Source organism: Delphinus delphis, chromosome 8, assembly GCF_949987515.2.
Source record: "Delphinus delphis chromosome 8, mDelDel1.2, whole genome shotgun sequence".
Taxonomy (NCBI): domain Eukaryota; kingdom Metazoa; phylum Chordata; class Mammalia; order Artiodactyla; family Delphinidae; genus Delphinus; species Delphinus delphis.
Genome location: NC_082690.1, coordinates 21,341,760 through 21,413,848, shown reverse-complemented (window position 1 = coordinate 21,413,848; position 72,089 = coordinate 21,341,760).

Sequence of the window (72,089 nt, the reverse complement as noted above, 5' to 3'; positions counted from 1 at the left end):
CCCCTAACTAGAAAGGCGGTTGGAGTTTGAACAGTCATGATGAAGAAAGATCCATTACCCCTTTGTACCTGAGTTCCCACAATGCCTCTGTTCTTCTAATCACAGTCTGTCTGGATCATCCTTCTCTTCTTCTCTTCTTTCTTGTCCCTGGGTGAGATGTGTCCTTCCTTCCCTCCAGAGCTTCCCTATAATTCTACTTGGGCCCTTGGCCCCATTCCCCCCACAGGTCTCAGATCTTCAACTCAGCAATTACCTTCTTTCTGGCTCACATTTTAAAATGTTCCGTCTGTGTGCAAATATGTTGGTTTTCATGCTCCCTCTGTGTGTGAACATCCTGTTCTGGATTATCTTCCCTTGTTTCTCCCCTCCCAGAAGAAATAATCTCAGTTTGGCTCAGGGATTTTTTTACACACCTTTTCATGGTGTTTCATAGTGACCCCCTGGCAGCTCAGCCTGGGTAGGAAAGCGTGGGTGAGGATAGGTCATACCTGAATGACCACAAAGCCAATGTGCATAGGCTCCATGGAGGTGGCAACAGCAGTCATGGTCCACTGACTGGGTACATTTTGCAGGTGCCTGGCTCACCCCCATCACTCAGAGCAACTCTGTAGAGAGAGGTTTCTGAAGCATGAATGAGGTTACTGTAGTCCCCCTATTCTCAGAAGCTAGGAAATCACTAGATTGCAAACTTCTTGAGGGAGGAAACATGTCTTGTTGCCATTCTGTTGCAGGGCCTAATATAATGCCCCAAACAGAGAAGATGCTCAACACATACATGTTGAAGGAATAGTTGAGTGAACAGATGAATGTATGGAATCTAGGGAAGGTGGGGTTACTCTGACCCCCATGCATGCGTGATTGGAATGGTTTTCCCCAAACAGGCCCTTGGGAGGGGATGAGAATCAAACCCAGCACTGGGGTAGAGAAACACTGTGACATCAGAGGTTTCCTGGAGGAAGAGTGAGGAGGCACAGACCCGGCGCTGGAAGTCCCACTGAGATCAGGGGCTTCTGATCTGACCTCTTACAGCAGCCCGTGGATTGACACAGAACACTTCACTGGATCTCACTGCAAGGCTGACACAAGATGGACCAAGAAAGGAGAAGCAGAATAAAGGCAGCAAGGTGATCTGCCCTCCAGATACAGCTAACATACCTTCAGCTTCTGGTCCACTGCAGGATGCAGCAGAGACCATCTCTGACCTGTACCTACCCAGTGCACAGGTTCAGGCTTAGTCCTTCTGACACTGAGGATGAGCTTGTAGGTCTGAGCTGAGACTGAGACTGACGTTTCTTCCCGAGCTCCACCCCTGAGCGCTGGGTCCCATCTGAACCCCGCCTCTTCCAGGTGGTTAACCCCAGGATCTTCCTGTTCAGGGGAGACCTTCCACCCACAGGGGAGTGGTCTTTCAGGCACCAACACAAGAAGGCAACACAGTAATTGTGACCTTCCCAAGAATGAACAGCATTTTTGGAGCTGGGGTTATTTTTGTGATGATGGAGAGTGGCAGGGCCAGAGGCACAGGAGTCTAGAGATGGAAGGTGGAACTGGATTTGGTCTGAACCTTCTTCCTTCTCTCCCTTTATTTATTTATTAAATTTAAAATTATTTTTAATATATTAAAATTTTTTTCTTTCTCTATTCTTTTTTTTTTCTCTTGTCTTTTTTATTGGGGGTGGGAACACATGTCACAAGGATTAAAACTATTAGGGTGAGGATTCCACAAGCGTATCAGACTGAAATCAGCGTGGTGTGTAATGTTTGCAGAGAGCACCCGTTCATAAGACAGTAACACCTATGATGACACCATCACTCTCCCTTCACTCCATTCTTCACCTCTGCTTCCTTCCTACCCATTCCTTAACCTCCTATGTTTGGGCTTCTTTCTCTACTACTCGGTGAGGAAAGTCATCAGAAATCCACCCCGCGCGCTGAACACCTCTCCTGAGTTCCCCACTCCTCTCTCTGCAGTGTGGATGTTGTGAGGGATCCTGCTCTTCCTTAGCTTCTGTGACAATGTCCTCTCCCCCAGCGTCTCTGAACCCCCCGCCAGGCTCTCTTCAACTGCTCCTTTCGTCATTTTACCCCTTAAATACAGGCATAGCCTGAAGCTTGTTTTTCTGGCCATCTCATCCTCTTACTTGTCCTCTCTAAGTCCATCCATACCGTTTTATTTTTCACTCTCTGTAGCTGATTCCTGAATCCCTCTAGCCTAGAACTCCCTTCCAAGTGATAGACACACATTTCCAGTTATCCAGTGGGTATCACAGCATGGATGTGTTGGTGAAACACCAAGTCATTCAGTGTGACTGGAACGTGGAGGAGAAGGAAGGGCAAAAGGACAAGAAGTGGACAGAAAGGGGCTATGAAGGATCCTGCAGGCTATGTGCATCAGTCAGAGTTCAGGTACCGATAACAGAATTCACTCCACCTAGTGCAAGCAGGAAGGGTTTTAATGCAGGGGTTTAGGTGCTGCAAAATTATTGGAATGAATAACAGTCAAGTCTTAGGAGCACTCAGCTGTTGGCATGATCAAGAAAGCTGCCTCCCCAATGCAGAAAGCTGTCAAATCAGGAAGCTACTTATTGAAGAACAGCCTTACCTCCGCCTGATCAGCACCCTGCCTCTCTTCCTGTTTGTTCTGAAACAGTCTCACTTGAGCTCTTCTGATTTGTGGAATCTAAGTCATATCCAGAGCTCCGTTTACAAGAGATCCTAGGAAATTTATGATTTTATTTCCAACCCCATTGGGATAAATGCTTAGCAAGTCAGTCCACCATATTGTGTGCATTAGGCAGGAATCTTTCTATTGCCAGTGGCAGGAATCCAACTTTATCTGATCAAGAAATATCATTGACCTGTAATGAATGCCAGGGAAGGGCAGGGGTCAGTCTGGCTTTAGAGACAAGTGGCTGCCCAAACTTCCTCTTCCTCTGTCTGCTACCTCTGCTTTTCTCAATGTTGGTTCCATCCTCCCCACTGAAGACAGACTTTGTTCATGGGCCTGGAGATGTGGCCATAACACTCCCAGGCACCCACCTTTTATCTCTTCCCCACTGCAGGGAAAGAAGCTGGCATTTCTTGGTTCTAATTGTAAAAATACACAGAAAAAGCTCTGATTTGTCCAGATTGAGTCACGTGCTCACACTGTGTGCATTGGAAGCAGGATTCTGTGATTGGCAGTCCATTTAAAACACTCAGGACTTCCCTGGTGGTCCAGTGATTAGGACTCTGCGCTTCCACGTCTGGGGGCACGGGTTCGATCCCTGCTCGAGGAACTAAGATGCTGCGTGCCATGTGGCGCAGCCAAAAAAAAAAAAATTATTAAAAGAATAAAATAGGGCTTCCCTGGTGGCGCAGTGGTTGAGAGTCCGCCTGCCGATGCAGGGGACGCGGGTTCGTGCCCCGGTCCGGGAAGATCCCACATGCCGCGGAGCGGCTGGGCCCGTGAGCCATGGCCGCTGAGCCTGCGCGTCCGGAGCCTGTGCTCCGCAACGGGAGAGGCCACAACAGTGAGAGGCCTGCGTACGGCAAAAAAAAAAAAAAAAAAGAATAAAATAAAAAACTCATTTTGGAGATGGGTGAGAAGCAGGTACCCAAAGGAGGGGCTGATAGCATGGTCATAGCCACTGGGGGTCGAGGGTCAGGAGGCTGTCACAACTGTGTCCACTACAATGTGATACACTTTTTTTTAAAGTCTTGACTGTGATAGAGAACTAATGCAGAACCTTAAGCAGTAAAGTGGCATAATGAAATAATATTTTTCTTTATCCAATTACTAAAGGGACTAAATGAGATCATGAATGTAAATTGGCTGGTATAGTACATAGTACAGAGTAGGTGCTTGTCTTGGTGTGAATTCTCCCAGAAGCTGACTTTGAAACAAGGATTCAAGTGTAATTCGTTTATTTGGGAAGTGCGGGGGTACCAGTAGTGGAGTGGAGAGGGCAAGGCAGATGATAAAGGCTGAATTATTAAGCCGTGACCACAGTGGTTGGCTGGAACCTAACTAAGCCCATGGGGAAACTCTTGGAAGCAGTACAAAACACATGCCTTAGAATTATTTCACCTGAAGGGCAAAGGAGTAGAAATATTTCTACCTCAACTTCATGGAGACACTGGCTAAGAGCTGCTCTTGGGGTTGGCGTCATTCCTCAGCACCGCTAGCCTGCTGCACACGTGGGCAGAGTGGCCTTCTGCAGTTCCAGCCTAAGCACAAAATGTCCAAGGGGCATAGGCAGAGTCTGCAGTGTTTAATATGTGTTAGCTCCTCCCTGCCATCAGTGTAGGAAGCATGTCTTATTTATTCTGGAATTTCCCACAAGCCTAGCACGATATTTAACACATCATAATGGTCAATAAATATTTATGCTTTGCTTAATTAATGACATTTCAGGCTATTTTTCCTCCCGGTGATCTATTGATATTGCCTCCATATACCTTGATTTTTCTGGGCCAGAATGAATTTCATGTCATTATGTTTTTATCCATTAAATATATAATTGAACATGATCTGATTTTATGCTTTTGTAATACTTCTCATGCAATTGCATTTATAAATAAATAAACCTCTGTTAGATCACAGGTCTTGTTTCTATATATCTCAACTTGATCTCTATAGGAAACTATCGCCAAACTGGGGGAACCTGGAGACTCCTGATGTGTGGATTCTTATTAGCTTCCTTGCCTGAATCAGCCTAGCCATCTGCCAGCAATAATAACCTGCCCCTTGTGCGTTCAGCCACATCCAGTCCTTGAGCCAGGCTTCATGTTGTATTGAAAACTCCTTTCCCCTGGGGTGAGGGGAGGCATTCCATTTTCCAGCTTAGACCACCTGGCTTCAAAAAGGAATTATCAGAGTTTCAAGCACTAGATAAGCAACGAACTCTAGCTCCTCTTTTCCACATTACTATGCATGGGGGCAATTTCCTTGCAGGACCCTTGTCTCAGACCCTGGCTCTGATCCCAGTTCAGCAATCCTGGACCCTAATTCTAATCACTTAATTTGGGAGAACTCCTCTTCACCTGGTTGCTGTGTTCTACTTTTGAGAGCCTAACATCTACCCTAACTCAGACAGAATCCATGTCATCAAGACTACCTCTCCCAAGAATTGTCCCTGCCTAAGAAGCTCCCAGCACTGTGCCTATCTGTTCCATCAGATTGGACCCTTTGAAACTGGTGATGGAGTTTACTGTATCCACTTATAGTTGGGTGGTCATGGCTGGTGTTGGTCAGTCCACTCAACCCTCCATTCAGGTTTTGCTAGATTCCCATTCATCATCCCTTCCCTTCTCCTTGTATTAGTCTCCCAGCACGTCCGTCAGTTAAGACATTTACTTTAGGACATTGTCAGAGCGGGCTGTTTTGTTGGTATTTCCTAGATTTGGGATTCCATCTTGCTGTTCTTACCCCTAGACCACTGGTTACTGATACCATCTTTCTGCATCCTTGTACATGGGAAAGTCCAAGAGATGGGATTTGAAAATGGACATCCAGCAGTGGATTGTTAAGAGTACCTGGCATGAATGCCTTGTTCACACCACAGGGTGTCCAGACCAGTATCCAGCTGCAGGTACCTCTACTGTGCCCCTTATGGTTTCCCTGATATATGAATTCCCGAAGAATGCTATCTCCATTGGGGGTTGGTGGAAAATAGGGACAGAGCTGTTTTTCTGTGTCCTGGGACTTGATGTGGTACCAGAACAGCCTTGTTCCCTCTTGGACTCTCCAGTTGCTCAGAGTTTCTGATGTTGCCTTTCTTTATACATCTTCCCTTGAATCTTTCCATGAAACTTGCTTTGTCCTTCCCTCCCTCTCTTCCTTTATTTCTTTTACAATTTTAAGGGATAAACCCTAGTTCCACTCTTTACTTTCTCATGATCTTGGAACCTGTTGAATGTTCTCTTTGAGTTCCCTACTCTAGCTCTGAGCTATAATATGACTCTTACTATTTCCAGAAGAGTCTGATTTCCTTGGTGCTTTCTTTTGTTTCCCAAAGGACGCATGTATTTCTTGAAAACCTTCCCAAGAATCAAGTGACATCTACAAAAGCCCAGAAAATGATACCTCAAGTGGATTCTTTGCAAAATCACCAGCACAGTTTCTAGAGGTTGGGTTAATCCAAATGCTGGAGACCTAAAACAATCATCTCTGGGATTGTATACTTGATCTTAAAATGGTCCCAGGCTCTTACTTGGAGCCTGAGAATGAAGAAAAGAGGAAGAGACATATAATTTCCATTTAGATTGAGAATCTTTTCCCAGGAAACACAGAGGCCTCCCTGCTGCTTGCGTCCTTTTATGCATCCTATTTGGGGGATGGCATGATTATTCCCTAAACATATTACTGCAGCTCTTCAGGCAGATTCTCTCTTCTAGGAATGTCACGAATGAATTACCATGTGGGGTTGGCATGGGGCCTCAGCCAGCAGGAGCCAATTATTTTAAAAATTTCCAAGCAAATCAGATCAGCGTTTCACAAGCTACCGGCCAAAAATATTCAGAAAGTCATGTGGCATTCCTTTGCTACAATGTGTTGCTGACCTAAATGTGTACCAATCTCGCCATCCCCAGGTCCACACTCCCAGCTCCAGGGGTTTTGTTAGGACACCAGCTCATACCCTTTTGCAGTAATCTAACTGGGTAATTTCACTTATCAAAACTGTAAATGGATGTTTGATCAGATCAGATCATTAAATTTCCTAATTAGGCAGCACAGACTCCCCTTTGCCAGATGGATTGAGCTGCACCTATTTGTGACACAACTTAATCACATTTTGCTTCACTGTCAAGGCTGTGTTTCAGGGAGGAAATATGTTCTCTTGGCTAGCTTAAACATAGCCATCCAAACTTGGCATCTCCAGCTAAGAGAAGGAGACTTTGCTGAACTGGAACATGTAAGAATATATGTCATGGCTAAGATACATTAACAATCAGTACATGGGGAGATTCTGCCGTGTCTGATTTGCATTCTTAACAAAACAGTCTGTTTATGGAGAGAATGGACTCTGCCTTCATTAGTTAACACATCAGATGGCTATTTTAAAATATTTAGCCTTAGGGATAAAGCAGTCAGCACAAGAACAATGTATCGTAGTGTCAGTTTTTGCTGTTTATGTTTCTTTGAACTTTCAGGATGTATGCAGATGGTTCTGTCCCTGATGGACAGGTACTCTGGAGTATCAAGGAATTTAAAATGTCACTTGGACATCAATTCTAGAACTCTGTGCCTCCTTCAGTCTAATCTAAATCGTTTCTGATAAAGTTTCATTCTGTTTCATCTTGTTCTGTTATCAAGAGAGATAGAGCTCCCTCAGTCACCAATACCCATGCACAGCAGACCTTTTACTCACTGGGAAGTACTGGGTCATTTAAGTGTTGAGAACCCAATAGAAAAACACTTGAAAAAATCTCACAGGGCTTCCCTGGGGGTGCAGTGGTTAAGAATCTGCCTGCCAATGCAGGGGACACGGGTTAGAGCCCTGGTCTGAGAAGATTCCAGGTGCTGCAGAGCAACTAATCCCATGCACCAAAACTACTGAGCCTGCGAGCCACAACTACTGAGCCCACGTGCCACAACTACTAAAGCCCGCGCACCTAGAGCCCACACACCGCAACGAAGAGTAGTCCCCGCTCGCCACAACTAGAGAAAGCCAGTGCACAGCAACTAAGACCCAACACAGTCAAAAATAAATAAATAAAATAAATAAATTTTAAAAAGGGGCTTCCCTGGTGGCACAGTGGTTGAGAGTCCGCCTGCCGATGCAGGGGACACGGGTTCATGACCCGATCCAGGAAGATCCCACATGCCGCGGAGCGGCTGGGCCTGTGAGCCATGGCCACTGAGTCTGCGCGTCCAGAGCCTGTGCTCCGCAACGGGAGAGGCTACAACAGTGAGAGGCCCGTGTACCGCAAAAAAAAAAAAAGAATATGTTCATAATATATAAAATGAATAAATGTAAAAAAAAAAACCTCACAGTGAAAATGCTTGTGAAACTTTAGTCTATGCTTTTGTCTAAAGAGTGCTGTTTACTTTGATTTTGTGGATACATTATAACAGGATCTGGGGTCCGTTCTCACTGTTTTGTAGAACTATCACTGTAGGAGATCAGTCTGAACCTGTTCTGATCTCCAGGTATGCATCTCTGAATAGGGACCATCATACTGAGAGAGCTTTGTTGTTATTGTTATTTATCCCTTTCTTCTATAGGAGGAAAATATACACCTATTAACTGAGGTACTAATGTAGGTTAATTTCACTTATTTCCTAGCCTTTGAGTAGAAATGTATCATATATTTTGTTCTAGTTTTGTGAAAAATGCGAGTAGTAGTTTGGTAGGGATTGCATTGAATCTGTAGATTGCTTTGAGTAGTAGAGTCATTTTCATAATGTTGATTTTTCCAATCCAAGAACATGGTATCTCCATCTATTGTATCACCTTTAATTTCTTTCATCAATGTCTTATAATTATCGGCATAAAGGTCTTTTGTCTCCTTAGGTAGGTTTATTCCTAGATATTTTATTCTTTTTGTTGCAATGGTAAATGGGAGTGTTTTCTTAATTTCACTTTCAGATTTTTCATCATTAGTGTATAGATTTGCAAGAGATTTCTGTGCATTAATTTTGCATCCTGCTACTTTACCAAATTCATTGATTAGCTCTAGTAGTTTTCTGGTGGCATCTTTAGGATTTTCTATATATAGTATCATGTCATCTGCAAACAGTGACAGTTTTACTTCTTTTTTTCCAATTTGGATTCCTTTTATTTCTTTTTCTTCTCTAACTGCTGTGGCTAAAACTTCCAAAACTATGTTGAATAATAGTGGTGAGAGTGGGCAACCTTGTCTTGTTCCTGATCTTAGTGGGAATGGTTTCAGTTTTTCACCATTGAGGACAATGTTGGTTGTGGGTTTGTCATATATGGAATAAAGATGCAGACGTACTAGAGAATGGACTTGAGGATACGAGGAGGGGGGAAGGGTAAGCTGGGACAAAGTGAGAGAGTGGCATGGATATATATACACTACCAAACGTAAAATAGATAGCTAGTGGGAAGCAGCCGCATAGCACAGGGAGATCAGCTCGGTGTTTTTGACCACCTAGAGGGGTGGGATAGGGAGGGTGGGAGAGAGAGCGATACAAGAGGGAAGAGATATGGGGACATATGTATATGTATAACTGATTCACTTTGTTATGAAGCAGAAACTAACACACCATTGTAAGGCAATTATACTCTAATAAAGATGTTAAAAAAAAGAAATGTATCATATTAGTACTAAAACTTAAATTTTGATAGTCACCATATATTTATACCTAAAATGCATGGATAGATTTGTCGTTTCCTGCCCCTAGGTGTGCCCAGGAATTCTCCAGAGGTTGCCTTAAGTGCATCAAGAATTGGTCTCGGTCCTCACTCGCTGTTAAGCTAGCCGGCCCAGCACTCCGAACTGCTGGTGAGAGCAATGCCGTGTTCTGATCACCCACACCATGGCTTCTTATTCCAGATTCCTGGCCTTCATTCTGCAGAGCTGTGAGTCTGTCACAGCCATCCCAGTTCAGGTTACCTTTGGGTACCCTGAGCAATCACGCTTTTTTTGGGAAAAAAGGGGGAATATTAGTTCTCAACATTTTTCTCAAGCGAGGGCTCCGGTGGTTGGCAGCAGACTCAGGGTTGTTGCTTGGGCCCCATTGTTAAAGCTCCTTGGCCCAACTTTCTTCTCTGACTGGAGCCCTTGCATGGCTGTGCATGGCTTGCATGGCTGTGCAGCCCAGGCCTTTGCTATCCATCTCACTGGGCTGGATTGAATTTTCTTTGCACCACCTCGGGGTGGCCCTGAAGGAGATCCACAGAAGGCAGTGGATGCCCTTGATGTTCTCAAGGCCATGGCAGCCTTATAGACTGTGGAGTCTATAAGGATGTGGGCTGTTACACTCAGTGGGGAGGCTGCTGTGACTGAGACCGACAGCATGTCCCAGCTGGGTGGCTCAGATCCCGAAGTACTACTGACTTCTGTGAATTGGTCCTTTCATTTCCCAGACACTGTCCCTTTTCTCCTTGAGGATACATGCAGCACCATGGTGGCTGCCTGGGCTGGGTTCCCACAACAGCTGCAAGATGCATCTGGAGTCACCAGTTCCCCTCCCACATTTAGTCCCAGCTCACGGTGACAGCCTCCTCTCTCATGGACCCCATCTTCTTTCTCACTTCTCCTGGGAAAGTCCCAGGGCATTGGGAGTCTGATGACCTCTCCCCTACATAGATGGGATCCTGGGAGACTCTGTAGCTCCCATTTTAGTTGAGTGACAGGAGCAAAAGAGCGGGGCAAGAACATTAATTACCTCCACATTCCTGACTCACTAGCTCCCCACAGTATCTTCACAGACCGAGGCTTTCTGTTATTTTCCTTCATATTATAGAAAGAACCTTGTGTTTCTACAGGCTGCCTTTTCTGGTTTGTCTTTTTTTCTTAAGGTCCACAGATCAGGGCAAATTATACATTTTTGACAGTTTTTATACATTTTAATGTTTAAAGCAGTTTTTTTGAGGTATATATATATATGTATATCCAATAAATTGCATGTATTTAAAGTGTATATTTGATAACTTTTGACATATATCGATACCTGTGAAATCATAGCCACAAATCAAGATAATGAACATATCTATCACACCCAAAAGTTACTTCTGTGCCCCTTTGTACTCTTTTTTTAATTGTCTGGCTTCTTCCACTCAGCATAATTATTTTGAAATTCATCTATGTCGTTGTATGTGTTAAGAGTTCATTCCTTTTCATTGCTGAGTGATATTCCAATGTATGGGTATATGGATATGATTGTTCAGTCACATGTTGATGGATATTTGGGTTGTTTCCAGCTCCAGGCTATTATAAATTAAATTGCTATGAATATTCATGTACAAGTCTTTGTATGGATATATGCTTTTGTTTAAAGTAGATAATACCCAGGAGTGGAATAGCTGGGTCATACGGTAGGTATAGCTTTAATTTTTAAAGACACTGCCAAACTGTTTTCCAAAGTGATTACACCGTTTTACATTCCCGCACATCTCCACCCACACGTGGTATGATCAGCCTTCTCAATATTAGTCATTCTAGTAGGTAGATAGCACAGGGCGTTTGGGTTTTAATTTGCATTTTTCTAAAGTCTAATGACGTCAAGCCTCTTTCATGTGCATAGTTGATATCTACATATATTCTTTGATGAAGTGCTCATTGAACTCTTTTGCCATTTATTTATTTATTTATGTACTCCGTTTTGAGAGCTCTTTATATAGTCTAAATACAAATCCTTTACCAGATATGTGTTTTGCAAACTTAATTTTTTTTTGTTCTGACATTTACTTTTTCTGTTTAGTTTTTGAATTTTATTTTATTTTTTTATACAGCAGGTTCTCATTAGTTACCTATTTTATATATATTAGTGTATACATGTCAATCCCAGTCTCCCAATTCATCCCACCACCCCCATGCCCCCTCTGCCACTTCCCCCTCTTGGTGTCCATATGTTTGTTCTCTACATCTGTGTCTCTATTTCTGCCTTGCAAACTGGTTCATCTGTACTATTTCTCTACATTCCACACATAGGTGTTAATATATGATATTTGTTTTTCTCTTTCTGACTTACTTCACTCTCTATGACAGTCTCTAGGTCCGTCCACATCTCTACAAATGACCCAGTTTCATTCCATTTTATGGCTGAATAATATTCCACTGTATATATGCACCAAATCTTCTTTATCCATTCATCTGTCAATGGGCATTATGGGCATTTAGGATGCTTCCATGACCTGGCTATTGTAAATAGGGCTGCAATGAACATTGGGGTGCATGTGTCTTTTTGAATTATGGTTTTCTCTGGGCATATATACTGGGTATATGCCCAGTAGTGGGATTGCTGGGTCATATGGTAATTCTATTTTTAGTTTTTTAAAGAACCTCCATACTGTTCTCCATAGTGGCTATATCAATTCACATTCCCACCAACAGTGCAAGAGGGTTCCCTTTTCTCCACATCCTCTCCAGCATTTGTTGTTTGTAGATTTTCTGATGATGCCCATTCTAACTGGTGTGAGGTGATACCTCATTGTAGTTTTGATTTGCATTTCTCTAATAATTAGTGATGTTGAGCAGCATTTCATGTGCTTCTTGGCCATCTGTATGTCTTCGTTGGAGAAATGTCTATTTAGGTCTTCTGCCCATTTTTGGATTGGGTTGTTTGTTTTCTTAATATTGAGCTGCATGAGCTGTTTATATATTTGGGAGATTAATCTTTTGTCCGTTGATTCATTTGCAAATATTTTCTCCCATTCTGAGGATTGTCTTTTTTCTTGTTTATAGTTTCCTTTGGTTTGCAAAAGCTTTTAAGTTTCATTAGGTCCCATTTGTTTATTTTTGTTTTTATTTCCATTACTCTAGGAGATGGATCAATAAAGGTCTTGCTTTGCTTTATGTCAAAGAGTGCTCTTTCTGTGTTTTCCTCTAAGAGTTTTATAGTGTCCGGTCTTACATTTAGGTTTTTAATCCATTTTGAGTTTATTTTTGTGTATGGTGTTAGGGAGTGTTCTGATTTCATTCTTTTACATGTAGCTGTCCAGTTTTCCCAGCACCACTTATTGAAGGACTGTCTTTTCTCCATTATATATTCTTGCCTCCTTTGTCATAGATTAGTTAACCATAGTTGCATGGGTTTATCTCTGGGCTTTCTATCCTGTTCCATTGATCTATGTTTCTGTTTTTGTGCCAGTATCATATTTTCTTGATGACTGTAGTTTTGTAGTTTAGTCTGAAATCAAGGGAGCCTGATTCCTCCAGCTCCTTTTGTCCCCTCTCAAGATTACTTTGGCTATTCGGGGTCTTTTGTGTCTGTATACACATTTTAAGATTTTTTGTTCTAGTTCTGTAACAAAGCCATTGGTCATTTGATAGGGACTGCATTGAATCTGTAGATTGATTTGGGTAGTATAGTCATTTTCAAAATATTGATTCTTCCAATGCAAGAACATGGTATATCTCTCCATCTGTTTGTGTCATCTTTAACTTCTTTCATCAGTGTCTTATAGTTTTCTGAGTACAGCTCTTTTACCTCCTTAGGTACGTTTATTCCTAGGTATTTTATTTTTTTGTTGCAATGGTGAATGGGATTGTTTCCTTAATTTCTCTTTCTGATCTTTCATTGTTAGTGTATAGGAATGCAAGAGATTTCTGAGCATTAATTTTGTATCCTGCAAATACCAAATTCATTGATTAGCTCTAATAGTTTTCTGGTGGCATCTTTAGGAGCTTCTATGTATAGTATCATGTCATCTGCAAACAGTGACAGTTTTACTTCTTCTTTACCAATTTGGATTCCTTTTATTTCTTTTTCTACTCTGATACTCGTGGCTAGGACTTCCAAAACTATGTTGAATAATAGTGGTGAGAGTGGACATCCTTGTCTTGTTCCTGATCTTAGAGGAAATGCTTTCAGTTTTTCACCATTGAGAATGATGTTTGCTGTGGGTTTGTCATATATGGTCTTTATTATGTTGAGGTAGGTTCTCTCTATGTGCACTTTCTGGAGAATTTTTATCATAAATGGGTGTTGAATTTTGTCGGAAGCTTTTTCTGCATCTATTGAGATGATCATACGGTTTTTTTTCTTCAGTTTGTTAATATGGTGTATCACATTGATTGATTTGTGTATATTGAAGAATCCTTGCATTCCTGGGATAAACCCCACTTGATCATGGTGTATGATCTTTTAATGTGCTGTTGGATTCTGTTTGCAAGTATTTTGTTGAGGAGTTTTGCATCTATGTTCATCAGTGATATTGGCCTGTAGTTTTCTTTTTTTGTGACATCTTTGTTTGGTGTTGGTTTCAGGGAGATGGTGGCCTCCTAGAATGAGTTTGGGAATGTTCCCTCCTCTGCTATATTTTGGAAGAGTTTGAGAAGCATAGGTGTTAGCTCTTCTCTAAATGGGAAGCCATCTGATCCTGGACTTTTGTTTGTTGGAAGATTTTTTTTTGTGGTACGCGGGCCTCTCACTGTTGTGGCCTCTCACGTTGCGGAGCACAGGCTCCGGACGTGCAGGGTCAGCGGCTGTGGCTCACGGGCCCAGCCACTCCACAGCATGTGGGATCCTCCCGGACCAGGGCACGAACCCGCGTCCCCTGCATCAGCAGGTGGACTCTCAACCACTGCGCCACCAGGGAAGCCCTGTTGGAAGATTTTTAATCATAGAGTCAATTTCATTACTTGTGATTGGTCTGTTCATATTTTCTATTTCTTCCTGGTTCAGTCCTGGAAGGTAATACCTTTCTAAGAATTTGACCATTTCTTCCAGGTTGTCCGTTTTATTGGTATAACATTGCTACAGTAGTCTCTTCTGATGTTTTGTATATCTGCAGTGTCCATTGTAACTTCTCCTTTTTCATTTCTAATTTTATTTTTATTTTTTTGTTGTGTTTTAAAAATTTATTTATTTTTGGCTGCATTTTGTCTTTGTTGCTGCACGCGGGCATTCTCTAGTTGTGGCGAGCAGGGGCTACTCTTCATTGTGGTGCAGAGGCTTCTCATTGCAGTGGCTTCTCTTGTTGCGGAGCACAGACTGTAAGTGTGTATGCCCCAATAGTTGTGGCTCATGGGCTCTAGAGCACAGTCTCAGTAGTTTTGGTGCATGGGCTTAGTTGCCCCATGGCATGTGGGATCTTCCCGGAGCAGGGCTCGAACCCATGCCCCCTGCATTGGCAGGCGGATTCTTAACCACTGCCACCATGGAAACCCTCATTTCTAATTTTATTGGTCTGAGTCCTCTCCCTCTTTTTCTTGATGAGTCTGTCTACAGGTTTATCAATTTTGTTTATCTTCTCAAAGAACCAGCTTTTAGTTTTATTTATCTTTCTATTGTTTTCTTTGTTTCTATTTTATTTATTTCCTCTCTGATCTTTATGATTTCTTTCCTTCTACTAACTTTGGGTTTTGTTTGTTCTTCTTTCTCTAGTTCCTTTAGATGTAAGAATAGATTGTTTATTCAGTATTTTTCTTGTTTCTTGAGGTAGGGTTGTATTGCTATAAACTTCCCTCTTAGAACTGCTTTTGCTGCATCCCATAGGTTTTGGATCATTGTGTTTTTGTTGTTATTTGTGTCTAGGTATTTTTTGATTTCCTCTTTGATTGTTTCAGTGGTCTCTTGCTTATTTAGTAATGTATTGTTTAGCTTCCATGTGCTTGTGTTTTTTACATTTTTTCCCCTGTAATTTATTTCTAATCTCATAGGGTTGTGGTCGGAAAAGTTGCTTAATATGATTTCAATTTTCTTAAGTTTACCAAGGTTTGATTTGTGACCCAAGATGTGATCTATCCTGGAGAATGTTCCATGTGCCCTTGAGAAGAAAGCGTAATCTTCTGTTTTCGGATGGAATGTCCTATAAATATCAATTAAATCTATCTGGTCTGTTGTGTCATTTAAAGCTAGTGTTTCCTTATTAATATTCTGTCTGGATGATCTGTCCATTGGTGTAAGTGAGGTGTTAAAGTCCCCCACTGTTATTGTGTTACTGTCAATTTCCTCTTTTATAGCTGTTAGCATTGGCCTTATGTGCTGTGGTGGTCCTATGTTGGGTGCATATATAATTGTTATATCTTCTTCTTGGGTTGATCGCTTGATCATTATGTAGTGTCCTTCCTTCTCTCTTGTAACATTCTTTACCTTAAATTCTATTTTGTCTGATATGAGTCTTGCTACTCCAGCTTTTTTTGATTTCCATTTGCATGGAATATCTTTTTCCATCACCTCACTTTCAGTCTGCATGTGTCCCTAGGTCTGAAGTGGGTCTCTTGTGGATAACATATATACAGGTCTTGTTTTTGTATCCATTCAGTGAGCCTCTGTCTTTTGGTTGGAGCATTTAATCCATTCACATTTAAGGTAATTATCAATGTGTATGTTCCTATGACCATTTTCTTAATTGTTTTGGGTTTGTTTTTGTTGGTCCTTTTCTTCTCTTGTGTTACCCACTTAGAGAAGTTCCTTTAGCATTTGCTGTAGAGCTGATTTGATGGTGCTGAATTCTCTTAACTTTTGCTTGTCTGTAAAGCTTTTGATTTCTCCATCGAATCTGAATGAGATCCTTGTTTGGTAGAGTAATCTTGGTTGTAGATTCTTCCCTTTCATCACTTTACATATATTGTGCCACTCCCTTCTGGCTTGTAGAGTTTCTGCTAAGAAATCAGCTGTTAACCTCACAGGAGTTCCCTTGTATGTTACTTGTTGTTTTTCCCTTGTTGTTTTCAATAATTTTTCTTTGTCTTTAATTTTTGTTAATTTGATTACTATGTGTCTTGGTGTGTTTCTCCTTGGGTTTATTCTGCCTGGGATTCTCTGCACTTCCTGGACTTAGGTGGCTATTTCCTTTCCCATGTTAGGTACGTTTTTGACTATAATCTCTTCAAATATTTTCTCAGGTCCTTTCTCTCTCTCTTCTCTTTCTGGGACCCCTATAATGTGAATGTTGGTGCATTGAATGCTGTCCCAGAGGTCTCTTAGGCTGTCTTCATTTCTTTTCATTCTTTTTTCGTTATTCTGTTTGGAAGCAGTGAATTCCACCATTCAGTCTTCCGGGTCACTTATCCGTTCTTTTGCCTCAGTTATTCTGCTATTGTTTCCTTCTAGTGTATTTTTCATTTCAGTATTGTATTGGTTTTTTTTGTTTGTTTGTTTGTTTGTTTTGCAGTATGCGGGCCTCTCACTGTTGTGGCCTTTCCTGTTGTGGAGCACAGGCTCTGGACGTGCAGGCTCAGCAGCCATGGCTCACGGGCCCAGCCACTCCATGGCATGTGGGATCCTCCTGGACAAGGGCACGAACCCGTGTCCCCTGCATCAGCAGGTGGACTGTCAACCACTGTGCCACCAGGGAAGCCCATCAGTTATTGTATTGTTCATCTCTGTTTGTTTGTTCTTTAATTCTTCTAGGTCTTTGTTAAACATTTCTTGCATCTTCTGGATCTTTGCCTCCATTCTTTTTCCGAGGTCCTGGGTCATCTTCACTATCATCATCTTCACTATCAATATTCTGAGTTCTTTTTCTGGAAGGTTGCCTATCTCCACTTCATTTAATTGCTTTTCTGGGGTTTTATCTTGTTCCTTTATCTGGTACATTTTCCTCTGCCTTTTCATTTTATCTGTCTTTCTGTGAATGTGGTTTTCGTTCCACAGGCTGCAGGATTGTAGTTCTTCTTGCTTCTGCTGTCTGCCCTCTGGTGGATGAGGCTATCTAAGAGGCTTGTGCAAGCTTCCTGATGGAAGGGACTGTTGGTGGGTAGAGCTGGGTGTTGTTCTGGTGGGCAGAGCTCAGTAGAACTTTAATCTGCTTGTCAGCTGATGGGTGATGCTGAGTTCCCTCCCTGTTAGTTTTTTGGCTTGAGGCGACCGAGCACTGGCGGCTATAGGCTCTTTCGTGGGGCTAATGGCAGACTCTGGGAGGGCTCATGCCAAGGAGCACTTACCAGAACTTCTGCTGCCAGTTTCCCCTTCCCAGTGGTGAGCCACACCCATCACCCCCCTCTGCAGGAGACCCTCCAACACTAGCAGGTAGGTCTGGTTCAGTCTCCTATGGGGTCACTTCTCCTTCACCCTGGGTCTTGATGCACACACTATTTTGTGACCTCCAAGAGTGGAGTCTCTGTTTCCCCCAGTCTGTCAGGGTCCTGCAATCAAATCCTGCTAGCCTTCAAAGCCTGATTCTCTGGGATTTCCACCTCCCATTGCTGGAACCCCAGGTTGGGAAGTCTCACTTGTGGCTCAGAACCTTCACTACAGTGGGTGGACTTCTGTGGTATGATTGTTCTCCAGTTTGTTAGTCACCCACCCAGCATTTATAGGATTTGATTTTATTGTGATTGCCTCCCTCATACCATCTCATTGTTGCTTCTCCTTTGTCTTTGGATGTGGGGTATCTTTTTTGGTGAGTTCCAGTGTCTTCCTGCCTATGATTGCTCAGCAGTTAGTTGTGATTCTGGTGTTCTCACAAGAGAGAGTGAGTGCATATCCTTCTACTCTGCCATCTTGAACCAATCTCCTCCTTACGTTTACTTTTTCTAATACTGATATAACCACAACAACTTTCCTCTGATTAGTGCAAGCATTGATAACATTAATTAGTGTAGATTAATGTTATATATTTTTCATGCCTTTACTTTTAACCTTTCTGTGTTGTATACTTAAAGTGTGTTTCTTGAGGGCAGCTTATTGTTGGGTACACATATCTCATTTTTGCTTATTAGCAGTTAATCATCATTGTTTCATTATTTTAGTGCTTGCTTAGACTTCATAATATGTACCTTTGGCTAATCACAGTCTACTTACCTTCAAGTGAGCTTATAAAACATCACTTATAGAGCAAGAAGTTTAAAGTAGTAGACATTTGACCTTTGAACAATGTGGGAGGTAGGGCACCAACACTCTGCACAGTGAAAAGTACATGTGTAATTTATATTTGGGCCTCCTTATATGCAGTTCCTTCATATCTACAGTTCCTCCATATCCAGGGTTCCATACCTGTGGATTCAACCAACCTTGGATCATGTAGTACTGTACTATTTACTACTGAAAAAAAATCCACATATAAGCAGACCCACACAGTTCACATGTGTGTTGTTCAAAGGTCAACTGTACTTACATTTCTCCTCTCCCATTCTTTGGGCTAATTTTGTCATACATTTCACTTTTATACACATTATAAATTTTAAAACATTGTTATGACTTTGATTTAAACAGTCAATTTTCTCCCAAACAAATTTAAATAATCAGATAGAATTTTTTTTATATTTAACTTTTACCTATTTAGTTACCATTTCCAGTGCTCTTCTTTTTGTTTGTTTTTTTTTTTTAGAGATCAAGATTTCCATCTGATATTATTTTTCCATTTGCCTGAGGGACTTTCTTTAACATTTCTTGTGGTATGAATCTGTTGATGATACATTCTTCTAGCTTTGTATTTATGAAAAAGTCTTTTTTTTCTTTTTTTTTTTTTTGAGGTACGCGGGCCTCTCACTGCTGCGGCCTCTCTCATTGCGGAACACAGGCTCCGGACGCACAGGCTCAGTGGCCATGGCTCACAGGCCCAGCCGCTCTGTGGCATGTGGGATCTTCCTGGACCGAGGCACGAACCCATGTCCCTTGCATCGGCAGGCGGACTCTCAACCACTGTGCCACTAGGGAAGCCCAAAAGTCTTATTTTTAACTCTGTTTTCGAAAGTTAGTTTCCCTGGGTATAGAATTCTGGTGGTGTTTTTTTTTTTTCTTTCACTATTTTAAAGATGTTACTTCACCCTCTTCTCACTTTTATTGATTCTGATGAGAAATATTCTATCATCCTTGTCTTTGTTTCTTTGTATGTAAGATATCTCTCCATCCCTCACCTCCAGGCTGCTTTTAAGATTTTCTCTTAGCCCTGATTTTAAGCAATTTGAGCACAATGTGCCTTGATTTACATTTCTTCATGTTTGTTGTGGTTGGGGTTTATTGAACTACTTGTATTAGTTTTTATCAAATTTGGAAAAAAATTGGTTATCATTTTTCCAAATATTTTTTTTTTCCATCTTCCTCCTGCAGGATCTGCAGTTAAATGCGCAGTGGATATTGTCTCACAGTTCATTTTACAAAATTATTTTTTCTCTATGTGTTTCATGTGGGGTAGTGTCTATTTTTATGTCTTTATGTTTACTATTCTTTTCTTCCGCAATTTCTAATACACAGTTAATTCTAGCCAGTATAATTTTTATCTCAGACATCATAGTTTTCAACTGTAGAAGTTTTATTTGAGTCTTTTTAATATCTCCCATGTCTCTACTTAACTTTCTGAACATATGGAAGTAAGTTATAAGAACTGTTTTAATGCCTTTTCTGCTAGTCTAACATCTGTGTCTCTTCTGGGTTGGTTTCAATTGACTGATCTTTTTCCTCATTATGGGTCATATTTTCCTACTTCTTCTAATGTCTATTAGTTTTTGGTTGGATGCCAGATATTTTGAATTGTACCTTGTTGAGTTCTGGCTGAATATTTATTTATGTATTCTTATAAATATACTTGATCTTTTTTCTGGGATGAAGGTCAGTTACTTGGAAATACTTTGCTCCTTTTTAGTCTTGTTTTTAAGATTTATTAGGCAGCACCAGAGCTGTAGAATTAACTAGCCTAGAATTAATTTTGCTAATTCTGGTGTTTCTTACTCTATCTTTGCCAGAAGTGGAAGTCTTTTTGACAGTTTTTAATTTGGGGAAAACTATTGAAGGCATAAAGGAAAATTATACCCCCTAAGGTGCCAGCATTCCAGAGTCAACTCTGTGTAGGTTAATATTTCACTCTTCTTAATTCTCCAGATAACTTACTGTCTTCTAATTTTCATTATCTAATAAATATATATATATCCAGAAATAACAATCCACACTCTCATTATTTTACAGAATTTTATCTTCTCCCTTCTTTTAGTTTGTGGATAGGATTTATATAATTTTTCAATTTTTCTGTTCTATTGATGCTGGCAAAGGGGCGTACGTAAGCAACAACGTAAGTGATAAAATTTTAAAAGTGCCCATGTCCATATATTCCAGTTTCTATCGTTGTGTAACATATTACTTGAAAGCTAAATGGCTTAAATTTTAAAACTGTATTTATGGATTATGTGAGTCAGGAATTCATACAGAGCCCTGTGTATTTGGCTTATCTCCCTTTCACGGTGTCGCCACCTGGGCTTGGAAGTCTCAATGCCTGGATGTGACCCAATGGCTGGGGGCTGGAATCATCTGGAGACATCTTCACTCACATATTTAGCCATTGATATTGGCTGTCATCTGTAGCCTCACTGGGTCTGTCAACCGGAACATCTACATAAGGTCTCTCCCTGTGGCCTGGGCTTTCTCACAGTGGCCTCAGGTAGTTGGACTTCTAACATTGTGTCCCAGAGAACAAGGTCAAAACTATATTAGTTTAATGATCCACTCTTGGAAGACACACATCATTATTTCTATTTTACCCTATTGGCTAAAACAGTCACAAGCCCACCTAGATCCAAAGAAAGGAAATTAGGCTCCATCTCTTAATAGAGCATTAGCAAGGTTACATGATAGAAGTGTATGTAAGGTATGGGATAATTTTGTGGTCATCTTTGGAAAATAAAATCTGCCAGAGTCTGTCTCTGGCCACAAAATTCACATCCACTTTCACAAGCATTCAGTCATCCCTTCCCCCAAGACTTTCAAAATTTCATCCCATTGAGGCATCAGTTCAAAATCTAAGATCTTGTGAACTAAATTATGTCCAGGTGACAGTGGGGCTTCTCTGGTGCAATTCTTTGAGTATAGTTCTTTTTGTTCTAAAAATCTGTGAACTAAAGGCACAAGTTATTCATCCTCTCCAACCACTCCCAGGTGAGACAAGCATAGAATAATTACTATAGTCCTCCCATTCAAAAAGAGGAAAAATGAAAGGCACACAATAGTCAGTTTAAAAAATCCAGCCAAGTACAGATTATTAGTTCCTGAGTTAGGACTCAGTCCTACTTCCTAGGATCATCCTCCAGGACAACTGGCTTTGCCTTCTGGACTCTTAGTTCCATCCAATGAGTTATTCTTCATTTCTATACAAAGTCTTCCATGTTTTCAACTAAGTAGGCTCTCAGATTGCTTGGTGCCCAAAAAATTTTGGAGATTCAAAGGCTTCTGTTCATTTTGTACCATCTCTTTCAATTTAAGATGCTACAATTCTTTTAAAATTCTGTGGGTTTATTGTATATTAACAAAACATATTTCATCAGTTAAACTCCACACCCACAAATCTCTTTGAGATGAGCCCCCTTTTTTTTTTAACCTTGGGATGTATCTGAGGTTGCTATGAGACAACATCCTTAAGAGACTTAGATTTTTTGACCAGAGAAGATCTTCAAGGAATGCCCTTAATATATTTAGGAGTCCATTTATCTATTTGAAAGTCTGTGACATATCAGTTTTGATCTATCTAAGGTCCTAGGAAAGAGTTTTCTGGTCACGGCTTTGGCTTCATATTTACCCTGAGATGTATTCATTTTAGCACCTGGATTTGATCTTCACCTTGAGGCCAGTTTTGTTTTTGAATGGAGATGATAACTAATTTTATTTTCAAATCCAACAAGTCCTGGATCCTTTTTATTTCTCTTAAATTTTCTTTAACACTGCGTGTTTTATATGGCTAAAATAACTCAGTTGGCACTTTGGCATTTTGCTTGGAAATCTCATTGACCACACCCACTGGTTCATTAGGTTTATTTTTGTTTTCCATGTCATTGCAAAAATAATTGCATTGCAAAAAAAACAATGTTGCTAAACTTTCTACCACTCCATAACAAGGGTCATCTTTTTCCCAGTCCTGTCCTTTTTCTCAAAAGCTCCTTAAGGCTGCTTCCTATTTATTGAGCAAAGCAATCACAGGCCTACTCAGGTTCAAGGGAACGAGAGAGGGGAGGTCTTGAAAGGAATAAGGCCAGATCACGTTATAGAAGAGCAAATGAGATGGAGGTACTCCTGCAGCCACCTTTGGACAATACAGTCTGCCACATCATCTATAACAATTTCAGTGCTTGTGGGCAGGTGGGGTTTATCACCAGATACAAAAAGCCCACAAGGAGACTCTATCACAGGATAAAACTAGTGATGTCTACTCCAAATTGGGTGCAAAAATTGCATGATTGGGTTGTCCCTCCTGAATCTTCTAAGAATGATGCTTATTGTAAGATAGGATTGCTATGGTGAAGGCAGAGGAGAAATACTGAAAGGAAATGGTAAAATGTAGAAAACATCAGGAGGTCACAAAGTTGCTAAGATAACGTCAACTAGAACAGCCTTAGCTTTTCTCTTTATTACTCTATACCTCAAAGAGTCCACAGCCATTAAGTAAAGGGTCCTGCACTAATAAAACAGTTGAGTGGAGATCCTTTATCATCCCATGTTTGTCACCTACTACACTTTCATATTTCAGTGCTTACTTTATTAGTATTTAATGAACATCAGCATTGTGCCATTTACTGTACCTGGTACTAGGGCTATGAAAAATATGGTTCTTGACCTAAATTAGCTCAGAGTGATAGCCAAAGAGAAAGCTCTTAACAAAAAATTTAAACATGCCTGGGTAATTTCTAGGGAAGACTTTTTAAAAAGCAGCTAAGGGAAGGTAGAAAGGTCAAGAAAGATTTGATTGTAGGACAGGTGGCTAGAGTACTGTTGATAATTGAGCTAATTCATGAAAAATAAAAGCTAATTTCCAGGTAGAAAGGTAAACTATGTAAACAGCATTCTTGGCAGAAGAAATAACAAGTGCAAAAGTACAGAGTTGTGAAAGGGCCTAGCTTGTTTTAAAAAGGATGAGGAATTTAGTAGGATTGGACCATAGGAGTCCTAATGCAAAGTGAGAGGTGAGGCTGCAGAAGGTTGGAGCTAGATCGCAATGAACCAGGTACACTACCTTATGGAATTTGGTGTTTATTTTATAGTGATTGAGAGGCCAGCAAAGGTCCTTAACTAGAAAGCGATCAGGAAGATGACCCTGATGGCTGTATGAGAGTAAAGGAAAAGACTAGATAGCAGAAAGAACGTTTAGGAAGTTGTTGCAATAACTCAGGGGAGAGAAAAGCCAAGCCCTATTCTAAGACAGTGACAGTGGGGCTTCAGAGAAGGGGTCAGGTTCAGAAACTTATTCTGAAGCATTTGGAGACTGATTGAGTGTGAGAAGCAAAACCATCAAGGCTTCTAGCTTGGGAAACTCAGCAAACAGTGATAACACTGACTGAAACCAAGAATACAGTGAAGGAAATAAATCTGTAGGAGGGTAGGGTAGAAGGATAGAATTCAGTTGTGCCTGTTAGGTGTGTGCTGCCTTTGGAATATTCAAAAAGAGATGTTCAAGACATAATTGGAATATGGGCCTGGTTGAAACTGAAGGGGAAGTTGAGATCATGGGTGTTCTCAAGTTTTAAGTTATGCAAGTTTGGGGACTTGAGATTTGTTACTGTGCTGAAATAGAGTATGACAACTATTGACAAGCTTTTGCTCAGTTTTAAACCCTTTCATCATTTCAAAAGATTCAACATGTCTTCTTGGAGAACATTTATAGAGCACTTGGGGACCAGCTGGTTATGTGGATCAATAAATGATTGGTGGGTTGAATTGGGGTTTAAGCCCAGTCCGTTGGTAATATGTCCCTGACTGAACCACTGATGTATTATTTAATAAACGTACTCCATTCACTTCCTAAGAGAAGAAACAGCTCATGTAGGAGATACATACACTTTAAGGATGAGTAAGAGAGTCCAGTAATGAAAGGAGAAAATAATTTATCAGAAACCTCTAGGTAATAATAATAACAACCGCTGACTACAAAACATAGCTGTGAGTTTACTGGCAGCCAAGGAAAGGAGGAAAACATGATGGGTTTATTATTATTACTTGAGTTCCTCCTTGAATTAAATGCTAAGAAAGCAGATTACTCCATTTATCAGGATGGACAGTCTGCTTCCCTAGTATTTAATTCAAGGAGAAACTCAAGGAATGATAATATGAAGAACATTTTCAAAACCCACCTTGTAAAAGACCAAATATCATCCTTCATATTGTTCTCTAGTTGAAACTAAGCTCATAATGTTAGATCCTATTTTTGTGAAGGCATTTCTATTCAATGTGGTATTATTCACTCCTTGCAGATCCACTCTTTTGCCTCTTCTACAGAAAGGCCAAGCAACTGACAGAGAAGGGGAAGTTTATTTAGCTCCAGGGACAGTAGTCCATGGAGAATAGCACAGATTAGTGGATAAGAATAAAATTCCAGGAAAAGTAGAGAAAAAGCATTTTCAGACTGTGTTTAAGTGGAGGCTGAGAAGAAGCAATTTCTGAGACAACAGCCCTTCCCCAGCTCAGGAAGCAAGGTTGATGACGCCAAGCATCAGCTATGGCTTGGGTCTTATGACTCTGCAGGAAGAAAAAGAAAAGCTGTGAGAGGATGAATTGCTTTATATAGAATCTAGGAAAGGGAGTTTCCAGGGTGACTTTGTCAGTCAAAAGTCTCTGTAAGCCATGTGTTCTGACCAGTAGGGAAGCTACAGCTCGACAACACAGATGTGTGTCAGCCCCTCCTGGATTTTCATCTGGTTTCTAGATCTTCCCCCACGGCGGAGGAGGCCTGGTTACAGAGTACAAGTGTCAAGATGTCACATCTCCTGTACCAAATTCAATTGGTTGGTTATAGCTGACTCAACACCATATTGAGAAGGTTTCTGAGATCCCACCTTGGCCCAAAACGAAAAGGTATCGTTATTGAACAGCAATGGCTGCCATAGAGTTGGGATCAGAGTAATTAATAGAATTGAATCCTGTATTAAATATTAAGGTAAACAAGCAATATTCATATATTCATGGGCATAAATACAATTAATCAATATAATTAATATTAACATATTTACCATCCTTGATGTTGGTAGCAACAATTTCACATGGGCTTTCCAGTTAGTACTTTTTATGGATTTAAGTGTGTCCCCCCCTCTCCCAAACTCCTATGTTGAAGCCCAAATCTCCACTGTGACTGCATTTGGAGATAGTGCCTTGAAAGAGATAAAAACTTAAATAAGATCATAAGGAAAATCCTAATCTGATAGGACCGTCCTCATAACATGAGGAAGAGACACCAGCACTCGCTCACTCGCTCCACCCAGAGAAAAGGCCCTGTGAGGACACAGCGAGAAGGTGGTGGTCTGCAAGCCAGGAAGGGGAGCCTCGTTAGAAACCAGCCCTGGCAATTCGATCTTGCTTGAACTTGTGGCCTCCAGAACCATGAGAAATAGATTCCTATTGTTTAACCCACCCTGTGTGTGGCATTCTGTTATGGCAGCCCAAGGAGAAAATGTTGTACTGAATCAAGCATCCAGGGACAGTTTACCTTGCCAGAAAAGGGCGCAGAAAGGTAAGAGTTGTAACTAACCCTAGAATCCTCCCCTCTCCAACTCCACCCATACATTTTGAGCTAGAAGAAAAAATTGGGTTGCCTGAGGTTGCTACTAATTTGCCTACTGGCTGTAATCCTAGTGTGTATCCTGAAGGAGCCACCTGTTGCCTCCAGCATATATGTTTCTGGGTGAAAAGATTTATAATATGGGTTAAAATGTGTGGACTCTGGCAGGCTTTTACACACTCAGACTTTTTTGGTGTCCAGAGAGATAAGGTAAATGAATGAAACCAAATGTGTGTGGCAACAAGACTTGGTGGGGATTTTGGTGACCTGGAAAGTCAAAGTGTGTGTGTGTGTGAGAGAGAGAGAGAGAGAGAGAGAGATGGGGTGGAGGAGACCCTGCACATACATCTGTGGCTAAATTCAGCCAGTTGGCAATCAATTTGTGATGTCTGAATGCATGATCAGGAGCTGATATGGCCCTTGGACAACTTTTTCCAGTGTATCAGCCGCATATTTTGTATAGAGATGGAGGTGAGTGTTGCATCTGCAAATGCTTGCAGAGGTCAGTGAAGAAGAGCCCCACACACCTGAACTACCAAATGGAGAGGAGGCAAAGGGGATGTTTAGCTGTGAGCATTAGGGTGTCAAACCACAGTGTTCTCTGGGGAGGTCAAGCCAGCTCTGAAATGTAGCAGAAGGCTCCTACAGTGTTCACAGGCAGAACCAACATTTTTCCAAAGAAACCACTTTGGATTTGTTCATAAGCTTGACCAGGTTTTCCACAGAAATTTCAGGCATTCGAACCATCTAACGGAAGGATGAGATGCTGTTGACTTGGATATTTTGAGTTCCTGCTTTTACTTTAATTTTATTTATTTTTTAATTGAAGTACAGTTGATTTACAATGGTGCGCCAATCTCTGCTGTATAGCAAAGTGACTCAGTTATACAAGTATAGACATGATTTTTTAATATTTTTTCCATTATGGTTTATCCCAGGATATTGAATATAGTTCCCTGTGCTATACAGTAGGACATTGTGGCCTGCTTTTACTTTAATGTTCCTGCTGAACAGACTTAGTTCTGGCCAGGACCTGGTCTGCCCAGGACTGCCAGGATGAGCTGGCTAGAGAAGGACTCTGTAAGTAATGAAATGCATTGCCCTGTTGAATGGAGATACTCACTCACGTCCATCTGGATGTTGAATAGTCTCTGCCGAACATGACTTGGATTTAGCACAGTGCATATTGAGCTGCTCTTCCTGAGAGAAATTGGCCACCTGGTTCATGGCCACGCCTCTAATGTCAGGAAGACTGTCATCAGTGCCTTAAAAGCTACTTGTCTCCCATCTGGCAGCCAGCATCCTGAGTACCTAAGAGCTGAATTACACTTAGTAGGTGTTGGTTACCAAACAGGAAACCAGGTCCCAGCCCAGCTTAGGTCACCTCAGGTTAACATTTGCTCAGTTAGAGCCCCCTTCCTACACAGAGTCACTTAACTTAGCACTGTGGCCTTTGGGGAGGTGACACCCATCTCATTTTCCTCTGTGAACAAGGAAGGGAAAGTGTCAGCTGTGAGGGAAAAATACCCATTAAATGTGTACAAGCTGCCAGATTGAATCATGAAGACAAATGTGTTTCTGAACTTGGCATTATTTTAAAGGCTGAAGTTTAGAATTGCGTCAGATAAAAGTTTGTTTAATTCTCAATTAAGAATTGTTGTTATGCAGTGGCAGTGGCATGGGGACTTTTATGAGCTGTGTTATTGATTGAAATGATTCCTTCATTGGGTGTTGATTGAGTGATCTTTTGATTCCCTCCCTATTAACATACTAATGGTTAGGGGTACAGCCCCTCGCAAAGGCTCCTGTTGGATGGATGTCTCTGACCTTGCACTGTTTTCCCCAGAGGCCAGAGGCGGGGGTGGGGTGGGGGAGAGGAGTGTCTGGGGCTCATCAATGACCTCATTAGCATATTGTAGCTCCACTCCCAAGGGTCACAAAGTTAAAGAACATGGAACACAATTAGGAAGATATTTTAAAGGTTTTAAATGGTGGGCAGGTTCTGAGAATGTCTGGATCTCCATGTCAAGGGCGTCTAAGTCAGTTCCCGGGAGCCCAAAGGCCAGGCCTCTCCGTGCACCGAATTTACATAAGCTTTGAAGATATTTTTAGCTTCCTGCTCTCACTCCTCTTAATATTCTCCTGATTCTCTGTCTCACAAAGGGGGAAGGCTGTGAACTTAGGATACTGAGTTTGGTCTTCAGAAGTTCTGATGTTATTTTCTTTTTCAGATCTTCTGGGGATAAGCAGAAGCAGACACTGATGCAGAAGTGTAAGCTGGCTGTACTTAGAGCCCTTCTGTGTGGGCACCAGAGAGGGTAGGGGTCTCTCCTTTGTGGGGTGATGTCTGCTCACTTGGGATTTTTCATTTTAAAATGAGATTAGCTGAGATGATATACATTCAAGTGCCGGGCATAGTACTGACAAATGTAATGTTTCCTTTTCTTCTCTCTCTCCTCCCCCATTTGAAATAGTCTAACTGGGACTCTGAATCAAGGTTATGGTAAAGACCTCAGGGATCTTGGGAAGGTAAGCATCCATTAATATGCATCATTCTTTCATTCAACAAGCGTTGATTGAGATATACCAACATGCCAAGCATTGTTAGGTAGAATCCAAAATGATAAAAAAAGAAAAAAAAGACCGAGATGCTCTTGGTAGTCTAGGAGCCTAAGCTCATGTGCACATGTGTGCATGTGTGTGTGTACGTGCATGCATAAGGGGACATGGGGGCCTCGTGCAAGCTGTTACCTCATGAAGGAAACAAGTAAGTTCATTGTGTTCCTTCATATCTCCTGTCCATGTAGATCAAAAGAGAACCAGAGACACCCAGGGCTAAGAAAGCCCTGCTCTGCCACAGCAGCCTGGGGGCTTGGTTCTGATCCTGTTCTGAGCAGCTGTGTGATCTTGGGCAAATCACTGTCCTCCATGAGCTTCAGCCAGTGGTAGAATGCAGTAGCCTGGCAGCAGGAGATAAGCAGGAGAGGTCATGCCCTGTATAAACGTATTCTCAATGTTCATTTTGTGGATTGAATCAAACAAGGTGATGGGCAGAATTCTGCTCCAGGCTGTGAGCTGTGGGCACTGGATGAGATGATCTCAAGGTTCCTACAGCTCCAGCACTCAAGAATTCAAGGACACTAAACCTCCTGCCACTCTGCCCTTTGCTGTTCCCGGTAGGGTTAGTCTGCCATAGCCAATAATTACATGTGTAAAATAACAACATAAACCTTTGAAAGAGAGGGTTTTTATTCCTATGACAGTGAGTCACAGGCTCTTTGAGAAAGTATTTGGTGAAGCATCAAGTTACAAAGTTTGGATGAACCACTGATAGAAGCCACCCTGGATCTAATGTCAGAAGGTCCAGAGCATCCAGTGACCTGGTTTTCTCATCTCTGTACAGTTGGGTCATGGACTCTCATTCCTGCTGCTTTTTCTTCCTACATCCATTTGGTCATTGGATCTGCTTCGTCCCTTGATGAGGGAGACGGATGTGGGAGCTAAACTCCAGGAGATGCTCCATTCCTTACCTGCATCAGCTCTCTCCAAGGTTATCCTTAGGTCCTCCTCTGCCTTGAATTGGAGAAGTCAAGACTTCCAGAAGCCTTCAGGCAGGAGTCTGCCCCAGGGGGCTGGCCTCATGGCAGGTACTATTATCCTAATTTTTGAAAACAGTGATAGGAGGGTCAGGTCTTGGAGATCAAAAAGATTTCCTCGGGAAGACATGGCCCTGTTCTAAATTTTGTGGGTCAGGAAATATAATCCAGATAAAACAACCTTTGAGGGCGCCCAGTAGAGACGTCCAGTGGGAGCTGAGTGTCTGATTTGCTTGCCTGGCTATGCATGTACATGAGGTCTGCTAGGGGTGCCTTTTTCTAATTTGCACAAGGGAACCTTATGGGATTGTCCCCTCTCACCCGTTCTCAGTAAGTGAGAATAGAAATGGATTCTTGGTAAAGGGTCTACAGACACCCCCCCACTCCAAATCCCACATTCTACACCTTTTCACTAATTGTCCCAAACTGGGCAGGGGATAGGAAGAAGTTGGGGGGCTGGCAATAAAGCAGTGTAGATGATAAGGTGGCAGAGGGCAAGGTTTAACTCTCGGACGCCTGTAGAGCTCTCACGATCCCAGATCCAAGAGAGGGCTATAATAGATACAGACGCACTAATACATACTGAGGTGCACACACAGAGATATACACACGTGGTGATAGACGCACATCCACACCCTCAGGATGCGTCTGGACACACTCTCTGTGGTAGACGTGGGGATGCATCATCACACAGATCTTCCATTGGTCACAAGGGATTTATTTCCCAGCTGCTGGGAGTGCTGCCAGAAGACAGCCTTCAGCCATCAGCCCTTTGTGCATGGCCTCACCAAGGTCACATTTCCTTCCAGGGGCGGCTGGAGTCCAATGGTGGAGTGGGGGTCGGGGGGTGGCTAAGAAACCCCCGGCCTCCCTGGCCCCACTCTCGGGTAATGCCTGTAAAGGTTGTCCGTAACCCTGATTCTTTACGCCTTCATGGATTGCCCTCATTTTCTAAATGTCTTCATTCTTTTATTCTTCTCTAGCTACTCTCCATTCTTCCCCACCAGCCTTCTGACACCACCGCATCCCCAAGGCCTGGCACAGCGTCAGGCATGTGGGAAGTGCACAATAGTTCTATATGCTGAATGCTTGAATGAAGGCAGAAGCTGGATGACTGAGCCAGGAGGGGATCCGGAGAAGATGCCTATACTAGATGAGAGGTTAGAGTAGGTCACCTCAAGGGTCTCTTCCAACCCAGACTATGAGCCAGTGATTCTGAGAATTGATGGACACTGTTTCCCATCATAGGAGGATGATGTCCTCTCCATAAACCTCCACTCACTTCCTTATGTCTCCTCCGTGCTCCCTCACCCCTCCCCACTCTTCCCTTCTCCCTGACCCTCAATCAGCATTTCCTGGGAGTCCAGGTCTTGTTGATGGCTCCTTTCCCACTTATCTCATGACTCCATCCCAGTCTTTCTGTTCCCACCTCCCTGGTTTATCTCCTCCATAACAGTCCTTGAAGGGATCTGGGCATCAACCTGCCCCTCCCGTCCATTCCCCGCACTGCAGCTGAACCTTCTCCATCTCCTGCCCAAACCGTCCTCCTCCCCTGATGTTGCACACACAGCCTTTCAAGATCTTTCCAGATTCCACTTCCCAACATGCCACTTGCACCCTACATGTCCAGTTCCCCATCTACACCGTGATCTTCTGCATCCCCACCCCTTTTCATTTCTGTTCTCTGTGCCCAAAGGGCTCTCTCACAACTTCCTTGCCCACATGGTCACTCCTACTCACCTTCAAGATTCTGATCAGTCTGGTGTCTCCCAAGCCCCAAGTCCGACTTAGATGTTCCACTTCTGTGCTTTCCAATGCTCACTGCCTCCTTCTGTTAAACCGCTCTACACTGCTGTATTGTGACAGTTGGTTCTCATTGCCATATCCCCTGCAGGAACAGTGTCTAATTTCTCTCTGGTCCTAAGCACCTGACACAGCATCTGGCATACAGTAGAATCTCAATAAATGTTGAACAAATGAATGAATGAATGATTATATGGATATACGAATGAATGGTTATATGAATGCTTCTCCCCCATGACCCTCTTTTGAGAGTCCTTGGTGTGGGACAGGTCCTCATTAGTTGGATGGGGGCCTGCACATACTGTGGGAGGGCAGCAGGTGGGCATGGGAAACCCTTTGTTACCCTGGATTTCTTTCATCCATAGGAAACCAAGAATACTTAAGAGAATCTCACTTCGCTTGACTTCTTTCTATCTCTGACATCTGAACAGTGACCCCAGGTTCCACTTCCACCACTGGTTTCTTTTCTTGGGCTGGAGTCGTGGAGCAGGGGCATCCAGGGACTAACCCTTTGGAATGTCCACATTCTTCTTCTCTCTTGCCCTCCCTTGCCCACTCCCCTCTCCTCTCTCTCTGGACCAGTTGCTGAGTACTCAGCCTCTGGCTTGCATGACAAGAAAGCTGTCATCTGAGTCCCTCCAGTTTCTGCCTGATGACTGTGGATCATTTCAAACATCCTCTGATCAATTTGTAGTGTCCAGCAGGGAGCACATCACTGAATCATTAAGCAATGTATCTCTTAACTGGGTTTTGTGTGGAAGGCCAATTGTGCTTTCACTCCAGAAGCCACAGAACTTCCAGGATGCCCAGGAAGGACAGTCTCTACCAGAGACACACAGACATGCACTCCCAGAAGACACCAGATGACCTGGGACCCCCTGCCTGTCTCAGAGCGATTGACAGACCCTCAAGACCATTGCCTGGTCCCAACCTCCCTCAGGTTCGCATTCAAGGTTTTGGTTCCCTTCATATGCTATTAGTTGAAATTCTACTTGTATTTAACCTATATTCTTCATACTGCAATGGCTCTTGTCTTCCTATTTTCTTACAAGACAGGGCCTAACCTAGACAAAACCGTGTACTAGAAATTTACACTCAAGATTCCTCCATTTCCATTCTTTCTGAGGCACACTATGTGACCTGATGTTACCCAGAGACCATTTGTTTTTGGAAGAATTAATTCATTCCCATGTATTACTGATTTAATACCCACCAATCACTCCTAGCAACTATTTTATCTGAAGAAAGGAGCAGAAGGTTAAAACATGCTTAACTCAAAGGCTTATATCCTAAATGGTGGAATTGTAGACACTGACATGCCCAAGAGAATTTGGAGCAAAGAAGACTTGTATCAGTATCAGCTCTACCTGGTCTTAGAGTCAAGCTCTTAGAATGTTAGAGCAGGAAGAGAAGGTTGAGATTATCTAGTCCCTCACCTTCCTGATGCAAATGAAGAAACTGAAGCCCAAAGAGACACTCACTTGGTCACGGGCTTGGTCAGCATTAAAACTCAGTCTTCTGTTTCCTACTCCAGTGTTCTTTCTATTATAATAATTGTTTACCTTTCTTGAGCACATACTACATGCAAAGCATCATCATGAGCTCTTTACAGGTTTGTATTAACTTATATAATCTTGACAATCCTGTGAGGAATGTGCTATAATTATTCCCATTTTACTGAAGAGGCAACTGAGGTGCAGAGAGGTTAAGTGAATCTCCCAAGGACACAAGCTGGGAGGTGGCAGGGCTTCTGCTCTTACCCCCTACACTTGACTCATACAACCTCTCCTCCCTGTGTTTCAAGGACTCCTTTGAAGCCCTGTTGTGACATCAATTTTCCACCACTTTCCATTCTTTCTCGGGCATCTGTGATTTCTCACGACAAAAAATGCATCCCACATTCCCCACTCCACCCCTACATTAAAGGCTAGAAGACCTCATAGAAAACCCATGTTCCAGGCAGGAGGTGCCACTGTTCCCTGACAGACCTGCCTGCCTGCACCCGTCTCATGTGGTTGTCACCAGGGCTGTTATTAAAGCCAGAAATAGGCTCCTGAGCGCTTTCGTCCTCCTCCAAACTTCTCGCCCAGGAAGTTCCCACATGTCTGTGATATCACAGCGCTCCCCTCCTCCCATGACGTCATCCACACACCCCAGCACCCTCCCCCAAGCCAAGTTCCCACCTGCCCAGGCAGGAGACACAGACTATATCACATCCCAAGAAAAATTTTAATCATGAGATGCATGAGAAATAGAATCTTTCTCTGGTTGGGGTCAATATTTTCCCATCTGCCTCTGCCCCTCCCAAGGGGACAACCCATTCTGGCTACACATGTCGGCATAGCATCTCCCCAGGATGAGGTGAGGCTTAGACATGCTACTCTTTCTCATCCCGTTGCCACCTCCTCTTCATCATGGAACCAGCCAAGATCCTTCCACTCTGAAAACTCCCACATCCACATGGCATCTCCACTCAGCTGTGTGTTTATCTGGGTGTAAGGCTTTGTGTTTGTGTGTGTGTGGCCACGGTGGAGATCTGTGGGGGACATAGAGTTGGGCCATCAGTGGGAAATGGTTTAAAATAGACTATGTTCTCAGGCCCAGGATGGATGCTCACAGTAGGTCCAGATAGACGCATTGCCTTTATCCCCACCTCCAGAGCAGGGAGGGTCTGGGTGTGGTTTAGGCATCAAGAATGGGAAATGAATGGCCAAGAGCCCAGGGCTGTATTCTGTTAAAACATGCATATTGGCTTGATTATGTCTTTCAGAAGTGGAATCCAGAGCAGCAGATAGGACCTTTCTTTTTTACCGTGCACACTTGCTGTATTCATCAAGTGTCACTTTGGTGCTCAGCACTGTGCTAGGTATGGAGAATATACATCAAGGAAAATGGGTCACAAGATTTAATCACATTACAACTCACACGTGAGGGGAAATGAGCTCTATTACGTGTAACTAATCTGGTCTTCTTTCCCAGAAAGAGTGGGGAAGGGTGGGAAAAAGTAACCAAAGGTCCAATCTGGTTTAGAGCTTGAGTTCATCCAACAGTGCAATAGTTCTTTCAGGAAAGTGCATGTCTCCTGAACAAAAGATGCTCAGTCTCTTGTACTGCTCCTTTTTCTCCCCTAAGATTGAAGAAGGAAGGAGAGGGCTTTATGCAACTCCATGGTGGAGGGAAGTTTCAGAGTTCTCCAGTTCCTTTGGTCTCCAGAGCCACGTCCTTTCCCTCATGGCTGATCTTTGTCCTACTGGTGTTGTAAGCCAAGCTTGTGCTTGAATAATTTATGACCTAATCTCTCTGGCTTTGGCCAGAGCCCATGTTTCCCTGCCTCCCCTGGTACACTGGCTGCATCTAAGTTCTGTTGGGACTAAGGACTCCCCGAGGTCAAATTGTATCCCCCAGTGTTGAGGGTCTACCCACAGCCTTCTCTCATGTCTGTGGTGGCCTGCTGTAGAAAACTCTTCAGAGGACGCTGGGCTACTTCTAAGTCTTGTCTTCGCCTTACAGGAACCAAGGGTGGTCAGGGAAAGCCCAACCTTCAGGCTTCCTTCTGTCCACTCGTGCTGTGGTCTGCTCTATCCTGCAAGGCTGCTTTTATGACTTTCTTATTCAATGTCATTAAATGCTTATAAGGGCAGGGATAGTGCTTATTTTTCTTTTTATCAGCAGAATCTATTTCAGCACTGGGCATACAGTTAGAGTTCAATACATGTTTACTGAATGAATGAAATATGTTTAGCAGGGCTGCACATTATTAGGGCCACATAGCATCCTTTGGAGGAAATTAGCATCTCAGAGGGAGATGACAGATGTTTCCAGAAAAACTAAAAGAGGAGCTGACTATAAAAGTAGTGAAATTTTGTTGAAAAATGACTATGGGTCAGGTATGGTGTCAAGAGCATTGCAAACACATTTCCTCAATGAACTCCCCAGCAAATCTTTGAGGTAAGTGGTCAAGGTGATACTGCTATCATCATCATTTTATAGATAAGGAAACAGGCCTAGAGACATTAAGGAACTTGCCCAAAATCACACAGCTGGAAGTTGCAGACCTTGGACTTGAAACCCATGTCTGAAGCATGAGCTCCCTCCTTTCAGCCTAGAAGTTTCATGGGAGCCTCCACAGAGGTGGGCCTTCTAGGACTTCAGGAACTAATAAAACTGAAAAAACCCCAAGAGGAAGGAAATTCTTATTTAATGGAGCCCAAGAGTCAGCAGGAACCCAAGTCCCAATTTAAAAAGTAAAGAAGAGACAAATGTAAATCCAAGGAGGAACTTCAGTAAAAACCCAATGGCCTAAGGAAGGTCAAATAATTATTATGTTCTAGCAGCTTCTATCCTAGGAGATGGACCAAACCTACACGCCGCTGTCTCTTTTCAGTGCAGCAGCCTGGGAACTCAGGATAATGGATCCTCGAACATGGATAATGCAGGATGGAAAAGCATCTTTCTCCTCTGGGGCTGGCAATGTAATTTCATACTAAATTTACTGCGGTTTATGTAATTCTTTTCATTCACACCAGAAGGAGTTTCTTTGCTGCTTCCCTTTTCAGAAACTTGGAGACCATATATCTTTGCAAAGTAGATTTTTAAAAATAAAACAGAGAAGAAAAACCAGAGAAGCTCTTAAGTTTCCGGCCTTCTGCCTGGACCAGCTTATTATGCTTCTTCCTTTCCAGAATTGATATGGTAAATGTTAATGCAGTAGCACTGGCTCTGAAAAGCCTAGGTCTTCCAAGAAAGCAACCTTCAAAGGAAGAATTCTGCAACTCCCTCTCCTCTGGGGAGTTGGAGGAGCCAGAGGTTGGGGAAAAGACAGAGACAGAATTGCCCCATCAGTGACTTTCAGGAGAATGTGACCAGGTGACACAGATCTTATCTCCATGAGTCTCTACTCTTTTTCCACTGTCTGTCCATCTCTGATTCCTTCAAAGGTCTTTGCTGGCAGTGTCCAAAATGTCCAAGCTCCTCTGTCTCCTGGAAGAATCTACCTCTTTCTGCTCCTCGATGAAGGAAGGGCAGAGCCAGGAGATGGAGCAGAGGAGGGGCAGGCCAAGCTCACCAGAGGGCATATGTCCTGGATCCTGGGATCCTAGCCAGTCTGGACGTTGGTCCTTTCAAAATCCTCACCACCACATTTCTAATACTGGGAATATCGATCTTGAGCTGAACTTAGAATAAAATCCTCCCTCAAATTCCACAAAGCCCTGTAAGCAGCTTCCTCCAGCCCTTTTCCCAACCCCATCAGATGCCATCGCCTATCACACCTGGGCACAGTGATGTCGTTTCTGCTTCTTTAACACACCAGGCTCTTTCCTGCCTTCGTGGAAGCCGTCCCCTTTACTTGGAAGTCTGTGCTGTATACATCAGCTGGCTCCTCAAGCTTTGCATGGGAACCTAATTGTCTTCTCGTCAGAGAGGTCTCCCCGACCACCCTTTCTACAGCAGATCTCCCCCACTGCCCATTCCCTTACATGTTAAATTTCCTTCACAGTATTTTGCACAAGTCATGATCTCCTTTATATGCAACTTGTCTATTGTCTGAGTCCTCCACTGCAATGTTCTTCAAGGGTGGAGACCACATATTTCTTGTCCCTGCTCAATCTCCAGTGCTTAGCACAAGGCTCAGACTCAACAAACATTTATCAAAAGGATAATTGAATTCCAGCTGTCTGTGGTGCACACAGACTGCAAACTCTTGAGGGCAGGGGCTTTCCTCTCTGCAGCCCCAGCACATGGTGCAGAGAAGACTACAGCACTATTTATGAATAAATGAAATTGTCCCCCTCATTCTGTATTAGAGCCGTTCTACTCCTAACTCCAGTAGAGGAGTCCATCTGATCAGCCAGAGACCAGGAAGGCAGAGCAGGCCAAGCATGATGCAGGCCACATGCCAGTGTCCAATTATCAGGTGACATCATCTCCAGATGAGTTGGAAAGAAAATGATTATCATAAACAGTCACAGCCCATTGACTATTTCTCTGGCATTTATAATCATTGTTAGACAGCTGCTCCTGGTCCCTTTCCCACGCCGGCTCTGGAGAGCTGAGGTTTGCTGTTGGGTTTTGGTAAGGGTGTTTTTCCTGCCTCATTGCTGGAAAGGGCTTTGGAGAGCTTCTAGTATCTAGCCCAACCTCTCACCCTTCTCAGTCCCTCCACCCCTCCAGGGACAAGGAACGCACCATTTCAAGGGGCAGTCCTGGGCTTTGCAATTTCTTGTCCAGGTGGAACCCAGAAAGTCCTTCCTGTGACTTCACCTGTTGGTCTAGGCTCTCCAACCTGGGACCACATTCTAAGGATGGTCCCATAGACATATAAGATGATACTGGGTCTTTCTGTGGCCCCAGCAATTATTCTACCCTCTTCTGTTCCTTTGTCATTGCTGTTCATTTCTTCTCTCCTGTGGGCCCCAGGCCTCTCCAAGGGGACCTCTGTGCACATTGGCTGGCATGCTCTTGCCCCAAACCCAATCAGTAGGATGTGGGGACCCAGTATCTCAAATTCCCTCTGTTGTGTTTAAGGTACTTTCCCTACCCCTAGGGTTGCAGAAGGAAGGAGGAGTTATTTTGCTTCCTTGATCAGGGGTGACCAAGAAACCCAAAATGATGAAGTTTCGGAATCCTACTACCTTTTTACACATCATGGTCCTGAATCTGTAACTGCCCTTCTTGCTAAGATGGTAACTGGGCACCTCATTGAGGAACAAATTTTCCTATCTTGAAGGTGGGATTTGTAACAATCCCCTTTCTTCTAACTCTTCCCTCTTAGGCTCTTCACTCTGGAACACGTTGCTATTAGGTGTGCCTTAGTCTCAGGTAAGCAGTTTGCTTCTCCAAGTGGCTTTAAATTGGGGAGCAGCCAACCCTTGCCTTTATCTCTAAGGAATAGCACAGCTGTGGGGATTTCCTTATAGTCCAGACCCTCCTTTTAGGAGAGGTTAGCAGCCCTAGTCCCCAAATCATTCTCATGTGCCATGGTCTCAAGTCCCTTCTCCTGCCTGAGAGTTTCCCTCTGGCCATTCTTTAGCCTATCAGTGTCAGGAATAATAATAATGGATTGATGCTATGAGATTAAGCCAGCAATGTAAGAATACCCAAATCCTGCCTTCAAACAATCTGTATCTCCATATGTTGGTTTGTTTTCTTGTTTCTTTCTTTTTAAAATAAAGTACTTTCTTTTAAAAAAAATTGAGATATAATAGATTTATGCATTATTTAGCTCAGGCTGTCATAATGAAAAATACCATAGATTGGGTGACTTAAATAACAGACATTTATTTCTCACATTTCTGGAGGCTGGGAAGTCCAAGATCAAGATGCCAGCCAATTCGGTTCCTGGTAAAGGCCCTCTTCCTAGTTTGCTGATGGCCACATTTTTGCTACATCTTTACATGGTGGCAGGTGGTGGTGGTGGTGGGGTGGGGGTTGGAGAGAAAGAGAGAGAGAGAGGTCTTCTTATAAGATCTTTTCATATAAGGCACTAATCCCAGCATGAGGACCCCACCCTCATGACCTCATCTGAATCGCATCACCCCAAAGGTCCCATCTCCAAATACCACCACATTTGGTGTGGGGGTGGTTAGGGCTTCAACATATGAATTTGAGAAGGACACAGTTCCATCCATAGCATTTTCCAGAAGAAAATATATACATAAATGAAGCAAAGAAAAGAGTTATTATCAATTAGGAGCATATCCCCAAACCCCAGCGCAGAGCTCAACAAAGCGGGCCCGTACGAGAGAAAATTCCTTTTGCTAGGCCTAGGTCTGAGTCAGCCTAGAGCCAGAATTGGTACAGCCCCAAAGTCTGCCTGGTTCTGTGCCTTCTCAGTGGCCACACTTGAGTCTCAGATCTTAGCCTCCAATGGGAGAAATGGCAGATCCAACCCCACCCACAGCACCAGGAGGAAAGGAGCAAAGAGCGAGAGAGACTGTTTGCTCTGATTTAAGAGTAGAATGGTCTGGGTCTCCTGGCCCAGGTCTTCTCAGGCTGGTCAGTGATCCTGGCCTGAAAACAGTCCCATGAGAAGAGGGGGAGGAAGAGAGTCAGAGGGAGAGATGCTGGGGGCAGGCCCTGGTCAAGAGTCAAAATCAAAAGGGGAGAGACCACACTCATATGCCTGGATATGTTAAATTTTTTAAGTTTCACCCTGTTAAAACATGACTCAATTAGGTACCCTTGAGTCTGACCAATCCAAATTGGGGGTGGGGACATTTGGGGCAAGTACTCAGTGATTTAGTGCTCTCCCTGGAAGCCCAAACTCTGTACCCATTTAAAAGAGAGTCACCCAGAACGGCACACAGGCTTTTTATTTGGTCATTTTTACTTCCCTTAACCTAAAGTTAAGGCACAATAAACATGTATTTATGCAATTGGAGGTTGCTTTAGATCTTTTAGCAGCTGCATCTCTCTGTTGGGTTATTCCAAGTTTTTGTATGTTCCACCAAACCCCCAATTGTTTCCCCATGAACTGCTTTCAAGTCAACTCTTCCCCACCCTAAAATTGTATAGATGGTCATTTGCATCTACATTTGGGAGTTTACATTTATTTCTGCTTAAGGTTTTCATGTTGATTTTGGCCCATCATTGAAATCCATCAAAATTATTCTGAATTGTAATTTGCTGAACAGCATATGAACTATTTCTGCTTCTTCACTTCACTGGGATTTTCACTGCAGTGTCTCAAGAGTTGCTGTTCAAACTAAAAATGTCCTACTTAGCATTCATCCAACTGTCTCCCTCACTTCTTCCAAAACAGAGCTCAAAGCTAAAGGCTCCCAAGAAGGCTTCCAAGATTAAAAGGGGGCAGAAATGAAGCTCTTTCCTTTTAGGACAAGGGGAAACTCCACAGAGCCCCTGCTCTGAGTGTCCTGGGGCTACTCATCGATTTCAAAGGGGAAAGGTCCATTCTTAGAAATGAAGAGGACAGACTGTCAAACTGCATAATGTTGAATGTACTGTTTCTGGGAAGAGAGAGGCCTGTGCCTTCAGTTGAGAGGTGTTCCTGTGACCCCAAAGACATACTGGTCCCCTGCCTCCATGCCAGCCTGCTTGAGCCAGTAACCTCTTCCAGAAAGAGAAAGAAATTATCCAGAAAACCATCTCTGTGAGCTCCCAACCCCCAGCCCACAATCAGAAGAAACAGCTGAAACCAAAGAACAACTGGAATGTGCTGGTTTAAGAAAGGCAGTATAGTTTGGAGGTCAGGTACTCAGAGCTCTGGGTTCAAACACTGACTCTGCCCCATGCATGGTTTAGCCCTGGAAAATGCTTCTGCTTTATAACCTTCAAAGTTTCCTCATCTGTAAAATGAGATACTTTATGGTTTCTACCCCTGGAGGATAAAGTGAAATAATAACTATAAATCACCTCATTTAGGGCCTATCCCATGGGAGGCGCTCAATAAGTGATTACACTCATCACTGTTTATGTCGCTCTTTTCTTGGCTCATCTTTGATTAGAAACATGTGGGAAGTCTCAGTTATTGGCACTGATTTCTCACTTGCAAGCATGCTGGCCACAGTGTATATTTAAAACAGAAGTTTTATTAAAAACACAAAAGATCAATAAGCATTGTGTTCTGAAACCAGAGAATCAGTGATGTTCACTGAACTGCCTCTCACTGTCTCTAAGCCAGTACTTGTGAGTCCGCCTCTGTTTCAGTTTTCTATTGCTGCATAAAAAGTTGAACAACCTTAGTGGCTTAAACTGAAAGGATTTACTATTTCTCTATGATTCTGAAGGTTAGCCAGGCTCCGCTGGGAAGTTGTCCTCCACACAGTGTTGGCAAGGGTCATCGGTGCAGCTGGCTTTGCTGGGAGCTGGGATGGGCTAGAACATCCCTGGTAGCTCCACTCACACCTGGTACTTCAACTGGGGTGCCTGGAACAGCTTGGCCTGGCTGGACAATTCTTGCTCTCCATATGACCTCTCTTCATGTAGTAGTTTAGCGTGACTTTCATTACATGTAGGCTGGACCCCAGTAGGGTGAAAACAGAAGCTTCTAGGTCTCTTAAGGCCTAGAATTGGAAGTCATACAGCATCACTTCTGATACATTCTGTTGGTCAAAGCAAGTCACAGGGTGAGCCTAGATTAAGGGAAGAGGACATAGGCCCTATTCTTGATGGGAAGAGCAGCACACATGTACAAAGATGGGAGGGATTATTGGTGGATATTTTTGCAAACAATCTACCACACCCTCTTGCTCCAATATTTATCCCAGCCTCTTTAAATGGAGCTGTAAGCAAGTGCTACCTGGTGGAACCCAGGTGCTAGCCAGGCCCTGGCTGCCTCCATTCTCCCAGTCCCACTGGCTCTTCCTTCTGCTCATGTTCTTTTGTCCTCTCAGCACCATGTGCCTCTTCATCGCAACTCCTCAAACTCACTTGGGCTGAGAGAATGGTGGTCATTCCTTCCAAGCATATTATTCCAAATTGGTACTTTTACAACATATTTTTAAAGGAAATACTTTGACCTGACGGTTCTTAAGACCATGATGGAATGACATTAGAGACAGTAAGGAAAATATGGGCACATCAAGGTCCTAAAAGGCACCTATTCTATGTATTTTTGACCTTCTCTCATGGAAGGATCTACAAAGCTCCAGTAAGAGGGTGCTAGGTTAAGGCCCCTCATCTCCTTCTTGAGACCCAGCCTCTGTTTCCTGTCCCTGGACAGGCAGAATCTCAGACAAGAAGGAAAACCATGTGCCTCCTCACAGCCCCAGGACCAGTCAAGAGTCCAGGGCACCATCTCCAGCATGTAGAGAAACTGGAGCTTCGTGCCTCCATTTAAATGAACTTGCTTCCACTTCTCCGCAGAAGTAAGCTATGCTTTTCTCCATAAGCCGCTTCTTATTTATTTCCTAATGAAAAGATTGCTCAATAATCCCCTGGTTCTGAGTGAGATGATGACGGTGATGATAATAATAATAGTAGGACTTCCCTGGTGGTCCAGGGGTTAAGACTGCACACTTCCCCTGCAGCGGATGTGGGTTTGTTCCCTGGTGGGGGAATTAAGATCCCACATGCAGTGTGGCACGGCCAAAAAAGAAAAGAAAGAAGAAATATGGGACCATATGCATAACTGATTCACTTTGTTATAAAGCAGAAACTAGCACACCATTGTAAAGCAATTATACTCCAATAAAGATGTTAAAAAAATTAAAAAAGAAAAAATAAATAAAAAAGAAAAGAAAAATAAACTCATGGAAATAATAATAAAATAACTTTTTATTATTAGTTACTATCAATAATATATCATTTTAATAAAGATAAGTATAATAATAGTAATTCTTATGATGATAACAAACCAGTAATAAAACAATAGCATTTACTGAGTACTTTTTATGCGTCAGGTTTTGTGTCAAGTGCTTTCTATGCAATGTCGTTTAAAACTCACACATTCTTAGGAATTTGCCAAAGTGACACAGCTCACGGCCAGGCAGCAGCCAAGCTTGGCTTTAAACCCAGATCAGAATAACCTTAAAGGCAGTATCTTCTCCACCAAACCCAACTGGGGGATTCATTTCATCCAGAAGTCCCCTCACCAGTGCCAAATGCCACTCCCATGCCAGATAAAACTGAGCCCTCAGCGGCTGCTAGAGTCACACACCCAGGAGTCTGTCTAGTCCCAAAGACAGCATGGTGCGAGGGTCTGGACCCAGGTTCTAATTAAACAGAGAACAGCTTCCCTGGGAGAATGTTTGGAGAGAGGAACACAGAGAAAGGAGAGAGGGACAACTGACAGCAAGCAGGCAGAATATTCTGGAGACAGGGTGTCTAAGTCAGGGTTCTTCAGAGAGACAGAACCAGTGGTACATTTATAAAAGGAGTTTTATTATGAGGAATTGGCTCCTGTGATTATGGAGGCTGAGAAGTCCCATGATTTGCAGGCTGCAAGCTGGAGTTCCAGGAAAGTATAATTCAGTCTGAGCCCAAAGGCCTGAGAACCAGGGCAGCTGATAAAGTAAACCCCAGTCCAAGGGCTGGAAATGATGGCATAAGATGTCCCAGCTCAACAGAGAGATGGGAAAAAGAGGCAAATTCCTCCTTCTTCTGTCTTTTGTTCTATCAGGATGAGATGATGCCCATCCATATTGGGGAGGGCAATCTGCTTGAGTCCACTGATTCAGATGCTAATCTCATCCAGAAACATCCTCACAGACACACCCAGTAATAATGTTTAATCTGGGAACACTGTGGCCAGTCAAGTTGACACGTGAAATTAACCACCACACATGGGGACTTTGGGCAAACTTTGCAGGCACAGATGCCCCTTAGGGATCCCTCTGGCTCCCCCTGCAATGGAAGGAGGAGTCATTATGTTCCCAGTGTCTACACAGGGGCTTCAGGCACCTCCTTCAGCTTTCCTGGAGCTCCCAGTTGCTCTGCCCTCAGGAAACTCCCTTGGCTGGAACGCTGGGTCTGGGCTGTATGGAGGCCACCATGTTCATGAGCCTCATCTACCACCAGATCTTCCCAAACCATGAGCACCTTCTCTGCAGCTCTGACTCTGGTTTCTCAGGCAGTGGCTCTCAAAATAAAGTTTTGTGTTTAGCCCATCACTGAGCCAGTCACTCTGAAATAAAGCAGACCCAGCTAGTTTTACATCTCATTTACATGACAAGCTACACTTTTGCCTGAGTGGACCCTGACACAAAATTTTTATGTTATATTCCTTTTGTTCTTTGGGGCACCACTCAGTCTAAACAGCAAAAACAAATGGATTATTGTCTACCCAGAAGGCAATCTCTCTGGGGTCCCTTGGGTCCGTGTCACCAATCCCATCTCTTTTTTGTTTCCTTTCTAGGTATTGTTGAATGTAACACACATATAGGAAGTGACTTAAAACAGAAATGTACAGCTTAATTATCACAAAGCAAAAATCCACAAAACCATCACCCAAATAAAAATGGAACAATGTCCCAGAAGCCACGTCAGTTCTCCTCCAGATCACCTCCCTCCTGTCCCCCCAGAGATGAACATTAGCCAGACTTTTGTGGTAATCACTCACTTGCATTTAAAAATTTTTATCACCCAATCAGGCAGCTCTTAATACTATATAGTTTTTAGAGTCAAAAAAGGAAGTTGTACTGTATACATTTTGTGTCAGGCTTGTTTTGATCAACATTATGTTTTGGAGATTTGTACATATTGTGGCTGGAGTTCATTTATTTTCATTGCTGTATCAATTTCCCTTGTATAAAAATACCACCAGTAGTTGTTTCTAGTTTGGGGCTACTGCAAACCAAACTGTTATAACCGTTATTGACCACATCTCTTGACGTCCTTGTGGAATTGCTGGGTCATAGAGTATATGTACGCTTAGTTTTAGTAGATATGCCAAACTGTTCTACCTAGGGATTATAACAATTTTCACTCCCACCAGTACTGTATGAGGATTCCCTTGCTCTACTTCTTTGCCAATACTTATCGTGGTTACTTCTTTTAATTTTAGACATTCTGGGTACTGTTCTGTATGACTATACTCTGATTTGCTCATTTTTCCATTTCACTGATTACTAATGAAGTTGACTCCTTCTTCATATATTTGCTGGGCAATTGAATATTCTTTTAGTGACATTCTTATCGGTGATTCTTTCCCATTTTTTCAAGTTGTGCATCTTCTCCTTACTGATTTGTAAGACGTCTTCTTATACTGTGGATACGAGGCCTTTGCCAGTTATGTGTGTTGTGAAATCTTTTCCGCCATGTGCTTGCTTTTTCACTTTCTTACGTGTATCTTTTGATGAACAAAAGCTCGTAATTTAATGTCCAATTCATCAGTCTTTTCCTTTATTCTTAGTGCCTTTTTCGTGTCTTGTTCTAGTAAGATGTCTTTTCCTACCACAAGGTTATGAAAGTATTCTATATTTTCTTCAAGAGCCTTGTAGTTTCTTGTTTCAGATGTAAGATTTATGTCTTTTATATCATCTTTTATATCATCTTAATAATGTGAAGTAGGGGTCAAGTTTAAATGTTTTCCCAAATCCAATTTATATGGGAAATTATTTCTTGAAAAAACATCTTTTTCCCCTCTGCCATGGCATCTTTGTCAAAGGCGAAGTACCTAATTGTGGGTCTGGTTTTGGACTAGAGAGCTCTTCTATTCCATTGGTCTATTTCTTTGTTCCTGTACCAATTCCTCACTGTTATTAACTAGTGTGGTTTTATGAGTCTTGTTTTATGGCAGAACAATTCTTCCCACCTTGTTTTTTCTTTTCTACAACTGTCTTAATCTTTCTTATTTCCTATAAATTTCAAAATCAGCTTGTCAAGATCCACAAAAAAAAAAAATACTTGTAATTTTGATTGGGATTCCCCTGATTCTTCACATAAATTTGGAAAGAACTGATATCTTTATAGTGTGGAGTCTTCTACTTCATGACTCCCTCGTTTATTTGTTTATTTATTTATTTAATTTCATCCTATAATTTTTATTTCATCCTATATATTTCATCCTTTTATTTCATCCTATAATATTTCAGAGGTTTCTGCATAAATGTCTTTCACAACTTTTGTTAGATTTATTCCTAGATAGATAATTCTTTTAAAGATATTGTAAATGCGAATCTTTAAATTTCTTAAAATTTTCTGACTTCCTCCTTTTGCTAGATAGAAATCAATTGATTTTTGTATATTGGCCTTTTATCTACAAACTTGCTAAGAAATTTGTAGGTTCTTTAATGATTTTCTAGATACACAAAAAAGTCTTATTTCTTCCTTTCTAATTTCTACGTTTTTTTTTCCTAGCCTCACTGTTCTAGTTAGGACCTTCAGTCCATATTGGCAAGGGATGCTCTTAGCTGTCTAATTGTGTTGTTCAAATATTTCATTCTTTATTTCAAAGGGAAAGCTTTCAACATTTCATCATTAAGTTTGATGTTTGTTATAGGTTTGTCATAGATTCACTTATCAGGCTAATGAGTTCTCCTCTATTCCCACTTTGCTAAGTGATTCTTATTTATTTTGATGAAGAATGGATGTTGAATTTTATTGCTTTTTTCTTTATATATTAAAATGATCCTACAGATATTCTCTTTGTTCTGTCATTGTGAACTAGGTTGATTGAAGTTTCAATGTTAAACTAATCTTGCCTTCCCAGAATAAATTCAGTTTGATCTGATGCATTATTCTTTTATACATTGCTGATTCCATTTGCTAATCTTTTGTTTAGGATTTTTGCTTCTGTGTTCTGAGTGCAATTGTCCTATAGTTTTTCTTTTCATCATGTTCTTGTCAAGTTTTGTATTAAGATTATGTTGGCATCATAAAATAGGTTGGGAACCATTGCCTTTTCTTTATTCTCTGGAAGAATTAAATAGGATTGGCTTTTTTTTTTTCCATTCTTAAACATTTAGCAGAATTCACTAGTGAAGCTACTTGGGTCTAGGAACATTTTCTTTGGAGGAGATTTTCAATTGATTATTTAATTTCTTAAATAGTCATGTAATTATATTTTCAACTTTTCCTGTCAATTTTGATAAGTTGAGTTTCTCCTAGGACTTTGTCCATTTAATCAAATTTTCAAACATTGGCATAAAGCTATTCAGAATATCCTCTTACCGTTTCTTTAATGTTTGTATAAAATGTAAGGATGTCTTCCTCATTCCTGACATTTGTACCTGCTCTTTCTTTTTTTCTTAATCAGCTTTGTCAAGGATTTATCAAATTTATAACTCTTTTCCAAGAACCAGCTTTTGGCTCTGATTTTCCCTCTCCATTTTAGTTTGTTTTTATTTCATTAATTTCTGCCCTTATATTTTGTTGTCATTTTCTTCCTCTTACTTTCTTAGGTTTTAATTTGCTGAGGTTTGTTTCTAACCTGTTGGAATGATTAATTACATCACTGATTTTAAAAAATTCTTTTTTACTTCTAACAAAGGCATTTAAAGTATAAATTTCCCTTTAAGCATTGCTTTCACTGCATTCTATTTTAGTATGTCATATTCTTATCTTGCAATTAATATTTTATAATTTGGTGTGATTAATTTTTGAACTATGAATTATTTGAAAGTATATTTTAAAGGTACATACTGAAAGTTTTGTTATTTTTTAACAATTGATTTCTAGTTTAGTTCCTCTGTTGTCAAAGTATGTATTCACAATTTCAACTTTTGAAGTTTATTGAGACTTGTTTTGTGGCCCAACATATGATCAGTTTTGCAAATGTTTCACAAACACTGGAAAACTATTTGTATTCTATTTGTCCATTAGGTTAAATCTACACTTTATGTTGTTAAAATGTCTCATATTCTTACTGACTTTTTGGGCTGCTTTTCGATCAATTACTTAAAGAAGTGAGTTAGAATCTTCGACTATGTGATTTATCTAGTTTTCCTCTTAATTGTTGCTTTAAATATTTTGAAGCCATTTATATATTTATTTATAAATATATAAATTCTATATATTTAGAATTTCTGTTTTCTACCTGGTGAATTGAAACCCTGATCATTACGAAGTGGTTTCTTTTTCCCTAGCAATTTCATTAGTCTTAAAGTTCACATTGACTGATAATAATAATACAGCTCCACTAGCTTCTCTTTGGTTAAAATTTGCATAGGCTATTTTTTCTCATCCTTTACTTTCCACCTTTCTGTAACTTATGTTTTAAATGTGTCTTTTATGAACAGCAAATCATTGGAATTTTAAAAATCCTGTCTGACAAATCTTTGTCTCTTAATTGGAGCATCTGGCATATTTACATGTAATATAGTGGTTGCTGGATTTGGGTTTAAATCTAATACCTTACCATATACTTCCTATTTCCCTGCCTGATCTTCCTTTTGAGTTTCTTATTTTCTTGCCTGCTTTTGAGTAGGTTTTTGAAGGTACAATTTAAAAAAAAACACTGTAATCTAAAGTTTACAATTCCATGAAATTTTTACAACAGTTTACACACATGTGATCTCCACCTAATCAATATAGAGAACATTTCCATCAGACAGTTCCCTCATGTCTCTTACCAGCAGTCTCCTCACTCCCACCCCATATTACCTGCAACTTAAAAAAATTTTTTTTATCAACATAATTTTGCTTGCTCTTAAACTTCACTTGTATAGTACTCTTGTATCTAGTTACTTTCACTTGACATAATGTTTTTGAGATTTATTCATGTTTAATGTGTATTGGTAGTTTGTTTTTGTTGCTGAACATTATCCCATTGTATGACTATAACACAATTTTTTTATCCATTATCATATTGATGGGCATTTGGGTTGTTCCCAGTTTGGAGTTATTATGAGTAAAACTGCTACTAACTTTCTTCTACAAGTGTTTTTCTTAGCACATATTTTTGTCTCTATTGGATAAATGCTTGAAAGTGGAATTTCTAGGTCATAGGACAGGTGTAGACTTAACTTTGAATCATTTTATACCTATTTTATATTCCCACTAGCAATGCATGTGGTTTCACATCCTTGTCAATATTTTACATTGTCAATCTTTTTAATTTTAGCCATCCTAGTAGGTGTGCAATGGTATCTTATTGGGGCTTTAATTTGCATATCCCTGACTACTAATGATGTTGAACACTTTCTCTCATATGATTACTGGAGATATATACATATGTGTGTGTGTGTGTGTGTGTGTGTGTGTGTGTATATATATATATATATATATATATATACACGTTTTCTTTCAATCAGTGGCTTGCTTTTACATTTTCTTAATGGAGAAAGTAAAGTTTATTAAATTTTTCCTTTATGGTATTACTTTTAAGTCTTGTCTAAGAAATCTACCTATAACAAGATCACAAAAATGTTGCCCTGTGTTTTCCTTTAGAAGCTTTATAGTTTTACCTTTTATATTTAAGTCTATGATCCATCTCAAATTAAATTTATTTAATATATAATATATTTATAATACTGAAATATTTATATTTATATATAAATATAAAATATAAATATATTTCTATAAGAATAATCAGTAGTTCCAGTATCATTTGTTGAAAAGACCGTGCTTGTCTTGAACCTTTGTCAAAGATCAATTAAATGTAAATATATGGGTCTATTTCTGTACTCTGTTCCGTTGATTTCTTTGTATATTCCAACACCAATACCAGACTGTCTTACTGTTACAGTTGCTTACAAAACATCAGATAATGAGTATGTCACAGACCATCTGGCTTCCCTTTCGTACTGGCTACTAGGAAGATCAGAAATGAAAGTGAGATTGCTTCCAATGTCTCCTCTCTCCTTTTGCAACATGATTTCCAACTTTCTCCCTCTAATTTAACAGTGTCTCATTGTAATATCTTAAATTCTTTTGAGGAGTAAGTTGGGATGAAATTATGAATTAAAGGTATATCAAGGCTTCCCTGGTGGCGCAGTGGTTGAGAGTCTGCCTACCGATGCAGGGGACGCAGGTTCGTGCTCCGGTCCGGGAAGATCCCACATGCCGTGGAGTGGCTAGGCCTGTGAGACACGGCCGCTGAGCGTGCGTGTCCGGAGCCTGTGCTCCGCAACGGGAGAGGCCACAACAGTGAGAGGCCCGTGTACCGCAAAAAAAAGGTATATCAGAAAGCTAACTGATCAATTCAAATTGAAAGCATAGCTCAGGATTAATCTGAGTTGTTGCGTTTCTTGTTTGTGTAGTCGAGGCAGTCCCTGCTGAGAATACGTCTTTCCTACGATCACTACAATTACAACAGCTATGGATACTATTACTACTAGTGACAGCCAGAGTTGGTGTTCACAGAGCATAGTGTACCAGGCACAGTGCTAAGCGCTTAAATGAATCATTCCATTTCATTTTTACAATAATCCTGTGATGTAGGTGTTATTATTGTCCCAGTTTTAGAGGTGAGGAAACTTGGAGAAGTTGTGTCACTTGCCCAGGTAACACTGATAGCCATGTCAGGGGCAGCTCCCTTCCAGAGCCCATGAGCTTCTGCATTAGGCTTTTGGTGCATATGGGTCCATGGTAAAGGTGGATGAATGGACTTTAATGATGACCCAATCTGGCCTAACCTTCTTCTTTATTCAGAGGCTTTCCCTGGTAAGGCCCAGGGATCCTTAGGGTCCTGCAGGGGTTGGGCTAACCGAGGTGTCCCCACCAAGGTTACCGCTCCCCATACATGGAATTTCATCTTCACAAATATTTGTCTTCCTGGATCCTGAATCCTAAATCTGTTCACAAAATATTGATAGACTGTGTTTGCGTTCATAGTGACCAGAGGAAACTAGAGAATGGACAAAAGAGAGAAGTTAAATTCTGGTAATTATTTCAAAATATTTGATAAGTTAGCAGTGATGTTGAAAGCACAAATCCCCAGCATCATTAAAACCCTCTTCCTTAAAAACTCAAAGGGATATATCTCTAATAGAGAAAATAAAGGCAGTGTAGTGGGAAAGAGAAGGAGATACATATATTCTGATACATACATCAATCAGAAGCAGGAAGGGAACTGACATATATGAAGTACCAGTATGTGCCAGACTTGTTACATGTATTGCCTCACGTGATCCTCCTTCATCCACCCATGTGGAGCAGGTGTTATGGGAAGTGAATCAGACCAGAGACCCTGGAATCCAAAGGCTTCCACTGCTCAATGAGGAACATTGGCAGGTGTATATCCTCTGTAGGCCTAGGTTTCCTCATTGATAAAATAACAAAAGAACCTAACACATAGTGTTGCCATGAGGATTAAACAAGATGTACAGCACTGTGTAGGGATACAGTGACTGGTAAGTACTATGATTATTCTACCCATTGCTGAATCTCAGTGGGGAGAACGAAGTGCGCCCTGTACTTGGTTTGGCAGATGGGGGAGGAGTGTCAAGGAAGAGGAGGGGGGGGGTAGCAGGAGGGGTGAGATTTGGGGGCCCGAGGGAGCAAGTGCCTGGGCCCTGGGAGGCTGGCGACTCAAAAATGATGAGTGGGCTGTCAAACTCCAAATTGAAAGTGATTTTGGTAACATTTAATAGTGGTTTTCTCTTTTTAAAAAGTCTATGCTTGTCAAATAAATTATATGTGTGTCAATCCTATAGCAGCTTCATCTAGAATTTGTGCTGATTTTGTCTCTGAGATTAGTTGAAATGTTATTAGTTTGATATTGTGCACCAATTCCAATTTTAGAACTTCTACAAATTTGTTACCAAGCTTTTTTGTTTTTTTTTCTGTTCTGAACTGTCACCCAGAAGCAACTGAGCTAATTTTATATTTAATTATATCTGGCTACTTGGGTGTTTAATGGTGAAGGGGAACTGGTGTGGGGTGTCTGATTTGTCATCTAGTTTCCAGGTCCTGGGGGCACTGCTGGTCCTTGGATCCTTGGCTAAATGCCCCAAGGGGAAGTAGAGATAGAAGTATCCTCCCCAAGGCCAGCAAGAAGGAGTAGAAAGTGAGGCCGCCCAGGTGTGCATGCAGACACGGGTTCCATCCTGCTTGACCTTCCCTGGCTGGATCACTTCCCTTCTCCGAGCTTCAGCTGGTTTCCCTTTCTGTGAAACAAGATGGTTAGAATTCTTGATTTAACATGTTACCCAAACTCTACAACTTAGGGTTCGGGTGTTCATTTGCAGAAGAGCCTGACCCAGCCGGGCAAGCTGTCTGCTCCATTAGGCAGATTTGGAAACACTTTTCGAAGGAGGAAATGTGCAGCTTGAATGGTGGCAGAGAAATGTCTTGGAGGACAAGCGGGGCTTGGTACTACAGTCAGGTGGCGCAGGCTGGGAGTAAGTGGGCGCTGGGTCTGGGAAGGGACTCAGCAGAAAGTGGGGGTGGACTGAAGGGAAAGAGGAGAGAGAAGCAGAGAAGGTACCACGCTTACAGCAAAATACGCTAGGGTCCTGGGAAGGCATCTTGGATTGACCTACAGCAGGAGAAAGCATCCCTTGGATCCTGAGGGATGTTGAGGAGAAGAGGGTGATGTGGCCTTAAATCAAAGGGCAGAGTGAGACTGGTGAAGGTGGTGGGTGGTCATGGGTAGGCAGGCCCTCCAGGTGCTCAGAATGGCCTTTAGCCCATGATTTCTTCTCTCCAGGCCTCCATTTCCACCTCTACCTGATGAAGGAGACGATACTCTAATACTCCTGTTCCAACCTGGGGGTGCCTGGGGCCATTGTGATGAGTAAACGAGGTAATGCAGTTAGTGAAGGGCACACACCTTGGCTTTGGCGAACTTTTAACAAATAATCCCTATTTTAATTTTTTGGCCAGAAGGATATAATAATAGAGGAGAGAGATAATTGGGACTAAGTCTGGAGTCTTAAGGAGGGGTCTAGGGGACCCTAGGAGTGCAGGTACTAGATTTAGGGAGAGGAGAAGTTTTCTAAGGATCAGAAGCAAAGCCTGTGATAGGTGCTTAGGACCCCTGAGACCCCGGGGAGTCTCTGGGAGAGCCTGGAGGCCAGGGAGGGAACTGCAATACTGACCATGACTGAATTTCCTGCCAGCCAGTGTTTGGGGCAGGAGTCCAGTAAAGTCAGATTTAAAGAGAATAAAACAGTGTGAATATCTTGCATACCTGAATTCGTGGAGTAAGACTCCTGCTCTTGTATCACTTATTCCAACATATGGTGTTATTAGGTGTAAAGAAGGAAAAAATAAACACAGAAATGATGAGCTTTAGGGAGGAGGACTAAAATTTTAATTTGAATTTCATACAAGAAGAAATGAAAAAAGCAAATCCCTTACGAATAACCATGTGGCTCACTTAACTCTTTCCTATGTGATCCTTGGGGCCTCAGTTTCGGGAAGGCAGGGTCTTGGAGGAACAGACTTTTCTCTCACTAGAACAAGAGGCTGAGCTCCAAACTGTCCCCTGCTCACGAGATGGGGCTAACATGTCCCCAGTCTCCAGGCTCACTTGGGGCAATCTCTCCCACCCACCTGTGCTGGGCTCACCCCGCCAGTGCCTACCTTTACTACACTAGAACCTTTCGGGGGCAAACACATCCACCACCCAGGCTCTCCAGTGGAGAGTTTCAAATACATAACAAGGGATCAAGGAGAATCCTAAAGACTGCTGGGTGACAGAGGACAGCTGGGGTGAGGGAGAGGGCTTGAGTATAAAACAAACTGAAAATGGCAAGACTTCCCTAAGGAAGGAGGGAACCACAATGTGTAGGGAGAGAGGAGGAGATATGGCCCCAAGGAAAGTTTCCTTCCCACTTAGGAAGCACGGGGAGAAAGACAAAGATGAGGATGAATGTGCAGCCTGAGAAGCCAGATTAACCACAGTTGCTCTTAATAATGGGCCCCCTGAGCATCCCCCAGGCTCCAGGTCCTGGGAACCGGGAAAACAGACCATTTGTCCCAGAGGTCATCTCTGCTGGATGGCTTTTGACTGTGCCCCTTAGAGCCCTGCAGCCCTCTGGAGGTGTTCCCAGGGACCTTGTAAAAATTGGGGAGGAAGGGGAGAGGGTAAGCTTTGGGGGCCTGAACTCCAGGCCCCTCCACCTGGATTCAACAAAGCTGCTGCAATCTTATCTTTTTTTGTATATTGAGGTTTTATATACTTTTCATTAGGGGGAAAGTTTTCTTTTCTTTTTTTCTTTAGAAAAAGATTTGAAAGTCAATCTGGCAACATGGACATACGATAAAACTCAGCAAAAGGGCATTCTCTTCTAATATTTCAAGGCAGTTGGCAAGCTGATACTACCAGGAAAATAGTCGTGAGGTGAGGCCCGGACCATCCCTGGCTACTGTGCTCAGCTGGAGAAGACCACTGAGGACCTGAATGATGCTGTGATGTTGGGAGGGAGCCTGGGAGCCACTGGCTCTTCTCCAAAGCAGGTCCAGGTCTCCTGCCAGACAGAAAGAAAGAACACCAGAGGGCTGGACACGCTTTCCCACAGCTGAGCCTTTGCTACGACCCTGACCCTGAGGAATTCCCAAGGCTCTCGCCTATTACACAGACATCAAGTGCCTCGAGCTAATTTCTCCGTGTTCCTCTTTCGCATCCTTCCTTGCACTTGACCCTTCAGAAGCACCAAACTGTTGGTAGTTTCCCTTCCACACTGTGCCATTTTAAAATTAATTAATTAATTGAATTACTTCTTTACTCTCTGGTCTCAATACCTGGAATTCCCTTTTCTCCTCTCTGTTCTGGGGTTTTATTCTAGCACTTACGTTGCCTCTTCCAAATAAAACACCAAAAACTGTTTTTATTTTCCAGCTCAGACATTACCTCTTCCATGAAACTTTCTGTTTACATTCATACAAAGTTAATTTTTCACTTTCTGGATTCCACTCCTTTGCCTTGAACTAAATTCTGTTTTGAACTTCTTACCCAGCTATCAACTGAAATCTCTTTACCCCTTAAAATCAAAGTGAAATTACTTTATCCTCATATTCCATGACCTTAGGAAGCTAAAGCCATTTCCAAGATGTTGGCCCATTCTTGGAGGATTGAGGAGAAGTGAGTTGTGATATTTCAATTACTCTAGCTTCAGGTTTCAAAAATCTCCTAAATTTATGCTACTTATGTTTATTCTAACCTTATGCATGAAATTTCCAGTTTACAGAGCTAAAACTAAATTGTCTACTATATATTGAGCCCTGCACCAGTTATTCTGGGTACAAAGGTTAAATGGAACATAGTTCTTGCCTTCCACAGGCTCACAAAGTAGTGTGGGAGACAGACAGCTAAGCTGATAATCAGAGCAGCATGAGTCATGTTATAACAAAGACGTGGGGACCACTGGAAGGGCTGTGGAAGTGATGCTCAAATCTGTATGGTTAGGGCTTCCCTGGTGGTGCAGTGGTTGAGAGTCTGCCTGCTGATGCGGGGGACGCGGGTTCGTGCCCCCGTCCGGGAAGATCCCACATGCCGCGGAGCAGCTGGGCCCGTAAGCCATGGCTGCTGAGCCTGCGCGTCCGGAGCCTGTGCTCCGCAACGGGAGAGGCCACAACAGTGAGAGGCCTGCGTATCGCAAAATAAAAAAAAAAAATCTATATGGGTAGTCACAAGAGGCTCCCTAGAAGAGTTAATTTTTAAAAAAATCAACTTTACTGAGGTATAATTTGCATGCAACAAAATGCAAAACCATTTTAAGTATAGGTATTGATGAGTTTTGATAAATTTATATGTCTGTATAACAATTACCACAATTAAGAAATAGATCATTACCATCTCCCCCCCCTCCCTCCCCCCTCCCACCCTCCCTTCCTCCCATCCTCCCTGCTCCTTTCTGGGTAGCTTTGTTGAGGTTCACAGAACTTTGGCCACCCCAACCACAGGCCAAATGACTTCTCTACTCTCAACACTTCTTTTTTTAATTTTATACAATTTTTAAAGGTTACTTCCCATTTACAGTTATTACAAAATATTGGCTATATTCCCTGTGTTGTACAATACATCCTTGAGCCTATCTTACACCTAATAGTTTGTACCTCCCACTCCCAACCCCTATACCGCCCCTCCCCTTCCACTGGTAACCACTAGTTTGTTCTCTATATCTGTGAGTCTGCTTCTTTTATGTTATATTCACTAGTGTGTTGTATTTTTTAGATTCCACATATAGATAGGTGATATCATACAATATTTATCTTTCTCTGTTTGATTTATTTCACTTAGTATAATGCCCTCCAAGTCCATCCATGTTGCTGAAAATGGCACAATTTCATTCTTTTTTTATGGCTGCATAGTGTTCCATTATGTGTGTGTGTGCGTGTATGTGTGTGCGTGCGTGTGTGTATGTATATACATATATATATGTATATACATACACACACGCACGCACACACACGCACACACACCACAGCTTCTTTATCCATTCATCTGTTGATGGAAGCTTAGGTTGCTTTCATATCTTGGCAATTGTAAATAATGCCGATATGAACATGGGGGTGTGTGTATCTTTTCGAATTAGTGTTTTTGTTTTTGGATATATACCCAGGAGTGGAATTGCTGGGTCATATGGTAACTCTATTTTTAGTTTTTTGAAAAACCTCCATACTGTTTTCCACAGTGGCTATACCAATTTACATCCCTGCCTACTCTCAACACTTCTAATACCAAATGTGTGGGTTTTCCACACCAAGTAATTCTCTGATTCTCTGTGGACATCACCTGGGCATTCCACAGTTCAGTTCGATTCTGACACAAAGTGCCTGGAGTTAGCACAAACCCCACAGGTTAAAGGCTCAGTCCTAAAAGATTGCCTCTCCACTTCAGACAACAATGACAAGTAGTGAGTCCCCAGGTTACCTGCAACTTCTTTCTGAATTGACTACAAATTGGTGGTTCCCACCACCCCCTCCTTAGGTTCAATAATTTGCTACAATGGTCCACAGAACTCAAGGAAACACTTTGCTTATGTTCAGAAGGGTCCCAAGCACAGGAGCATCTATCTCCATGGAATTTGGGGGAGCTTTACCAACCCTGCACATGGATGCATTCACCAACCTGGAAGCTCTCTGAACCCCATTGTCTGAGGATTTTATGGTGGTTCCAATATGTAAGCACAATTGATTAAATCACTGGTCATTGGTGATTGAACTCAATCTCCAGCCTCTCTCCCCTCCTTGGAGGCTGGAGGTGAGGGGTGGGGCTGAAAGTTCCAACCCTAAAATTACACGGTTGGTCCCCCTGGCAACAAGCCCCCATACTGAAACTATCTAGAGACCCCATTCACCAGTCTTCTTATTAATACACAAAAAGACACTTATTACTCCAGAGATTTCAAGGGTCATGGAATCTCTTGTTTAAGGAAACAGAAACTAAGACTAAACATTAAAACAAAAGATACTCCTATAACTCAAGAAATTACAAGGGTTTTAGGAGCTATGTGTCCAGAACAAGACACAGAGACCAAACATATCTTTCTTAGTATATCACTGCTGGGTGTCCATCACCCATAGTGCTTGAGTCTAGGGGTGGGGACATGAGACCCAAGCAGCATCAATTGATACCCTTCTTTGGAATTTATATACAGAGAGGAGCTCTCTCTTTCCTCCAGAGTTCCCAAGCCAGCATGATGAAAGCCTAGAGCTGTCTGGTCTGTGGGCATACAGGCCAAGGGAGAAGGCCATCTACAGTAGAAGAGGAGGAAGCAATGTGTGGAGCAAAGCTGAGCCTCAAGAAGGAAGAAGTATGATGACAATTTGAGTCTCTGGGTCCAACCATGTTCTGAGACCCACTCTACTCCCTTCATCCCAGTTATGTGAATCAACCAAGAGCCCTTCTTCCTTCATCGATCTTAAGCTGGCAAATCTCATTAAATTTATGGCAAGCAGGTGACATTTAATAGTCCTGTCCTTAGATTCTGGAAATGATTCTCATTTGACACCCATAGTCCTGTATAGGTGAACACGTATCTATTTTTGAAAAATCAATACACATATTTTGAACTTTTCTTTCAGCATCAGATATGGATTTTGGCTATGATAAGCAATGAAACTAAGATGTAATTGCTCGTGTTTGCTTTCCATTATAGCCAAAGTTGTTTGATGGACAACATCTGAACAAAGCAATCTTTCTAGGCATGCTTTCTCACCACCCTTAGATTTCACTTCTGAACTCCCTGTGGGATATCATGGTTGCTTTCATATTTCCACCAGCGTGGGAGAATCTGCCAATCATACTTAACTGGGCATAGGAGTGAGGTGGGGAGAATCTCTCTATGCATGCCAATCCAGCTGCTCTTCAACAGTGGGTTCATCCATCCATTCAATTCAATCATCCATTATTCAGTTGTCTTTTAGTACAGACCCAGAAACAGTACTGGGTATTGGGGATACAAGTCAGACACATACTGGTCCTCACTAAGCTTATAGCCCAGTGGAGGAGACAGACAGTGTGACACGCACTGGCCTGGAGGAAGTGCTGGGTGCTAAGGAAAGCATAAAGGAAGCATGTAACTCAGGTTTCCAAAGGAAGTAGGTCAGACGAGCTAAAACATGAAAGATGAGTGGGAGTTGGCCAGACAAAGCTGCTGGAGTGGGGGAGATGGAGGCCGTAGAGGAGGGGACAGACAATAGTTAACAGATAAGAGTTCTTGGCAGAATGAACAGCAGGTGTGAAAGCTTGGTGCCAAGAAATATCTTGACATGGAGGCAACCTAAATGTCCATCGACAGATGAGTGGATAAAGATGTATTCTATATATACAATGGAATACTACTCAACCGTAAAAAAGAATGAAATAATGCCATTTGCAGCAATGTGGGTAGACTTAGAGATTATCATACTATGTGAAGTAAGTCAGACAAAGACAAATATCATATGGTATCACTTATATGTGGAATCTAAAATGTGATACAAAGTAACTTATTTACAAGTCAGAAACAGACTCATAGTCATAGAAAACAAACTTATGGTTACCAAAGCGAAAAGAGAGGGAGGGATAAATTAGAAGTTTGGGATTAGCAGTTACAAACCACTATATATAAAATAGATAAACAATAAGGTCCCACTGAATAGCACAGGGAACTATATTCAATATCTTGTAATAACCTATAATGAAAAAGAATATATATGTATAACTGAATCACTTTGCTGTACTTAGAAACTAACACAACATTACAAATCAACTATACTTCAATATATTAAAAAAAGAAAGAAAGAGAGAATCTTGTTGTGGCTTAAGTTTTCAGCATGAGGGAACAGAGATGAGGCTGCAGGGGCTCTTTCTTCTCTGTTCAAACGCCGAGCCATGTAGCCCTTCATGGCACAAAGCTTGGGGAGTCCCCACTTTCTCCAGTCTAAGTTCCACTGGGAGGATGCAGGGAGCCCCTCCTTTCTAGCAGAGCACCACATTTTGAATAAAGCAATAAGTGAATTTAGTTCAACTCTATCTGGTCTGTAGCCTCACTTCTTTCTTCCTGGTGAAAAGTTTACTGATTCACCTATTTGAAATGGATGCTGAGGACAGGAAGGTAGAAGGATGTTGCCGGGGAAGCTGGAGCACATTGGGGAAGGTCTATGGCTAGTTTCTGGTAGAAAAAATAGATCTCCCATTTTGGCAGTTAAGAAGATAACTAGATGAAAGGGTCAAAAATGGTGAGCTGATGTGCCAAAATGTCAAGGTCTTGTGCTTATTTGAAAACTCAGGCTTTGGAATTAGACATCCTTGGGTTCAGATTCAGGCTTTCCCTCTAGCTGGCTGTGTGGCTATGGTGACTTTCTTACTCTCTTCCAGTTTTCAGTTCATGGTGAAATGGGAATATGTGGGAACTAGAGCATCATATGTGGTACCTAACACACAGTAGGTGTCCAATAAATGACAGATCTTGTTCTGTATAATATAGATACCGTTGGGTTGTTGTAAAATTAAATGCTTTCATGCATGTAAAGTGCTTTGTCTATAGGAAGCACACGTCAACTGTTACAACTGTTGTTATTGTTATTTTCAGAGAGAGCTGTATATGGAGAATTCCTGAAGTCGCTCATCTTACTATAAAAAGACAGAGATGGGAAACAGACTTTGGCATGTAAACCAAGGCAGGGATGACAAATAGGTTCATCTCTGTACCAGCGGACCAAGTTGGTAGTGGCTGCCTGGAATGTGAATCAAGTACATATCTGAGGCCATGTCTGGCTCAGCAGGAAAGAGCGCTGTGATCAGTTAGTGATGTCTATTCTGGGTGGCAGAGGGGGTCATACCCTCTGCTATGTATTTGTATTCTGTAGACTGAAACATCATTTTAGACAGTTGATTTGGGAGCCTTTGACAAAGGGCCAGGTCCGACTTTGTCCATGCCTGCCAATCCCCACTTTCTCCATGTTTTACTCCCAGCACGTAATTGAGACATGGCCAAAACCCAGCTCCAGCTGCCTTTTCCTCAGGAAACTTTGGCTGGCATAAATTGCGACCTGTAAATCCACCATGTGGATGACACAGGCTGTGTGCCCAGCCCAGGCTCTGCAAGCGACAGAAGAGGAGGGAGTTGCTTAGTGACATGACACAAAGGGTGTCTTTGATTCATCACCCAGCTCCAGCTCCAAGCCCATTCCCAGCAGTGAGTAACGGCTGCAAATGGGCAATATAAACCCTCTAAAAATGTCACTTTGCTGTAAAATGTAAATGTTTAACATTTAAACACGAACACGGAGTCCTAAAATGCCTAGTGCTAGGTGGCCTCTTTTTTTCATTCTCTTAGAAAATCTTTGGCCTTCCATGGTGAGAGATATCAGTGAGAGATTTACACCCTTGCGCTTGTTAAATAGGCGCCATCTCTTGCTCCAGAAAGGGCAGCAAAGGAGGAGATTTGCAGGGGACTTTCTACCTTGCCTGTTAATGCGGATTATTAAATGTATAGTGCAATTCCATCCCCAGGCACTGTTCTGTGGTGTTATGAACTCTGAACGTAGGAGATTTCGTTTTATTTCCAATTATCCTGGTCTTCAGAATATAAGATGTGTCACTGAAGGTCAAGAAAGACCAAAAACAGCAATAAAGAATATTCATTGGGAGCTCTCTCCTTTAGACCTATTAATCACCTAATTCTGTCCCATGGGTCTGGGACTAGGAGGCTCCAGGTAAATCAAAGGTGTGGGTGATTGTTCTTGGGACTGATTCCTTTTCTCCTAAGACAATTTGAATGAGAGTCATCCCAGTAGCAACTGTGGGCCTCTTGTTGATTAGTCTTTGGACACAGGTGGACCTTGAATAAAAAGTAAGTCTAACCTGAGAGATCTGGGTGAGCTCAGAGCCTGGTGTGGAAGACACAAGGATCACTGGGCATGGGGATATGCGGATACTAGTGTCAGTTTCACCCTAGTTTTATCCAACTTCCATTTCCTCTAGAGATTGTTATTTGCTCAATTTTTCTTTGGGGTCGTGATCACAGTAGACACTGAATATATGTTTGTCTAATTACTTAAATAAGTGATGAGTCATGGGCAAACCCAAGAGATAAGGCCTAGTGTTCTGCAAATGCATGTTCCAACATTGGCTCAGTCTCTTAACCTCCCTATACATGATTTTATGTTATTCTTGTCATATTCTTTGGAAGTAATGAGGGTAAATGAGGTTATCGTTAATTTACCAATTAGAAATGGAGGACCAGACAGTTTACAGAGTTTTCCTGATATCACATTGAGCCAGTGATAGAGCCAAGATGAAAATTCTGCTTTTTGGTCCTCATTCTCACTTTTTTACACTTCACCAACCTGAATGTGTACACCTCCTGCCATGAACCCCGATGAGGCACATGCGATCATCAGGGCCAGTACTAGGGTGAGTGAGTGGGAGGCCTAGGGCATTTGCAAGACCCTGAGATTGGGTGCTTCTTTAAATTTAGTACCTGGCTTGCTTCACTCTCATCCCAGCCCTGGTGATCACACATGTAGAAGCATGAATGAAGGGGTGTGTGCAAGAGGAAGATTCTGCAGGTGAGCTCAAAAGAGTTTGTTTTCTCTAGGTCTAGTATCTAGATGTCAGGACACTCTTGGAACAGAAAGTTGGGAAGTACTCTCCACTTTTCTGAACAGAGTTACTGATGACACTTGCCAGTAGCCCTTGCTCAAATCTGCCCCCTCAGAAGATGGATAGGACAGACGACTGGGGCTTCATATGGGACAGATCAGTGTGGTTTGCCACCACCAAGTGTCCTTGTATTAGGACACTTTAATCACAGTGTTAGAAACCCAACTGAAACCATTTTAGGCACAAATGGCAATTTATTGGATGAATACTGAAATGTCTTAACACAACTAAAAAAGAAAGAGGTCTCAAGAAGCATCGGAATTAGGGACTTAAATGACCTTAGGGGTTTTTCCACTCTAGTCTCCACTTCTTTCCTCTCTTTTGTGACAAAGGGATTAAAAAAATAGTTATTGAGAACCCTTAAGCCTCACATCCTGGCTCTCATCATCAGCAAAGAGTGACCTTTGGTCCTTACATCCCAGGGAAGTAAAATCCCAGGGAAGGACTCTGATTGGCTTAGCTTGGTCAGATGCTCATCCTTGGATGTCCTCAAACTCAGGGTCGTAGAGAACCAATAAAGCCTCTGTGACCACTCCTGCATATAAACTATCTCACAGAGAGTGGAGATCCCTGTGAACTGGGCAACAAACCCAACAGTGTTTTCTATGGCCATACACCATGATCAGCAAATGGTGCAAGGTTGGACGCTCTCTTTTGTGGCAGTTTAGCACAGCAAGGCTTCCAAAGCCAAAATTAGGTGGAACGGGTTACCTGCAAGAAACACATATTTTGTAGTCACTTCTGAGAGCTTGTGTATTATTCCCTTGGATGCCCATAAATCATCTAGACACTTCAATAGGAACTGGTTTGCTGAGTCAAGCACACTATCAAATGGTCATAACAACCTTTCTCATGAAATCCAAGATCCTTTATTGGAGAAATAATATAAAGCTCTGACCTATTTCCAGGGATGACGATGTGAAACTCAGCAATTCTCATGGGAATTTCTTGGCTCTAAAACCTAGCATCTGCTGAGGATTTCCCCTAGAGCTTTCTACCTCCCCAACAAAGCCATGGTACTTATCTCAGTGTCAGTAAAACACTTCATCCCTTAAGCTGAAGTTCTTCATGCTATTTTCAAGGAAAATGGCAACCTGGACCAACCCAGAAGCTCCACAGGGCACTTCCAGTCAGATTCATACTGCTGCTTGCCTTAGATAATTTTTCACTAAAACCAGAGGGTCAAAGAAATTAGGATATGTTCTCCAAAAATTGGGTTCTTGGGGTTCAGTGGGTGGGAAAAGCACAAACTGCTCTTTTGAGGAACGTGTTCAATGAATCCAAAGAAGGAATATTAGAGGTAGTATAATTTGCTGAAAATAGCACAGATTTATTTTTTTAAGTTATTTAAATTTCAAAAGCAGAAATATTTGTAGGCAAACTTGGGTAAAAGAGAAATTCACCTATAATTCTTCTACAATTGTACTGTTTTGTGCTGGTTCTTCCAGTCTTTCATATAAATAGTTGTACGTGATATGCATGTGATGCACGTGATTGTGGGCATGAAGTGACTGTACTAGTATGCCAATGAGCTCCTGCTGCCAAGGAGATGTTTTCAGCATTATGCAAAATGCATAATGGAAAGCCATCTCCAGGTTGAGACTTAATAAGGAAATTATACTTCTTGTCAAAGGAAGTTTAGATATTTCCTTCCTCTGGGAACACTTATGAAGACCAAGGGGAATACAGATGCATAAACAGTACCTGGAGTAGAGAAGAAAAGCCATTCCTGGGATTAACAAATAAACTAGGCACCCAGCATTTTATAGATCATTTTGTAGAGAAATCAAATCCTCCAGGTAAATCAACTGCTTCTTAAAGACTCTACTTTGAAAATGGCTTAAGCGAAGACTAGAACTTTCTCTAATAAGAAACGAGGGTCCCTGCAGAGTCAGACACTGCTGCTCAGACAGGATGGGATACATGGAAGAAGATCTGCAGAGCGCGAAATAAGAGGTGTTTGCCAGACAGACCCTGAGTTCCATTACTCACATGAATGTTTTGATGAGGAATTGGAGACTTTGTAGTGTGTATATATCTATCAGAAGCAATTTGGTTTAGAGATTTAACAATTCCTTTCATAGTCTTAATAAAGTCTTAATAAAGTCCTTTGTTAAAGAACCCTTCAGGCATTATCATATACTTAATCCAGGTGAATCCTACTGAGCCATCAAAACCCGGTAAACAGCAGTGTGCACTCCACCCACTCTGACAAAACTGGTTGAATAAAACTTTGTTCTAAAGTGGTGGGCTACAAGTTAGGTTCTGCTGGACCAGGCAGAGAACCCATAAAGGCTAGCCCTTATTTTTGGAAATATTTATCTGAAGCCTATAAATCTTAAAAATCTGTTGTGTTAAACCCCATAGGCACCTCAGCTGCCTATGTTTCTTTGCATCATTAATTTCCACTCTCCACTCACTGATAAGATATGAGAGGAGGCCCAAGAAAAGATGAATTTCATAATAACTATATATAGAGATATATATATACACATAAATGTACATATAACTATATGAACGCCACCAGCTATGGAGAGAAGAGGAATTAAGAATCACAGCCATTTGGTGACAGAACTGTCTCCAGTTCTGTCCAGTTGGATACATGGAATATCTGTTGGGGCTGGAATGTCCAAGACAGCTTCATCACTTACATGACTGGTAATGTACATATTTATACATATACAATTTAGGTATATATGTGTGTATATACATATATATATATTTATGTATTTAACCTGACCATTTAATGTAATTAAATTTAATGTAATTTACATAACCTCTACCATCTTCTTGGATACTTCTGTTGGGGTTTTTCTGTTATTGTTATTTTTAAACATTTAGTTCTTTATCTCTTTTGAATTATTCTCTAAGGACTCACTTCCTGAGACAGAAGTTTGGATTTCAAGGTCTTGTTTCTGCTTGCCATGTTAACCATGTGATCTTGGTCAAGTTATTTCACTCTCTTTGGTCTATAAATTGAAGGGATTGAGATTTGTGGTCCTTTCTAGATCTAAAATGCTTTGATCTCAGGGGTGTATCAGCCATGCTGCACAGTTCCAGGACATTAATAATATCATAGATTCCCCCTGGAGTTGTACAGTGGGCAGCCAAATAGACATAGGCAGTGGCCCTGGATATACGGCCTTTCCTTCGTAAGAGCCCTCCCCTGTAATGTCCTGATTATGCTGTCTATACACACTAGATTTTATTACAGATTGATGATACCTCTAAAAGAAACACCTGTTCAGGGTAAGTTACTGATCTGTCCAGGCCCTCCCCACCTCACCATTTTTGTATCTAGATAATTGTCTTCTTCCATTGGAGGATGTCTGGGGCCTTACCCATTGCCTGTCTTCCCTCCTGCCCTCTTCAGATCTACTGAAATTCTAGGAAAACCCACAAGTACAACACAAATCTAAAGCAATGTCTCTTAAGCTTGAAGAAATCCCTGGAGATCCTATTAAGACACAGATTTATGGGTCTCTAATCCTGAGATTTTGATTCCATAGATCTGGGGTGTAGCTTAGAAACTGCATTTCTACCAAGCTCCCAGTTGATGATGATGATGTTGATGATACTACGTTTTCAGTAGAGGTGGTCTAAAGCAATCTTAATTAGTAAAGAGTGACCTTTGAAATTCAATTTCTGCTTCTGTTATTTCATACTGGTGCCCTTTCCCAGTTGACCTCTAGGTTGGCTGAGTGTGTAAAATGCCTCTGTGGGGTGAGAGCAGAGCATTCCCTGCTCCTGAGGTCAACACTGCTTAAAGATGTCAACAAACCCATCTGTGTACAATGGTATCCCATCCCCTCACAACTGGAGAGATCTGTCCTGGTGGATTCACTCCAGCTATCCAGCTGTCAGTGCTTCTGGCTAATGGCTCCTTGGTGGGGCAGTTTACTGAGGTTGCTGTTAATCCTACTATTTGAAAAGAGCCAAAGCGCCCATGACAGCAGTTTTAAAGCTAGTTGCTTCTGGTTTTATTAAGTTAGATTTTGCAAAAGAGGTGGAGGCAGCAGCATGGAGGCATGTGGAAGAAATGGTCCTGGAGGAGACGAGACAAATGTCCCTGGGTAGCTCCATATTGATCTCTGTTTCTGCTGGAGCATGCACTTTTCTCTCCTATGGCTGTTTCTGGTCTATTCTAAATACTACCAGATTCCTTTTTAGTCTGAACCCAGGTTGGGAAACCTCTTTATTCAGGAGAAATCAGATGTAGTACCTACTATTGATTGTCTGACTTGTATTCATTTCCTGTCTCATCCCCTTCCTCCATCCCAAGGAGAACCCTGATTTTATTTATATTTCTACTCTTTTCCTTCAGTCATGCTTCAAGGGAGACTTGCCCCCTTCTCAGACCTGGTCCAGATTGTTCTAAGCCAATTATGGTTGTCTTATTTCTCATATTAATTATTGGTTTAGACACGAGCATGTGACACAATTCTGCCCAATGAGACTTGAAAGAGGGCTTCTGGGAATGATTTTCTCTCATAAGAGGGAGACATAGAAGAGAGATAGAGGAAGAGGTCTCTTCTTTGTTTAATGTTGATATGTCTGATGTGATACCTAACTGCTGTAACTTTCTTGTGACCATGACAGGTGCTGGTCTGAGGAGAAAGCTGATGTACGAATATCAAAATGGTGGAACTTAAATTCTTGAAACACTGAATCCCCCTACCTTGGACTACCTTTTAAGAAAGAAATTTTTTTTTTGCTTGTCATTTTGAATCAGGGATTTCTGCCACTTATAGCTGAAAGGAGCTTGAGGTCATTGTTTAAGTTTTCTATATCCTTACAGATTTTTTAATCTACTTATTCTATAAATTATTGAGAGGGGTATTAAAATTTCCCATTATAATTGTAGATTTGTCTACAATTTTATCAGTTTTTGATTCAGGAATTTCAAAGTTCTGTTATTAGGTGCATACATGTTAAACTCATGTCCTCTATATGAATTGACTCATTTATAATTATAAAATGAACTTTTCTTATATTCCTGTTAATATTCTTTGCAGTGAAGTTTACTTTGTCTGATATTCATATGGCCATTCCATCTCTCTTTTGATTAGTATTCACATAATATATTTTTTCCTTCATTTTATTTTTAACCTATTTTTTCACTATAAAGTGAATTTCTAGCAGGCTGCATATTGTTGGGTTTCACTTTTTTTTTTTTAATCTGCTTATCTCTGCCTTTTAATTGGAGCATTTAGACCTTATTTATGTGATTATTGATATAGTTAGGTTTAAGTCTACCATCTTGCTATTTGTTTCTATTTGTCCTATATGCTATTTTCTGTTTTATTCTTCTTTTAAAGTCTCCTTTTGATTTAATTGAATATTTTTATTATTCCATTTTATCTCTTTTGGTGGCTTTTTAGCTGTAACTATTTATTTTGTTATTACAGTGGTTGCTTTAGGGTTTATAGTACATACTTTTAACTTACCTTAGCATACCTTCAAATAATGGTATAGCACATTACATACAGTATAAGAACCTTCTAATATTATACTTCTATTTCTCCCCTCCTGGATTTTATGCATCTTTGTTCTATATCTTACCTCTGTAAATGTTATAAATGCCACACTACATAATTATTATTGTTGTTGTTTTGTCAAATGTCTTTTAAAGAGATTTGCATAATAAAGGAAGATATTCTCTACGTTTATCCATGGATTTACTATTTCTGTTTTTCTTCATTCCTTTGTGTAGATAGGATTTTCATCTGCTAACATTTTCTTTCTTCCTGAAAGAAGTCCTTGAACATTTGAACATTTCTTGTCATGCATATCTGCTGTTGAAGAATTCTTTCAGCTTTTGGATGACTAAAATATTTTATTTTGCATTCATATTGGGAAGATATTTTCCCCCAATATTTTAAAGATATTGCTCCCAAAGTCTTACTTATTTTTGTTCCTTTGTACATAGATATCTTTTTTCTCAGACTGCTTTTAAGATTCTCTTTTTACCACTAGTTTTGAACAACTTGATTATGACATGTCTTTGGTTCAGTTGTCTTCATGTTTCTTGTGCTTGAGGCTCATGGAGTTTCTTGGATTTGTGATTTATAGTTTTCATCAAATTTGGAAGAAATTTTGGCCATTATTTCTTCAAATGTATTTCCTGCCCACCCTCCTGCTTTGGGGACTACAGTTATATGTACATTAGGCTGCTTGGATTGTCCCACAGTTTACCGATGCCCTGTTCACTTTTTAGTCTTCTTTTCTCGATTTTGGATAGTTTTCATTGCTAGTCTTCATGTACACTGATCTTTCATATTTCTGTTTCTAGTTTGCTATTAACCCCATCCAGTGTATTTTCCATTTAACACCTTGAACTGTTCATCTATACAGGTTTGATTTGGGTCTTTACTCAATATATTCAATATTTCCTATAGCTTTTTTCCCCCTTATTCTAGCTTTTTGAACATACAGAATACAGTTATAAATACTGTTTTAACATCTTTGTCTGATAATTCCAACATCTATGTGAGTCCTTGGCTCGGTTTCAATTGATTGATTTACCTCCTCATTATGGGCCAGATTTTCCTACCTCTTTTTATGCCTGATAACCTTTTAAAAATAGATTTTATTTTTTACGTCAGTTGTAGGTTTACATTACAATTAAGCAGAAGGTACAGAATTTTCCCACATACTCTATGCCCTCACACATGCAGAGCCTCCACATGGTCAACAACAAATTATTATCAACATTTGTTATAGCTGATGAACCTACATCAACACATCATAATGACCCAAAGTTCCTAGTTTCCCCTTATTAGGTTCACCCTTGATGTTATACATTCTGTGGGTTTATACAAACGTATAATGACATGTAGCCATCATATGGTATCACACAGAGTACTAGTTTCATTGCCTTAAAAATCCTCTGAGCTCTGCCTATTTATCCCTCCTCCTGGCCCAGCCTCTGGTAACCAGTTATCTTTTTACTGTCTTCATAGATTTTCCTTTTCCAGAATGTTATATTTTTGGACTCATATAGTATGTAGCTTTTTTGGAATGGCTTCCTTCATTTGGTAATATACAGTTAGGTTTCCTCCATGTTTTTTCATGGCTTGAGAGCTCATTTTTTTTAGTGCTAACATTCCATTGTGTGGATGTACTATAGTACATCTATTCATTCACCTACTGAAGGACATCTTGGCGGCTTCCAAGTTTTGGCAATTATGAATAAAGCTGCTGTAAACATCCATGTGCAGGTTTTTGTGTGGACATAAGTTTTCAACTTCTTTGGATAAATATCAAGAAGCACAATTCCTGGATCATATGGTAAGAGTATGTTTAGTTTTGTAAGATACGGCCAAACTGTCTTCCAAAGTGGCTGTACCATTTTGTGTTCCCACCAGAAATGAATAAGAGTTCCTGTTGCTCCACATCCTCACCAGCATTTGGTGCTGTCAGTGTTCTGGATTTTGGCCATTCCAATAGATGTATAGTAGTATATCATTATTGTTTTAATTTGTACTTTCCAGATGACACGTAATATGGATGCCTGATAATTTTTTATTGAAAGCCAGGCATTATGAATTCTACTTTGTTGGGTGCTAGATATCTTTGTATCCCTGTAAATATTTTTGATGTCTTTATCTGGGATAAGTTAAGCTACTTGGACACAGATGAATGCTTTCTGGTCTTGTTTGAAGATTTGTTAGAGACTGGAGCAGAATTTAATTTAAAGATAGATATTCCCCACTGCTAAAGCAAGACTATTTTAATTACTCAACCCAGTGCTCTATGAATTATGAGATTTTCCAGTTTGGCTTGGGGAACAGGTACTATTCCAAGCTCTATATGAGCATTGGTGCATAGGAGCATTCCTCCTATTCCTTTTGGGTGGTTCTTTCCATGGTCTTTGATAGTTTCTTCACATGCATGTACTGATCACCTCTCTGCTATAGACTCAAGTGGGACCCTCTAGCTTTCCAGAGTTCTGTTTCTGTGCAGCTTCTTCCTGTACTTTGCCTTGTGGACTCTAGCCATCTTTGTCTCCCCAGACTCTCAGCTTCATCTCCCCAAATCAAAGAGGTCTCTGTCTGAGTTGCCATGTTGTGGCTTGAAAATGCTCTTAAGGCAGTAAACTGGGGCAACCTTTGGGCTCAAATCATTTGTTTCCTGTCTCTCAGGTATGATTCCTCTTACTGCCTGATCTTTACTGTCTTACAAATTATTGTTTCATATACTTTTTCTAGTATTTTTAGTTGTTTTGGGCAGGAAGGTAAATCCAGCTCAAGGCACTTTATCTTTGCTGGAAGCACAAGTCTCTCTGTTTCACTTTTAGTAGGAGAAAGTTGTAGCCAATTTAAATGGACCAACAATATGCAATTGGATAGATGAAATGTAGCAAGTTGGGATTTTACTACATCAGTTAAATGGAATGGAAAGCATCATCTATTTGTATGAACCTCAAACTATAATAATGAGAGGACTTCCCTGGTGGCACAGTTGTTAAGAATCAGCCTGCCAATGCAGGGATGTGGGTTCGATCCCTGGTCTGGTAGATCCCACATGCCACGGAGCAACTAAGCCCATGTGCCACAACTACTGAGCCTATGCTCTAGAGCCCGTGAGCCATAACTACTGAGCCTGCATGGTGCAACTACTGAAGCTCGTGCACCTAGAGCCCATACTCCACAACAAGAGAAGCCAACACAATGAGAAGCCCGTGCGCTGCAATGAAGAGTAGCCCCCACTCACTTGCCCCAACTAGAGAAAGCCCGCGTGCAGCAACAAAGACCCAACGCAGCCAAAAAAAAAGAAAAAAATTTTTAAAGTTCTGTATTTTAAAAAAAATGAGAGAAAAAATCAAGCAGTGGCATGATATTTACATTATGATCTCATATAGGTAAAATTTTAAACTACATACAACAATATTATTTATTATTATGTTTGGTCAAATGACAAGTGAACTGAAAGGACATATATCAAATGAATTGTGATGGTTGTCTAGAGGGATGCAAGTGGAATGATCAAAAAAGGTGATATTTCCTTTTCTTCAACAATTACAACAAAAGCCACAGTGAAAGTACTTCAAGAAAATATGACATAATATTCCTACCTCTCTTGGGGAGTTCACTATGTAGACCCAAGAGTCCATCCACATAGATGAGTAAAGTGTTACGCCAGAGGGCAAAAATGATGATTTGGGCAAAATCATCATTTACTGGGCAAAAATGATGATTTGCCCCAAAGTTGGGAATCTGGTTAGAAATGGGTCAAGGGTCTTGTTTTGAAAGTTCATTTATATTATAATAATATTTAATAAAGATGCTGTTTATATCTCAGTGATAAAATATCCACTGTCTTTGTCTAATAATAGTGCCTTTTTCAAATTTGAAGTGGGTTTGGAGAGACTGATGGAGATGAGGCTGAAGGCCCCCCAAGCTGTCCTTTGGCATCGTCACTGACTGCAGGTGAATCAAGCATTTGGGGAGCACAGAACACAGAAGACACAGGCACCAGAGTCATATATGACTATGAGGTTTCAATAGGAAATGGAAAGGCAGGAGGATTAAGAGCTAGTTGAGGATTAACAGGTGGCAATGGCAGAATAATTCATTCTTTCAGTGGCTGGCTCCCTTCCCTTCAGCTTATAGGGAGACAGACTTGAGGTAACACACTCAACACATAGCAGGCAAGACATGCTCCCCCTACCAAAGTGGGGAAGGAACCCAGAGGAAACAGGGCTATGTTGACCCCATCACAGATAATTTGAGTTGTGGGAATCCCAAAAGGTAGGAGGAGGGAAGGCCTCTCTACTGAAGCTGAATATTTTTGTTTTTATTCCTTGTTTCCTAGCCACAGTGCAAAATTTTATGCTGAGGTTAATGGTGTCTAATTAGACAATGTGATCCAGAGGCTAAACTTAAAATTGATCTCTAACAACCAGCATCATCTTCGTAATATGTAGAAACCACCAGCTAGTGAAGAGTTTTATTTTTAAAAGCTACCCCATAATTTTAGGAACTGAGATCATTGAAACTGCAATGAATTAGCAAATTCCATCTTTTTTGATTGAGTACCTACCCCCCCTTCCCACTCATTGTCTGGAAAACATTATAAGTTTATGGTAAACAAAATGTTTGAGTATTTGGTGAAATATGTACCATGAGCAGACTCTTCTCAATGTTTTGCCAAGAAGGTGTCACAATGGATGTTGGGCAAAGTGTTAGGGTGGAGGGAAAACATATCCTGTTTTTCCTTTAAATCCTTTGCCTAGAGTTTCCAACGGCTTTCTTAGAAAAATTACCTTTTTGTCAAGACAGA